Source organism: Chanodichthys erythropterus, chromosome 10, assembly GCF_024489055.1.
Source record: "Chanodichthys erythropterus isolate Z2021 chromosome 10, ASM2448905v1, whole genome shotgun sequence".
Taxonomy (NCBI): Eukaryota; Metazoa; Chordata; class Actinopteri; order Cypriniformes; family Xenocyprididae; genus Chanodichthys; species Chanodichthys erythropterus.
The window spans coordinates 18,176,746-18,246,056 of record NC_090230.1 but is presented as its reverse complement, the minus strand read 5'-3'; the positions used below and the strand labels follow the sequence as shown (position 1 = coordinate 18,246,056).

The 69,311-nt window shown below is 37.4% G+C and overlaps 2 protein-coding genes across 5 annotated transcripts; one reads left to right on the top strand and one right to left on the bottom strand.

The window, feature by feature from the left end:
* The first annotated feature begins 8,806 nt into the window (after window positions 1-8,806).
* Window positions 8,807-17,831, top strand: pdgfaa (platelet-derived growth factor alpha polypeptide a). 2 transcript variants are annotated; one of them, XM_067398752.1, is made up of 6 exons: window positions 8,807-9,335; window positions 10,024-10,120; window positions 12,197-12,304; window positions 12,382-12,569; window positions 14,691-14,811; window positions 17,309-17,831. In XM_067398752.1, the coding sequence occupies exons 1-6, from the start codon at window positions 9,273-9,275 to the stop codon at window positions 17,317-17,319; spliced, it is 588 nt and encodes a 195-aa protein (XP_067254853.1). In that variant the 5' UTR covers window positions 8,807-9,272; the 3' UTR covers window positions 17,320-17,831. The 2 variants fall into 2 exon arrangements, with proteins under 2 accessions (XP_067254853.1, XP_067254852.1); XM_067398751.1 differs by having other exon boundaries at window positions 17,306-17,831.
* Window positions 17,832-44,505: 26,674 nt separating this feature from the next.
* On the bottom strand, window positions 44,506-50,649 carry dnaja3b (DnaJ heat shock protein family (Hsp40) member A3b). Of its 3 annotated transcripts, none has more exons than XR_010896261.1 (12): window positions 50,443-50,649; window positions 49,351-49,484; window positions 49,188-49,271; window positions 47,983-48,183; window positions 47,752-47,904; window positions 47,525-47,672; window positions 47,373-47,437; window positions 45,772-45,900; window positions 45,570-45,685; window positions 45,393-45,490; window positions 45,123-45,270; window positions 44,506-44,896 (listed from the first exon to the last, which is right to left on the bottom strand). XR_010896261.1 is itself a non-coding variant. In XM_067398748.1 (12 exons), exons 1-11 carry the CDS (start codon window positions 50,642-50,644, stop codon window positions 45,168-45,170), a joined length of 1,437 nt encoding a protein of 478 aa, XP_067254849.1. In that variant the 5' UTR covers window positions 50,645-50,649; the 3' UTR covers window positions 44,506-44,896; window positions 45,123-45,167. The 3 variants fall into 3 exon arrangements, 2 of the variants coding, with proteins under 2 accessions (XP_067254849.1, XP_067254850.1); XM_067398748.1 differs by having other exon boundaries at window positions 45,123-45,274; XM_067398749.1 differs by lacking the exon at window positions 45,123-45,270.
* Between the last annotated feature and the right edge of the window lie 18,662 nt (window positions 50,650-69,311).

The following is a 69,311-nucleotide window of genomic DNA, read 5'->3' as shown; positions in this document are numbered from 1 at the left end:
GAATCAAAATGGAAAACAGGAAACCACTTATCTGTATTTCCATGCTTTGGCTTTATCTAAAACTCGGATATGAAAGATCATTCAGATCTGAGGTCTGATGTATAAAGTTGCATAAGCACAAACTGGGCGCTGAAATGTGCATATGAACAGGTTTGTAGGCTAACATTAAACACGTTAATATCATATGGGTGGGAATATGCATATGGAAATGATACTCAGATGAGGATATGCATAGTAAACTAGGCATTGTAAGTTCCATGGTTATTTTAGGGAGGAGACGGGGTGGGGATGCATTTGCGCACAATCTTCTGCTGATTAGGAATCAGGGTTTTTTGCTCAGGTTGTGGCGTATACATACGGTTTTCCAAATCTGAAAACACTTGTGCGTACATGCACTTTTAGGATGAAATCTTTAAAAAGACCTTCCTTCACGGGGATAATGGCAATTTTTTTTTGTTAAACTACATTAACTACATTTGCTAAACTACATTAAAGGGAATGTTTTTACATTTATCCAAACTAGCCGTTAGTTAATGGGGGGTTGCCAGTTGTTTTTTTAGAGTGTTCTAGATAGTTTCTAGAGGGTATCATTTATGGATTCAGCACAAATTATGGGAGATGAGATTTGCAGCAAATTCAAGCCCAAAGAATACTTTGTTTTTATGCAGACTAGGCTAGGGCAGTGTTGCCAGGTTTTCACAACAAAACCTGCCCAATTGCTAAAAAAAATCATGTTCCAGGGGGTAAAATCCACGTTTTTGGCAGGGTTCCCCTGGTGAAATTCGCATTCCATGGGCTAAATATCATGTTATTTGGAGTGGCTTCAAACCGCGGACATGAAAAACAACCCACGGCAACTGGACTTGGCAACACTGGGCTAGGGTATGTGTGTATAGAACATGTTACGTAATTAAATTTCGTCATTTATTTATTTATTATTTTTTTTTTTTTTATAACCGCACATACTTTGGCTATGTTTCAGGTAATTTTTTATGCCCTATGGCTAGCAAACAAAAACAATCTAGCATTCATTTTAATCATGGCTTGAAAAATGAAGTCGATGTGGTTTTTGATTTAACGGTTGTCAAAAACAGTCAGCTTAAGGTAGTTACATGTATTATGCAGTTAAATGTCAAAATAACTCCAATATCATACAATAGAGTTGTGTAGTGTGGGGGTATATTAAGCGCGATCTGCTGTGATGTCACAATCGTTTTGCATTGTGGTCTATGGACCGGCCTAAAGTGTACATAATAGGTGCGTTTGACTGCACAGTATATACATTTGTGAATTTCTGTCATGACCATTATTTTATACGATTATGAAATAATATGGCTTGCTGTGCGGTTATATGGTTGAGACAGATGTGTTTTGTTCGTGAGATTTACTATTACAATTGCTGGAGAATATGCCTCTCGAGACACCACAAACTCCGACTAAAACTAAAACTGCTGCACTATTTTGAAAAATTACTTTGGACGCGGACTCATTTGTCTGTGAAAGTCTAATGTATACAATCATATACAGTTTTACAACATAAACACTGCTCAGATTGCATAATTTCTTGAAGAATGATGATTGAGAGCAGATCATTCAGAAGAAATGTGATGCAAACAATGGATAATATATATATTTCATGGATTTAACGCTTTTGTGGACAAAAAGTGATGTTTGTTTTTCAATGGACACTCATGAACATTTTACCCAAGTGTGACAGATTGGATTCATCTCGCAATCGCCATTTCATTACAAAGGTTGTCGTTTGCACACCCGACAGAAATTACAATTACTGTTGGTGGAGCATTTATATCGTAAAAAGACAATCAAATGATATAACTTGTTATCTTTATTAATATTTTAGATAGTGTCTAAGATAGATAACTTCTTTAGCCTGCTAACATGATCACGATGGTATCAGCAACCAGGCACCTCAGTTCCAATCACGTCCCGCCCATTTTCTTTTGCCCATTTTCTGGTAGTGACGCGCTGCCAAAATGGCAACGGCTGCTTTTTCACTTCAAAAATGCTCTTCAGAAATCTACGTTTTGTTCATGGAAAAAAAAAACCATTTGGATGTTTTCTGACCGTTGAAAAGATGTCTCTCCGACACATCCCGTCATGGCTGAAAAATACTTCCAAAATGAAATTTGAATGGACATCGTGGCGTTTCTCATTAATTAATGAATTAATATAGATTGAACACATAGCTAAAAGTCAAAGTAACAATTCTACATGCAACCCTAGAGAATTGTAGACATGTACAAACGTAAACGTATCTGAATGCATTTTAGGAAATGTTTTGTGTTACATATTTTTACCGATTTATGCCGTCCTACCGCGGCTGTTTTTGGCCAGGGACACGTTGTTGCTGTTGGACCAATGTTTGCTGGGGATGGTTCTTTACCATATCTCCTGATGAATGAACAACTCAGAACCGAAGACTCGGCAGGAGAACTAATCATTTCCCTTTCCAGTACTACAGCTTTTAGGGGTGTGACGTGACAAAAAAACGAATGACTTGGATCGGGAGGTGAGGTGAATTAACAGCATAGCCTGTTTCTGTTTCTCATAATTTGGCCTTGGCTGCATAATAGATTTTCTTATTCTAAATGTGATCAATGTTTGCATAAGTTGGGGAATTTGGCTATTAACATGTAACATTTCAATTATATTCTGCTGAAATGAACAAAATGACTCATCCTTCATTTTGCTGAACGAAATCTGAGCAGAAAATTTCATCTAGCTCCTTCTGATGGTGGGAGGAGGAGTTGAAACAAGGAGGTGTTGTTCAAATCACTAACCCTAAGTATGCACCCTTAGCAAGCACCACTAATGATTTAGCATACTTCAGTCAACAACCGTGCATGTGCAAACACTGTAAGATCGAGACTTGGCCTTGAACAATGCAGATAAGGTTGTACTAGGCTGTTCCTAAGAGCATTCCAAACTGTGACACACATGTAAGCATGTTCCTGCACGAGTGTCAGATCTTAGATATCAAAACAACGCTTTATTCTCATGCTGATTACAGCAGGTCTCGTACTCAAACATGATAGTTGTGCAACATCATTGGTCTTGACCTCTTCAACTGCGCTCACACGCAAGTTCCCGTCCTTCACCGTGCAGATGTTGTTTGACGTATGACAGTAGTGTCTATGAGTAAACGCTGGCATATTTAAGCATATTCGTGCATTATCTAGGATAAGCCACCACCCAAATGCTCCTGCAATGATGCACAATAGGTTTTGGTTAGCAGCCAAACAAGGCTTACCCTGAGTATAGGCTTTGATGTCCTCTCTGACCTACTGGTGCAGACCAGGGTTGAGGAAGCTCCTTCTGAATCGCGAGCTTGCCAAGCCACAAGACGGTTCAAGCTAGTTCAAGTTTATGTTGCGCATAGACTCAAAATTAATTGGTAAATATTTTTTTCCTTACATTTTTAAAATTTCCTGGTTGTCCATGACTGTGAATCAGGCTACTTGAGAGCAGTTATTTTAATATTATTAAACTTTTACAGTATTTATTAATATCATGAATTAGCTTTTTTTTTTTTTTTTTGTATTTTTTGAGTGTACATTTTTGAAATTTTATTTGCTTTTTTCGTCATTTTTACTAGTTTTAGTCTTAAATATTTCTTTATAGCTTTATTTTTATTTCAGTTTTAGTAATTTTAGTACTTTAAATTTAACTTATTTTATTTCAGTTAGTTTTTTTAAGTGAAAGTTTTCCTATAATTTTTATATTTTATTACATTTCATCCATATTTCAATGAATGCAAACTTTTAAATAGTTTTATTTAACAATAACAATGTTGTTTGAGAGAAAGGACATTTAAAGAGATTTTTATTTCAAGTCAGTGCGAAGTTTTTTTTATAAAATTTTAACCAATTTTACTTCTATAAGGTGATTCTAATTAAAACAGGATATTCAAGGAGAAAAAAAAAAATGTTGGATGGGACTAAATTTGATCCATTCCGAACTTGTTAGATTATAAAAAGTAAGAGTTGCATACTTGAATATAATATTTTGCTGTTTGTTAGCATTATTAGCAAGTTGCTTTATTTTGCTGAAACATTGCAGATGCTTTGAAAACATGAGATCCCACCCTCCCTTCAGAGCGTCTCCAAAGCCACACCTTTCCAAACATCATCATTACAATAATAATGACCGTTAACAAATTACAGAGCTCTTGCTTGTACCACCTGACTGCTGCAGATTAATTTCAGCGTTGATAGTGTTGACATAGAAATGTGTGAATCTGAATCTGAGCACATGAACAATTCTGGGTAGAACGTCACGGGTTGCAGCCTTGTAATTACAGTTACAACATGGCGTGAACGCGGCTTAAGCATGTTGTTTTGGTTTAGGAGGAACTGTAAAAGGCGGCTGCTGTTTGTTTGTGGCTCTCGGTGACTGTCTGTCTACAACTCTTCATAGTTTGTAAATGCATATGTTGACAGGCAGGTAAGACATCGTATCGGACCGAATGCAATGATTAGATGAACATTTTTTGGAGACTTCCACGGAACATATATGTAATTTTTTTTTTATATTTAGACCACTTCTATTATTGATTGCTATCAGGATGCGAAGAGAGTTTCAACCAGTATAACACAAAGTGTTATATAAAAAAAAATTGCCTACCCTACCTTTAATATAATATGTCTTGCTTAGCTGCAAGGCTGTTAGCATAATACATTGTGACATAAAAAAAAACACAGATGGAGAGTTTTCTCATGCTACACCACTACATGTTGGAAAAAATTAGCTTGTTACTGGAAAATCGGCACTATTTTAAGAATAGCTGAGCTAATGTCACGCTACAAAAAAGTTAAGTTAGCAGCATCGCTACATACAGCTAGTTACTCCCTGTCACTGAAGGAGAAACAAGAGACTCTAGTTAATATTTCATAAACACATTTTTGGTACAACTTACAAGTGCTGTATAAAAGCACTCCTTCCAGGTACAACAAACTCGCTCAACCACACCTTTCTTTCTTTCTTCCATCTTAGGGTCTCCTTATTAAATGGCTTACAGGGATGAGATGAGACATGCACAAACACAAACACACACGGTCTATGTATGATAAGAAAATACGCAAAGCCAGTAATTGGAGGATGGTGAGAGAAGTCTAGTCTGTCTCTTTGTGTAAACTGTCTGGACTGCTCCTGGGAATTTCCCTTAATTTTTTTATCCTCGCTCAAGCATTGCAACACACTGTTATTCTTGTGAGGGCTTGAGGGCTTGTCTCTGGTGGCAGAGGTCTTGATCTGTTAATTCCTCCGGACACACTGAAGCTCTGCAGGAGCCAGAGACATTGGGGATGATGAACAGTGCACGAAATGAGAGAGACGGAGGAGGAGGCACAGAGAAGAGGGTCTTTTTCCTCCCCCATCAATAATACTTTTGTATCTACATTTACATTTTTTTGTCCACTCATGAGTGCTTCAGAGCAAATCAAAATAACTGATGCCATCACTCCATTGCCAAGTTCCATTAATGAAGAACACATTTTGGTCCCACTGTTCTGGCACTGATGCTGCATGGCATTTCAAGACATGTTATTTCTCACTTGCTCAACTTTCACTTACTTTCAAAAGACCCAAAAGTTTGGGACTCTAAGTTTTCGATTTTAACTTATGTCTCCACATTTTTCAAGGGGGAGGGGGAGTCAAGATAATGTGTCCACAAATTGTGTAGTGTTCATCCCCATGATTATTCATTTTAGGGAACTAATTAATACAACAGGGCCACAATTTTTCTAGGGGTATGTTTACAAGTTTTTCCTTTGCGTTTTTCACGTACAGGCGACAACATTGTCAAAACAATCCCAGGTCACACGGATCTACGAAAATGGCTAAAATGTGCTGCATTATTCATGCCAGGCCAGTAGTTGGCAATGTCACTTTGTAAAGAAAAACTATACGCCTATAGACTTAACAAGTAATACACATGCGCACAACATCACCATTTTCACAATTTTTTTTTTTTTTTTCATTTTCAAAAACGTGCATTTTGTAACCAGTTTTCAAAAGTTTGTGTTTCAGGCCCCCAAAATGCCTTTGATATGTAAATTATTTGCCAAAATGCATAAAAGTTTTCTGGGGTTTTTTCTGAAACAAGGGACGAATTAGTGAGTTGTGGAACGAATTCTTAATTAATGGCCACGATATTTTGCTTTTCCCCCCACATGTCATGTGCAGGGCTAACAAATTAAAACATGGCAATTATTAAGCTAAAACAAGGGATTAATTAATAAAATGTGGTCCATTTTTTTTTTTTTTTTTTTTCTTCAAATTTACATAAAATTGTCTACAAAATTTCGATTTAATGACTACAAAATATTTTGTTTTTAAAATGTCAAGTGGTATAACCATGAAGTAGAATACTAGGGCTGGGGCAAAACATCGATTCGCGATACAATGAATCTGGATCGATTCTGATATTTTCTCTCTCAAATTGATTCTGAGCTTAGTTTTAACAGCAGATGGCGCTCTAGGCTAGTTTTTAACTGCACACTCAAATCAGTGTTGCCAAGTCTGCACTTTTACACTGTTGCTGCGGGTTGTTTTTAATATCCATGGGTTGAAGCAACCCCAAATAACATGATGTTTAGCCCCTGGGATGCGAATTTTACCAGGAAACCCGGATTTTACCCCCTGGAACGCGATTAGGCTAGATTTGAGAAGCAATTGGACGGGTTTTGTTGTGAAACCTGGCAACCCTGACTCAAATGCTCACAAAGAAGAGTCAGTAATACCAACATTTTAATATCAACAAATCACACGATCAAGGGTCTAAAGTGGTTTTTTTTCTTCGTTTTTTTTTTTTTTTTTTTTTTGGTCACATGATGACAAACTGGCCTCTGCATGTTGGTTACACCACATTGATTTTATTAAGTTTGTCAGATAATAATATTATTGTTACATAAAGTATAATGTTTTAAAACAAAATGGCTTTGATTTAATTCTCCTTTTGCATTCCACAGAAGAAATAAAGTCAGGTTTGGATTCGGAATGACATCAGGGTAAGTAAATGGTAACTGAGTTTTCATTTCCGAACCCTTCCTTAAAAGTCCCTTAAGTCAAGAGCTTGACCAGCTAGCAAGTGTGCAGTGTTTGTGCACGATAGAAGTTCAACTTATTATTCTCATGCTTGGATGGATGGGAAGGAGAGCAAAGGTTTTTGGTTTTGGCAGGAATCCCAGCTTGGCATGGACCGCTGGTGCTCGAGGTATGTGTGGGTATCCGTGTGTCCAAGTGTGTCTGTCTTACAGAAAGGTACAAGTATGCATCTGCGTGCTCCGTAGAGGTTTCCCACACACATTACTGGTAGATGTGGTTGTGCCGTGACTCATTCTCTTTGGCAAGGCGGGATCTCAAGGGACTTCAACTCCCATAGTCCCTTTTTTTCTCCGCTTATTTTTACCACAACCATAACAAATGTCCCCTCATTTGCTTTTCCTTTTTCCTACATATCAAACTGTCGCTAGATATCCATCCATATCAAAACGTCCTTCTGAATCAGCTCTTTCGGTTCAGCTCATCTGACCTCGTTCCCCTTCCCCCTCCATCTTCATTGAGATGTCAGTCATGAACTACATAGACGCTGGATTTCCAGATTCTTCACCTGCTGAAGCTTTAGTGTGTGTGCGTGGGTCCTCACACATTCCTCTCCATCTTACGGCTAAAGCCAGGGTCAGGAATGCAACTCATGCTTGTCACACACACACACATACACACAAACCCTTGTATGTAAGGAAATGGAAACATGCACAACCATAATGCATTTTGTTATATAAGAAAACGCCAAATGTTTTATTCCGAGAACCAATCTGTGGTATGAGCGGAATGGATGGAAAGCTTCCAGAGAATTCCATTATTCACCTCACCAAACTGCCCCAAACCCAATTTGGAAGCTAGTGTGTGTGCCATGTCTATTTTATCTACTATTGTTTCAACTCTAGGACATGTGCTCTCCTCCTGTTGTCTGCTGTCTTCACCTTTTCCTTTTTTTTCCCTGAAGTCTATTCAATGTTGTCTTCTTTCTCAAAATTTCTTCTCAATAGTTGTCTGTCTGTGGTGCTTCCTGTCTCAGTGGGGCTAATTAAGGATTCACCCATCTAAAACTGAGGAGAACACTGGCTTCAGTAGACCCTGAAACTCGCTCACCCTATTTCTCCTGTTAGACATTATCTGACAGAACATAGCTAATGTAAACACTGTCTGAATCTGAACTAAATGTGTTAACTATTAACTTTCCAATAGCTCAGAGGAAATTACCTTGCTAACTCAACTCCAGAGTCTAAATATAAAGGAAAATAAAGACATTTTTCAGTCTCCTGAATCTGGTTTCTTTCAAATATAACACGCAACGCTTTAGTTTGGATATCACGTCCACACTTGTCAAATTGGAAATCTGGAGCGAAGTGGAAATCATTTCTGTCTTCATTAGCAAAGTGAAACATCCGATTTAAAGTCGTGTTTCATTTCTGAAAAAAATTGTGAATCTTTTAGCCTAAGTGAACGGTATTTTTTTAAGAATCGGTTAAGCGACACTCGTCTTCACTTACTGACGTAACGATGTAACCAAGGGTCACTTAATGAATCTTTTTTTTAAGTGGTTAAAAAGATTCGAGTCACTGAAATGAATCAAAATCCCCACCTCTGCAGATTTTCACTGACGCGGTGACTTGAAAGGCTGGTTAGCAGAAATTACCTCGTCCTGAGGGGGCGCGCGGCTCGCTGAGTTTAAGTTGAGGAGATGAGAGAAGCGCCAGTTCATTCACTGTCAGATCCCCTCCACGCCGCGAGACCTGTTAAAGTTTGAACCAAATCAGTTTTATATGAGGACACAAAGTGTGGACGCGGTGCATTAAATGGACTATTTTGGATAACTGTGGACTCTTTATTCCTTGTTTTTGAGTCTAGGATTACCTTTGGATTTAGATTTTATGAATTTTAAAATAAAATTCAGAAGCGATGCGGTCAAGGATGAAGGATCGCTTCATTCATGTTTTCTTTTTTTGTGAAATGATCTCGCGCACAGTTTTGTGGGTCTGACTATTGTAATTTAATGGATTAAAAACGACAGTAGCTTATAAAAAGGGATTCGTTTGATTTCAGAGTCATTTTTAGGGCTTTCTCAGACTCCTTAGAGAGATTTGTCTGTGGAAAGGCATGTTCCCTGGCTCCACGCCGGTTGGAGCATCTTTGCGGCTCCGGTCGGGAAGGTTTCGCCTGCGCTGGGACACATTTGGACCACAGGGGAGATGAGAACCGCGCTGATCCACTTTCTCTTCTGCTGCTTCTCTCTGCTTTCAGCAGCCGCTGAGGTAAGACCAACATCTGAACACATATTCATTGGGGAGAGGGGAAGAGGAACTCTGTTTCTCATTAGAGAGAGAGATTCCTTTATAAATGATGCATGATTGTAAATCCTGTCACTACACGTTCTTCATTAGATCTTTAATGGTCATACAAGTAACACATTCGTATTGCTCGTAAACTTTTTCTAAAATCTACTTTTTAAACACAAGTTAGTTATTCATGTTGGTTAGGCTGCTTACAATTTAAAAAAAAAGACACTTTGTAGCAGTAAGGTCTCATTAGTTAATGCATTAACTCACATGAACTAACAATGAGCAATGCATTTTTTACACAATTAACCTTTGTTAGTGTTAGTTGGTTCACTGTGTTAACTAATGTTAACAGATACAGCTTTTGATCTTAAACTGTATTAGTAAATGCTACATTACAATTAACATGAACAAAGATTAATAAATGCTGTAGAAGTATTAATTAGGTTAACAAATTACCGCTTATTGTGAAGTTATGAAAATATACAATTTTATACAAATGTTTTGATGTAATGACTTTAAACATTTAAAGTGGTGCAACCTTGAGATACAAAGTATTTAAATACTTTTAAATACATAATCTACTAAAAAACTTAATGGGTTTGGTCCACAACTGATGCATTTTTATTCATTTTAATTTTTGAATAACTATTTTCTTCCACAGGAAGCGCCGATTCCCCAAGAGCTGATCGAGAGACTATCTAACAGCGAGATCCGCAGCATCAGCGACCTCCAGAGGATCCTGGAGATTGACTTCGTAGGTAAAGTCTTGCTGTTTTTTTCTGATTATTTGACAAGAGGAGTGGGTAGGGTGAATACGTTCTAAATCCCAGACCTACTAGGCAATAGCAGTTAGCTGTGATTCATATCTGTGTCTTGAATCTATTCTAAAGGAAATAGATTTCTTCAGATTTATTCACTGTTTTGTTTAGTGGCCCTTTCTGCAGGTTACATCGTAATATAGTATAGTTGATGACAAGTTAATGAATGAGTCATTGAAACATTCACTCAACCTTCTTGCTAGCTGTTTGCTAAACAATTTGCTAAATAAGGAATACAACTACCACTGAAATGTGAGTTGCGCTAAATCTGAGAATTGTTGTAGTCCCTGATCGGTCATTTGTTCACTTAAAAAGATTTTAAAAGATGAGTGAAACCCAACTAATATCAGCACAATGTGTCACAAAGTGTTGAGGTGCAATGTTAGGAGAACAAGACTGTGGGAAATATCCATTCAGAGGAGACTCACTCAATCTTTTACTGCATTCAAAGTACATGGACCTCGGCATTTAATCAAGTTTAAACCAAACGCCTCAGCACCTGTTGCCTAGAGACCGCAGTCCCGCTCCAGCACTCGCGGCGCCGCATCAGCATTTGAACTTGGTAAATGATGTCATGTTTTGGATGCGCCAACATTCTGAACTTAATACGCCCCTTGAAAAGGTGGTTACAGTAACTCTTTAAATTGCATGAGAGATAATTCGATAACTCCGTTAAGCATGTTTTGTGTATAAATGTAAAAAATAAAATAAAAAATAATATTTTTTTTAAAATGTTAAGTTTAAAATTCTCTGACCTACAATGACAAAATGTTTGATATTCAAAATTACAACTGAGAGTGATGACATCATTGCAGCATTTGCATACTACATTGTTATTGGTCTTATTTCTTGCATTTATTTGCATTCTCAATCGTCATTTGTCTTTTTTTGCGTCTTTTTAATTACCTACAGCTGCCTTTTACGCAGTAAAGATGCTCTTCGACTAGTTATTCATACAATGATATCTATGAAAATATGGAATTTTGCACATCCCACAAATCATTTTTAGGGAAGCCCAGTATGATTTGCCTGGTTTTGGATCACCTGATTTAATGGCGAAGACCGAAACCTAAAGGGTTAAAATGTCCTCAGTGCCTCAAATATAAACTTCCAGCGCATCTAATGAGGAAATGCTGCAGCCGTAACGATATGAGTCTCAAATTTGATTTCGCCCATAAGCGCTGTAATTGAAATGCAAACAGCTGCGTCTGTGTGGCTGGTGCCTGAGGGAGGTCAAGAGACTCTCTCCATTATACTGTTGTCATGCTGCCTTTATGAGTTGAGTGCGGCTGAATGCCAGCACTGCTGTAATGTATTATTCATGTCGAATTCCTCAGTTTGTGTGGATCTCTGCGTGCGAGTGTGTGTCTGTGTGTTTGCGAAAGAAAAGAGGCTGAAGCTCAAGTAGTGTTTGCGTTTGTGAGGTCTGTTGCTCCGCTAACGACTGTGTGAAAAGGCGAGCGGGACGGTCGGCCACGGTGCTCAAGCCTGAATTAAAACCACCCTCCTCCTCCATTGGGCTGGTTTCCGGGGGCAACAACAGGGGCATCTGTGTCCCCCGTCGTCTCGCTGTATGGCTGAATGGCTCTGTGGATTCGGAGAACAGCATGATTAAATACTGCACACTTTGGTCAGACTAACTAACCAGACGTCCTTAAAGCATTTTAAATGACACAATCCTTTCCGAACATCTTATTGTTGAGTCTAGATTTCCTCCGTGTGTCCTCGGGCAGTGCATATATTTGCTTTGTGATCTGCGTATAAAGAAAGTTTTTCGAATGAAGTGTGCTGGCAGGTTGGCAGACACCTTTATTCTTTACTTGGTAATCAGACCGGGTTTTCTTCGTTTCTTCCATCAGGCTGGTGGAGGCGGGGGTTCACAAAGAGGTTCAAGGGCACTCTTTTTTTACAATAGCGAGGGAGGGATTGTGCATTGGATGGTAGCTTGTTCTACAAGCCAAAATATGTTGCTTAAACACGGTTGACTTTGTGCTTCATTGACTTCTTTTGATGCAGAGAATGAGGTGCTGGAGGACGTTAAACAAGGCAACCATAAGGAGCATCTGTATGACAGCAGAAACCTCAAGAGCTCACACGCACACTCTAGACGCAAGAGAAGCATTGGTAAAAACACACACATTAACTCACAGAACAGTAGCTTTGCAAAGTGTGTGTATGTTTATGGGCTACTGTGTGTTTAGAGGAGGCAGTGCCAGCCGTCTGTAAGACTCGTACAGTGATCTACGAGATCCCACGCAGTCAGGTAGATCCCACGGCTGCCAACTTCCTGATCTGGCCTCCGTGTGTCGAGGTGAGACGATGCTCAGGCTGCTGCAACACCAGCAACATGCGCTGCCACCCGTCCAAAAAACACCACCGGACTGTGAAGGTGAGAAAACATCTTTCCCTATATATACACCTTGAACATTTCATTCATTAATACACTTTATTCACTATAGTTTAAAAAAAAATGGTAATACAATGACAAGATCTCAGAGTAAACTGTGTTAGAAAAAATTAGATAAAACTTGAGCAAAACATGGTCAAGTTAAAGTGTCTGAAAAATTTTTGGTTCAAAATTATCAATTTTGCTGGTAGTCCACTGTATGAAGAATTTTTGGGTATGTCACAGTTTACTTTATTTTGCTATCCTCACTTATATTAATGAGCTATAGTGTCCTCCACCCACTAGTAAAAATCTATCCAAAATGTCTAATGTCTAATCTATCCAAAATGTCTATAATTTTTGGTTTGACTAAAATTTTATTTTTTATGTATACAAATATATATATAATTGATATAATGAATTATTCAATAATTATTTTATTTTTTTTCTTATTTTTTATAAATGATTTTCCCATAGTTTCAAAGACCAGGTTTAAGCTAGTCCTAGACTAAAATGCATGTTCATGGTGACCCGAGTTCAATTCCCTTCTCGAGGTCCCTTGCCGATCCTACCCCCCTCTCTCTGCCCAATGCCTTCCTGTCTGCTCTTTACTGTACTCTCCAAATAAAGTCACAAAAAGGCCTTTATGTTTTATACCATATCATGTTTTATATATCATTAATATAATATATTATTGTATAAAATGATTATTACAAAATAGAAATATATATATATATATATATATATATATATATATATATATATATATATATATATATATATATATATATATATATATATATATATATATATATATTATTCATTTATAATTAAAATACTTTTTAAAACATAAATAACACACACACACACACATATATATATATATATATATCATTTATTTTATATATAATATTTATAATTTATATTTTAATATTTAAATTATTACTCAGTTATAATTTTAAATAATTTGGAAAATTTAAAATATTTAATGAATGTATACATATAATTTGATATATTACATTTGATATATTCTTAATATAAGATATTATTTTATAAAATTAGTACTATAGTATTATTATTATAAAATAGAAATATTTATAATTTATATATATATATATATATATTTATAAATATTAAAATGATTATTTAGTTTATTATTTAAAATAATTTTTAAAATATAAAAATATTTTATTATTTTATAATACATTTATATAAATATATATATAATATTTGTTATTTTAATTTATTATTTTATATTCATAATTTATATTTTAAATATTTAAATTATTTTTTAATTATAATTATTTAATAATAATAATTTGACAATTTTAAATTTAAATTTTTATAAATACGTATTGACCATTAATGTAAAATATTATATACAAATATTATTATTATTATTATTGTTCATTAAAATGAACTCAGGTGTTTTTCTTCCAAGACCAAGTTTTCTGACTTACGCCATCCACATTCATTTTAAAGCGCTACACTTTCTCTGCATGTGAAAAATTGTCTCATTTGTGCCTTTTTATAGGAAATATAGGTGAAAGTCTCCTGCGCACTAGGCTGTGACCGTGTTTGCCACTTGCCAGGCTCATTTTCACCATGTAAAGCTTTTCGCATTTCCCAGATTTAAATGTAACAAGAGTGAGGCGTAGGACGTGCCAAAGGGAGGACAATGTCAATGAGAATTTCAGGGCCGCTGAACACACTGAAAGAGTTTCGGGCCAAACTTCCGTGGCTAGTTAACAAATAGCCTTAACCTTGAGTTAACCGCTGCAAATATCTGTCTGTTCCGCCACGGCTGCGGGGTGTGTTCTATTCCGTTTATCTCGCCAGCAATGTGTGTGAGTGTTCAGACCTGAATAAAGTATTGTATAAATGGGCCTGCAGGGCAGCTGAGTTGGCAGGGAGGGAAGAAGTCTGTCAGTATGATATGAGGTGTGTGTGTGTTTAGAAAGAGAGGTTTGAGGCGGCTCATCTGCATTACAGGAAACCGACCGAGTCACATTTAGCTCTCGCCTTATCTCACCTCTGGAAAAGCAGAGGAAAAATACACTGTTGATAGGGTTATGAGTGTGTGCGTGCAACTCAGGATGTTCTCACACTCTCTCTCTCTCTCAGGTGGCCAAGGTGGAGTACGTACGCAGGAGGCCAAAGCTCCGGGAGGTGCAGGTGCAGCTGGAGGATCATCTCGAGTGTGTGTGCACTTCCAAACATCACTCAGAGTCTCGCATACACACAGGTACGTAAACACTGCTGCCCTTAAAGGTGCAGTAAGTGATTTCTTAGAAACACACCCCTCCCTTCATTGCTCCGCCCCAAAAAAACACAACCACGCAATGCAAGAGTGGATGTGTTTTTATCATAGCTGAAGCGTAGCAAAATAATGCTTTTTGAAAAATAAAACGAAGATGAAAGAACAAAAAATTACATTCAGTACAAGAATATATGAAGAGTTTGGTTCCAAAACGCTATAAATCCATTTTGATTCATTTGAGTAAAAATGTGTTTTCTTTACCAAGAGCAGCAAGATGAAAAGCCCTATTTTCTGTTTCAAACTTTCACATAGCTACGGAAGAGGATTAGGGCAAAGCAATAATAAAAAAAAATAAAACCATCCCGAGATTAAAGTTGTTAAATTTCGAGAAAAAAGTCGAAATAAAATGTTGAGAATAAGCCAATTAAATTATGAGAATAAAGTCATTAAATTATGAGAAAAAAGACATTAAATTATGAGAACAAATTCGTAATTTAACGAATTTGTTCTCGTTATTTAACGACTTTTTTCTCGTAATTTAATGACTTTATTCTCAACATTTTATCTTGACTTTTTTCTTGAAATTTAACGAGTTTTTTCTCGTAATTTAACAAGTTTATTCTCAACATTTTATCTCGACTTTTTTCTTGAAATTTAACGAGTTTTTTCTCGTAATTTAACAATTTTATTCTCAACATTTTATTTAGACTTTTTTCTCGAAATTTAACAACTTTAATCTCGATATGGTTTTATTTTTTTATTATTGCTTGGCCCTAATCCTCTTCCGTACATAGCATCTTTTGAATTTTTTATGTTTTTATAACCAAATGTCAGAAGTTTGATGCTGTCGTGGAACAAGCAACAGTCTGCATTTTTCCTCCTTCCTCTCGAGTGCCTCATCTTCTTAATCCCCTCATGTAAATGATTACATTTCGATGACTTGTGTTTCTTCCCCACCCCAGAAACCACCACAGGTTCATCAATGCCGTCAAAATTAATTTTTCTGTTTTGTTGATCACAAAGTACAAAGCAGATAAGGAAAACTAGGATGCTGGGTTTATTCAGAGCGCCGCCATTACCGTTTACAGTGCGTGGAATAATGCGCTGTGATTGAGCGGATATTCTGCAGAGATTACAGAATAACACGACGGATATTGCATTTCGTGCAAAATTAATGAATTACTTTTTAATACCGACCAGATACAATACTGATTTTGGCAGAAACTCAATTTTTTTTTTAAATGCCGTTTATCGCGTTTTGGAACCAAACTCTTCATATACAAGCAAGACTTTGTTGTTAGTCGCCAGCAGCACACTAGCTCCAGACAAACAATGACACTCAAAACTGTCCTGTAACTATAGCTAACATTAAAACAACAGCACATTTTGATCTGTGAAACAGCAAAACCAATGTTACTCACGTCACGTATGGAGCAGAAACAACGCAACCGTTTTCAGCCCTTCGCGCTTCGCCCTCTCCAGCGCAGGAAAGCTTTTCTAATATTAATGTGGGCCCTAAAGCTCTTGCCTGATCTTAACCCTTCTTTTTCCAGTGATATTCCTCCTCTTTTGTAATGTCTCTCAGCCATCTCTCTTTCTACAGTTTTTCTTCAAATCTCCCTCTTGCTCACTCTCTCTCCTCCCCCATCATGAGTGGACACGCACCTTTAAACACACTCTGGGTCTTTTTAATCATTTGCTTTCCCACACCTTTACTTGTTTTATTTTTCCCTCTCCACCCTTTTTTCCTTCCTCGTCATTTCTCTTCATTCCTCCGCTCAAAGGCCAGCCCGGAGAGCTAAAAAAAGAAGAGGAAATGGAAAATAAGATAAACTGTCTGAAAGCGGCAGTAAAGATTTACCGACTCTATATTTAGACTAATGGTCAGTAAGATAAAGCCAAGTGGACTTATGGGTCATGTTCAGGAGTAGAAGCAGTCTAGAGAGTCTATTTTTGATTTTTATATATATATATATATACATTTTGAATTAAGTATTTTATATGACATTTAATATTATTTATAAATATTTTATAATAAAATGTAGATTTTTTTAAGATTTTTTTTTTGAAAAAACTATATTTTATATAATATTTAATATTATTTATAAAGTATAATTTAAATTAAATTTTAACAATATTTAGTACAAATAAACAGTCAGTAGTAAGAAATTACAATTCAACAGGTGTGCTGTCATATGCTTTTTTTTAAATCTATTATTTTTATTATATTATTAAATAGTATATTATATTATACTATTATTATATTATTAAATATTATTTTAATAATATTTGATAATATTAAAATTTAATTGAATTGCATTTTAATATAAAACTTTAATAATATTAAGACAAATAGTAAGAAAAATTAAGAACCATTGCACACTTCACCCATAGACTTCCATTGTAAGCAGCTTTTTTGTTAGTTCAACAGGTGCCCTGTCAAAGGTCTTTTCAAATCAACAAGGTCTTTTCTCCACAGCAGATATAAGGTGAGCATGGCACTGGATAAAAGAAAGCAGAGGAGGGCCATCGCATCCAATCAGATAACTCGGACTGCACGACAGCCATTGAGTGATATCATCTGAAGAGACGAGGCGGATGTGAACTGTTCAACAATGAGCGAATCAGGGCAGCCTTTTTGGATTACTGTGGACTTTTGATGCACCTTTAGAAGGGACCCGGAGAGAGACTTTGGATTAAAACCCAGGGGAGCTAAGCACACCAAACTAGAGACTGCAATGCCAGAGACTCGCAGAGCCTGAAAACGAACTTCAGTCAGTCGAAAGTACTGATTCCACAATCTTTTAAAGGAGCATCTATCACAACTTTATTTGTGTATCAAATTTTATTTCTTCAGCAAATATATGTATCATCTTATTTTTGTAACTGGCAGTTTTCTATCAACACTCATCTTCTCTTATATATGCCGTAGAATGAACGAGTACAACAAAATGCAATCTACAGTAACTGATACTAATAAAGTGAATACATTTTATTGTGTTTGTCTGACAGACAAAGATGAATATGTCTCAAAGATGAGTATGATTACATGCATTCATTACACCGTTTCCAAACCAGGAACATTGTGATAAATCTTATCTCTTCTGTGACTATCTGGAATGTTTCTCCAAACCAAATGCAACCACATCAAAACGATGAGTGACAAGTCTACTTTAAATATGTGCTACAGACAATCTTATTGAGATGAAAGCGACCACAATCTCATATTTACTATTTTGGGAAACTCTGGTTTTCCATAATTAACTAAGCCAATTGATATTGATCACACATGGTTGTAATTATGAATGTTAAATGTTTAATATCATTTCTACGTATTTTTGTACTACTGATGACACATGGTGATTTATTTAAACACTTTAGAGATATAGTGACAGCTTTGAACATTTAGTTGATTATTAAGGCATCAGGTTTGTGGAACAAAACAACTATTTCCCATAATATTCTGTGGCTTCAGGAGAGTGATAAAATGCATAAAATACACATTAGTGCTAAAAAAAAATCATTTTATTCTGACCAAATTACTTGAACCAAAGTAGCGCATTTACATTTACATTTTTTTTTTTTTTACATTTACATTTAATCATTTAGCAGACGCTTTTATCCAAAGTGACTTACAAATAAGGAGAACAATAGAAGCAATCAAACCAACAATAGAGCAACAATATAAAAGAGCTGTGACTAGTTCCAGTTAGTCTAGCACCGTACATGTAGCAACGTGTTTTTTTATTAGATATATAGAATGGTAAGTGTAAGGACCCTATAACACACCTGGCGCAATGCAAGTGTTTTTTGTAAGTTTCAGCCTGACACAGTTATCATTTTCACATCCAACGGCATGTTGTTTAAATAGCAAATGCATTTGCACCCATCTGTTCACCCCGGGGTGTGCTGGTCTGAAAATGAGGTGTGTTCAGGCGCATTGTTGGCGTGTTGCTATTTTGAGGCAACTGAAATAGACTAGACCAGGTTTCAGTTGGTCAATGGCGCAAAGTCAATGACGCAGTCTATTTCAGTTGCCTCAAAATAGCAACACGCCAACAATGCGCCTGAACACACCTAGTAGTATTTTTTTGTTATTTGAAGAGCGCGTTAGTAATATGTGCCTGGTGCACAACGTGCATACACTCTGCTTATTACACACACAGGGCAGCACACAAACATGCCAAATATTAAAAATAAATAACATGGATATGGATATGGATATGGATAACAATGTAAAAGATTATTATTGTGTGCGTAAAGATAAAAATGCTTTGGTGGGATCCGGCTTGTCCCGCAGTTGGTCTGCTCGCGCACAAGCAGATCCGTTTCCTCACTAGAGAAGCATTCAGTTTTTCCACTTGCAAATTCCACCATGTAAATAGCAAATCCGCCATGGCGCGAACGCAACTGGTTTTTAAAGGGAATGGAAGGTGAGACCAAAACACACCCATTACTTATTAAGAGAATAGGGACAACCCTTTTAGACCATGCTCCGGGTGTGCCGACCATTTTACCCGTTGTTTAACTACTTGCGCCGTGCGCTTTAGACCATGCGTTTAGATCATTAGGGTCCTCTGTATAAATGGGTCAAATGTTGATGAAAAAGATTTGTCTTCAACCAATTCTTGAAAATGGCTAAAGACTCGGGTGGACTCGGCAGGTCATTCCACCAGCAGGGAACAGTCAAGGTAAAGGTCCGTGTGCTTGGGATGGCACCACAAGGCACCGTTCACTTGCAGAACGCAAGCTTTTGGGGGGCACATAAGTCTGAAGTAGTGAGTGTAGGAATAGGGGTGCAGATCCAGTGGTCGTTCTGTAGGCAACCATCAGTGCCTTGAATTTGATGTGAGCGGCATTTGGCAACCAGTGCAAGTTTATGAAGAGAGGTTATGAATAGTTATTTATAGAACAAGAGCTTGGACAAGGAGTTGTGCAGCATGCTACGATAAGAAGGGCCTGATTCTCCTAATGTTTTATAAGACAAATCTGCAGGACTGAGAAGTTCTAGCAATGTGTTCTGTGAAGTTTAACTGATCATCAATCACAACTCCAATGTTCCTGGATGTTATGGAGTTATGGTTGATGAACCTTGCTGAATGGAGAAGTTGTAATGAAGTGTTGGGTTGGCTGAGACCAAAAGCAATTCTGTCTTCACAAAGTTGAGTTAAAGGTGGTGGTCCTTCATCCAGCAAGAAACGTTTGTCAGGCAGGCTGAGATGCGAGAAGCTACCATCATCTGGCTGGAATGAGAGGTAGAGTCATCAGCATAGCAGTGATAGGAAAAACCATGTTTCTGAATGACAGATTCTGGTGATGACATGTAGATGGAGAAGAGAAGTGGTCCAAGCACTGAGCCCTGAGGCACCCCAGTATCTAGATGTTGCAACTTAGACATCTTATCAAACATGGACGAGGAGATACTTGATTGTAGATGGTTTACAATATGATATTATATCACAAATCCCTCAAGTTTCACAGAGAAAACCATTAAAAACTGCCATGGGATGAAGCATCACAAAGGTTATGTATATACCCCGTTAGAAATTTTACATTCCCAGAACATTCTCAGAACGTCCCCACTGGTGTTAAAGATGTTGCCTAGTAACGTTCCCAGTAGAACGCTCACCTCCATAATGGTGACTTCAAACTTTATTATTTTCTATAAAACGCCCACGTAGAAGGCGATGTTCTCATGACCTTGTGCAACTTTGCCTAAAAGTTCTCTAAAAGAGACAAAAATTCTGAAATTTTACAGAACATTTGGGACATAAAACGTCCTCTTTTTGTAATGAAAGTGCTGCATATAAATTCCTTTCATGACTTTAGGGGGGCTTTCCAATATGGTTAATTTTATGGTCACATAAGAATGTTACAATGAGGATATTTGGGACATTAACTGAACATTCCCACATGGTCCTCTGTTGGTCATTTAATAATGTTCCTCATATGAGTTTAGGGGGACGTTCTATTTTGGTTATTTTATGGTCGCACGAGAACGTTACAAAGAGGACATTTGGGAAGTTAACAGAACGTCCTATAGTAATAGTCCCCTAAATATTCCCAGAACGTCTTGAATGTTCTCTGAAGGTCCACTAAATAACGTTCCCCAACCCTTAAAAGAACTCTTCTATTACTATTCTGAGAACGTTTCTAGACAACGTCCTTAATACCAGTGGACGTTCTGAGAATGTTCTGGGAACGTAAAATGTCTAGCGGGGTAACCTGTCACCTAGTAACATTCCCAGAACCTTCAGAGACGGTCACGATGTGGAGTTCTTTTAAGGGTTGGGGGACGTTATTTGGTGGACCTTCAGCGAACATTCAGGACGTTCTGGGAATGTTTCGGGGACTATTACTATAGGAATTTCTGATAACTTCCCAAATGTCCTCTTTGTAATGTTCTCGCATGACCATAAAATAACCAAAATAGAACATCCCCCTTAACTCATATCGGGAACGTTATTAAATGACCAACAGTGGACCGTGTGGGAACGTTCTGTTAAGTGTCCCAATTGTCCTCTTTGTAACGTTCTTTTTTTGACCATAAAATAACCAAAAGAGAATGTCCTCCTTAAGTGCAGCACTTTCATTACCAATAGAGGACGTTTTAGGAACATCCCGAATGTTCTGTAAAGGTTCGGAATTTCCGCCACCTTTTAGAGAACTTTTAGGGAACGTTGCACAAGGTCCTGAGAACATCACCTTCTACGTGGGTATGTGTTCATAGTTTTACCTCTTCAGCTATATGGCATTGCAAGAGAGACACACCTTATTTTTCATGTCATTTTGGACAGACAAATTACTTGTTGCTGTCATCTCGTCACGCCACGCCTGCTCAGCCCTGCTGGTACAGTATGTATGAACTTTCCTGGAGGACTTCTTAAGGCATCTAATAAGTTCTGATTGGTTTATTTCATGCAGCTCTCGTTCTCTAATATGACGATAATTGAGATGATGGAAGCTGCTGTGTCAGGTTTTGGCATATCCAAAGCAAACATAAGCCACACAAACACACACATTCATATCCAAACCACAGTGACCGCTTCAGACCAAACTGTGTCCTGACTGGTCGCCCAGTCCCTGTCTGGCTGCTCCAGAAACTTTGATGGGGCTCCTGGAATTGGCTTGTGCTGAAACTCGGTATTGTTTCAATAATGAGAGCTAATTATAATTGCCAGTTACTGTCACAGACACTAGCGTTCACACACAAAACTGTTGTAGACAGTGATTAGCTGAGAGACAAGGTCAGAATAACGTCATATGATGGTTTGAAGTTTTGTTTCATAACAAGTCTTACACACAAATGCTGTTACATGTTGCTTTGAGGACTTAAACATGCTTTCTCTACGTTAAACCACTAGTTTGGGTGTGTTTAAAGGCCCAATAGAACCAATGTGAGTCATTAGTGTGACTTTGTTGTGGCATCTAAGTGTTCTGTGATGAGCATGTGTGGGTGTGTTTAGTAATACTTAAACCAACACTTCTGCTTTGCTTAAAAACCTAGCGAGCTGTCTATTTAGCATGTGTGCTCCCGACATGAACGTTTTCAAAAAGTAGGCAGCAAACACCAGAAACATACTTGATTATAATGTTTAAATGTCAATTAAAGTACATAAATTTACTATTTTAACCATATTGCATCTGCATTTTTGCTCATTATATTAGCAACATGCCAATGTTAAATTTGGCATGATACCAAAATTGCGATAATCTTTTCTTCCCTATTGTGATGTATATCCAAGTGAATTGGCTTCTCGAACAAGAACAAATTGTAGGGCAGGACTTGATATTGTTCATTGGGAATTGATTGGATTGTTGTAGTTTGATACTGCTGCGATCGCATGTGAGTGACAGGTCGAGGGCACATGAATTAAAATATATATAATGAATTGGACAGATAAATCATTTATAATAAACAATCGAATGTTACATAAAAAATAAGTGTCCATTTTGATTTCTTGTAAGGTGGTGCTTTGCATTTCTATGCTGAATAGAGTACCGCATCATTAGTCTAGTCTCCTATGCGCAAGTTGTTCTGCCTGTGTATCTTTTAAAAAGAGAGGCAGTTCACTGGGTTTTTAAAAAAAAGGTCTGAGCTCATTTAGCCTCCAAATGAAAGTGAGAAAGAGAAGAAGAAGAAGAGAGATCTGTTTCACGCAATTTAAGTTGAAGTACAGAAGCTTAATTCAGCTGTTAAAACTCTGTCATGTGTGGAAATCAGGTTTATTGCGGTTAATAGTGTAAATTACAGAATGGCCTTTTCCAGAATGTCTGATGGATTCGGGTTTCTGACCTCAGATGGAAGCAAACAAAGGAAAGGATACAGGGAATTTGTTTCTCATACTCACATTTCAACCCATTTTCTTTCTTTCATTCTCATTTTCCCTCTCTCTTCTGAAAGCCTTCTTGTGAGTACAATAAACAACCACTTCATTTGTTTTATCCTTACATCAGCAACTGACATCCTTTGATATCGAAGAGAAAGTGTTTCTCCTCCAGGGTAGAACTGAATATAACACAACGTGATTGTTCTTACAGAAAATGCCTTTTGTTTCACAAAGTGTTGATCTGATATGAAAGATCCAACGCTGTGAATCCAGGCCTCCAGGCAGGTATGTCCATTTCCTGTTTTAAGCTATCCCACCTGGCAGCTTTCTGACTGAAGGACTACAAGTAATCTCACATCTTTTGTCACAACATACCTGAGATTGATTCAACAGTGTGATCTATGGTTACTGCAGTCATGCTAAAGCAGGAAGCCATTCATGCTTTACAGTGATTTTACCCCAATTTATGTGGTATCGATAGCTAAAGGCCATTTTAACTGTGGGAAACTTTATGCCACAATGTCAAGTTGTTCTGGGTGTTTTTTGGGAGCATTGCTATATGGTTGTAATTAAATTCTAGCCTCTAAATATTGCTTCAGTACCTCCACCGCTGCAAGTCTTGGAGATTTTCAGCACTGAAAAAAATAACAGCACTGGTGGCAGATTCTTATGTATTCATACAATCGCATTTGTACTTTTATGTACACAATATGTATGCTTTTGGACGAGCCAGATCGTATGAATTCATACAAAATCGGATGCAGTCAATAACGGAAGAGTAAACTGACAGTGCTACGTCTGGTTCTTCAGTGTCTCAGGTCTGCATGTGATGGATTAGTCCAGCTGTGACATTCTACTTTGAGGAACAGGGTAGGTTAATACTCTCGGGGGGAGGGTTGGAGGATTTGATCTGAGATGAGAGAGAATGTGTGTGAGTGAATGTGTGTGTGGTGATAGGGGAGCTACTGAGGCTCAATCAGAGCAACAATGAGGAGAAGTAGAGACATGCAGGTCCTGAACAAAAGGATGGATGGAGCTAGGGGGAAAAGAGAGGGAGGTAGATGAGTTGGGTGGAGGGATCTGAACTAAACTGGCTGATCACTATCAGCTAAATGGTCGCTCTTCAACAGCATTCATCCATCCGTCAATCCGTCCCTCACACATACACGCACACACACAATGTGTCTCAACCCTGAGCTCCCCATGGAACTCCCACTTTGTCTCTGTTAGATGCTGAGACAAAAGAAAGAGAGCCAAAAAGAAGGAAAGCGATAAAAGGAACTGATAAGAGCATGTGTTGTGGATGCTAAGTGCTTTTTGATGAACTCTCTACTTGTGCTCGTCAGTCACTCAAACGGCAGGGAGTCTGTGTTTGTGAGCGTCAGTGTGAAAGAGAGAAATTTAATAACCAAATTCTTTTGAACTGGTCTTAAAACATGTCCATCTGGTTGTCTATATACCTGTCTAGCTATAATATACATAAAAGTGTATCAAATATATCTATGGCTCAAAATCAGCAAAAGTCGTAAAAATATATTTTATTAGAAAATTAAACATTTGATCAAACTTTGATAAATGCCTTAATCTTTTAAACAACTAAGAAGACCAAACCAAAGATCAAACTAAATTTTATAAAAATCGTATGTCAAGTTTATAATATATATTACATAAGTATATGCGAGTCAAATTGGATGACTACAGGGACTCATCTTAAAGGGGTCATGAATTGAGAAATTTTGTGCCTTTAAATTTTCCTTGAGCTTTTGACATATAACAGGTCATGATACTACAAGAGTATACTGCAAGTTTCAGAACTGAAAGTTTCCTTTTAAGTCCAAAAACAGCTTTTATTGAAACCAAGCCCAGATTATGACTGGTTGTGGAATGTGCCTATTTATTACGTCATAGATAGGTGAAAGGCCGCCTCTGCAGAAGAAGATCAATGCTTACAGAGAGCCTGAAATTAAAGAAACGATGCTGTGCCTTTTATATTGGATCCGACAGAAACGGTGCAACACACACAAAAACAAAAAGTTTTTACTGTGTCACTACCGTTTTGTTAAAGATCGTTTGATATGTACAGATTGTGTACATGTCTAACCAAAATCACCAGTGAGCTGTGATTTCTGATATGTTATGATTCATGTACAGTCAGATGTTCTTTGTCTCAAAATTGTCTATTGTCAGTAAATCAAACCAGTGACTAAACGGTCAACTTCACATTAATTCTCTTAGTAGGATGAAAATAATTTAAACTGTGATTAAATTATATATAGAAAGCAATCAAAGAACGCTCCCTTCACAATCCGTGGAGCTGTCAATCAAATCACGATTAGTAAACCTTGAGAACTGTAATTGTAAAAATGTGCTAAAAGTTTCCGAAAGTTCCACATGTATTACTGAGCTATTTTCATATGCAAAGATGTTAGCCAATCACAGCAGTGGGTGTTTACACTGAAGTCTCACAGCAGACACGCCCCAGAGCATTCAAATCAGAGGGCTAAAATCAGAAATGCCTTTTATTTTTCTAAATTATGACAATTTTTGATGTAAAAATCATACTAACATTATAAGCGCACCCCAGGAAACATTATAAAATAATAAAATAATTTATTCAGTTCAATTTTAACAGTTGAAAACAAGATTGGTCAAGAATAGAAAATTATTGAAAATATTCAAACATTCAAAATGTTCTTGCATAAAAATGTCAGTCAAAATATAATGTACAACTTCCTGTTTCCATCAGGAACTAACAGTTCACCAACATGTTTCACTCAGTTCCCTTATCATCCCGATTCAATTTCAGCAAGTAAAGAATGAAATTATACATGTGTCCATTATGTATAAGGTGCGTTATCGTCTCTGACAGACAGCATGTTGAAGCCACTCAGGCCGCCATTTTCTCCCATTTTCTCGGAAAGCGATGATATAGTCAAAACATCCGATAGTGTGGATTTTCCAGGAATGAACCTCTGCTTCTCGTAAATACTACCGTGTATTGTGCATGTTATTTTTTGACAGACACTGATCTATCTATCTATCTATCTATCTATCTATCTATCTATCTATCTATCTATCTATCTATCTATCTATCTATCTATCTATCTATCTATCTATCTATCTATCTATCTATCTATCTATCTATCTATCTATCTATCTATCTGTCTGTCTGTCTGTCTGTCTGTCTGTCTGTCTGTCTGACTAGTTTAGTTTTCAGAACTTCTCAAAATCAAATTTCTTCATCAATATACAAAACTGAAGCAGAACTTCAGCACAAATTTGGTTTTACTTAAAACTATCAACAATTAATCTTAAGTTTTAAAAAGTGGGTGGAAATCTCTGATAGTGTATAAAGAGTAAAAACAGAGTTTAGGTGGGGGAGGGATTCCGGAAGGACTGCTGGAAAGGAGTGAAGTGAACAACTATTTATATTCCCTTATCGTTGTTATGGGTGGAATTATACGAGCATGAACCTCCCAAACAATAATTAGGAAACTCTTGCCAGAAGATACCACTGCGAAATCACTGTTCATTGATTCAATCTCAGTACCTTTTGCAACCGTTTGTCCCCTAACCTAGTTATTCTATGCACTTCTCACAAACACCAGCCATTTGCAGGATTACAGTCTGGTTCCGTTCATCCTTTGGCAGATATGACGACTCTGTGCTCACGTTCTGGTTTAATCCATCGGCAGTTTTTCATTATATACAAATCCATTAAAAGCCTGGTGAAGCCAACAGGGCTCTCAAACGATGTGGTGAGAGAGAAGGAGATATTCTACTCTTATTTAACACACCAACACATGTCTCACATTCAAACAAGGGATTGTATTTCCCAAAATTACAGGATATAGTGCAGCAATGTCTTGTGTATATAGACACAGGGATTACCATGGAAAACTACACAGAGGGATTTGGTGCTAAAACCGTTTCTTTTATTGTCTAAGCACACATGAGTATGAGAGAACGAGAGAGATAAAGCCAGATAGGGGACGGAGATATCCTGACCTTTGATTTCTAATCCAGATTAACAGATATGGCTATTTATAACTTACACCAGTTACATCAGTAAGGCTAAAACATAATATAAAATATTTATAAAATAAAATTTCAGGGCTGTCTGAAGTATTTATGATTGGTGTTTATATATACTTTTGTATAATGCACCAAATTGTATAATTGACTGTAGTCCTTAGGCTATCTATTTATCTTTAGAAGAAGAAAAAAAAAACGGATAATGGGTAAGTGGTGGATTGGGTCGAAGGTGCAGGGAGTTTAGGGGATGGGGTAGAGTATTTTGGAGAAAGGGCAGCAGGGGTACTCAGGGCCACTGGAGCAAAAGTAAGTCTTTTTATTGGAGGAGTGAATTATAGGGATGGAACAGGTTTAGCCTTACCAAGAGGACAAAGGGAAGCTTATGAGCTGACAAGTTGAATCACTAAATCACCAATATGTCCTCCCTCACACACGCACACCCTTTAATTTGGTTGGTAACACTTCAGCAACTTAAATTTGCTCCGTTTTCAAATCAAAAAGCTATAGCATCTCTTTAAGATAAGCATCTGGGCATCCGTTTAAGTTTGTGGAGCGAATTTAGAGCTGTTTGAAGACACACGTCTTCTTTTATCCTCTTCTCGCTCCTTGCTGTGACCTGCACTTCGGCTAAATCTCCTGCTTTCTCTTCACGCTCGACTCTCTGGCTGGTTTAAGTGCTGGCTCAAGATGAAGGGGAGGGGAGGTGAAGTAGAGGAATAAAGGCAAGAGTGAAGAATGAAAAGAAGCAGTTGCTGCATGCCATTCAGAGGATGTCTGGCTCTTCAGAATAACAACACCTCAAAGCAAAAAGAGAGAGAGGAAAGACACGGAGGAGGAACGAAAGAACAAGGGAGACACTTTACAGAACAAGGAGGAGATGTTTAGAAAACAAGGAGGAGGAATTTAGCAGACAGGGAGAATGAAAAACAGGGGAGGTGTAAAAACAACACGACAGAAAAGGGGAAACCCAAGGCGTTTGGTGATTTAAAGACCAATGGACCATAACAAGACAAAGAGAAAAGAAAAGAGAGAAAGGATTGGAGACAGAGAAGGGGAAACCCAGTCCCTAACCCTCTAGATCATGTGATCACTTTCATTCTCTGTTTGTATGTTTAAAAAAAAAAAATAGTATATTTTAAAAAATGCTGGGATGTTCCCATTCAAATTTGGGTTTAAATATGGACAAACCCAACCGTTGGGTTTTAAAATTTAAACCAGTGGTTGGGTTTGGGTTGAAACAACCCCAGCATTTTTTAAAGTGTAGCTGTTTCAAAGTTAATGGATTATTTCACCATCAATTTTTTAAATATGTTCCTCTGACATAGTCATGAATGTGAAGAGTGTCACAAAAGCTAAAGCTAATAATATCCATTATAATAACATTGTTAAACCTATATTAGCCAAATTATAAAACAGCTATCACATGTATGCTTTTGTGGAGAAGGCAATCCCACAATGCAATGGGCCAAAATGGCGGACAAGGAGATAGAAATTCTAGAAAGGTCAGCTTTCGAATATGTGAATCAGAGAGGACCATTTAGGGTTCATATAAACAGAACATTCAGAATCTGAAATTGGACTAGGTTAGTGCATGTAAACATAGTGATGCAGAGGACTAGGTTTTGGAACAGAACCATAGTATGCAATCACAATAAAGCAAATAACTGTCAGGAGTGTACTTATACAGTGTGAGTATACAAATCAGTTGGGCAGGCTAATTTCATAAGGCAGTTCATCGGTTCTTATAATATTAACTCTTTTCCAATGTTTTTTTTTTTTTTTTTAATGCCAGTCACTGCCAGCATTTTTTATCTTTTTCACAAATGATGACATCTCATTTGATAACGTAAGGCAATTTTGATGCTGTTTAATGTTTGATGATCATGTTATTTTACATGTGCATAAGCAATAATTTTATCGCTTGTGTCTGCGTCTTCTTCTCCTGTGTTTTGATCTGGGGATTCTGTACTCTTTCAGAAGATGCGTAATAGCACCCCCTACTGTATTACAGTGAAAACATGGATTGATGGAAATTTCCATCAATGGCGGGGAAGAGTTAAAGGCACAGTATGTAGAATTTTCGGCGCTAGAGGTCGCCTATTCAAAACAAAAGCGTAGCTTGATGACGCAAAGTTTGAGTGCTCAATCTTGGGAGATGTCGTCTTCCCCTCATAGCCAGTGGAAAATAATCAGGACAAGACTTGTTCATGTTCATGGAGGATATTATTAATGTTATTTTAGTATAAAGCAGAGCGGGGCCGAGTCCTGTGGGAGTTGAACAAGGCCGCTGGAGCGATCGCTAATGAGAGACGAGCGGGACGCACAGTGGACCTTTTATTATGCTGCAGTCGCCACTTCAGCTTCTTCTGGTCAAGCGTAGCACAAAACGCAGTGCTGTTTTATCATATTAGATACATATGAGTGTGCTTCTGCCAAGCGAATGCTGTGAGACACTTGACACTGCAGTAAGCTAGATCGATTTTAGAATATCATATTAATAAATGCTGGATGGCTTGTGTTGATAAATGGCATGCAATTAAATACAAACGTATTGTATGATGTATAAAATGCTGTATTATACTGTTACTAAAAATAAAGCTACATCTGATTATGCTATGTTAGCTACTTGACGAAATAGTGTTTTTTGTGAGGCATGGTAAAAGCAAGAAAACTAGACTAAACGTGTTGAGCTATATAACAATAATTCGATTTCTGTCTATAAATGTAACCAAACAGTTCCCTTGTCTAATAAAAGTAATATATTAAAGCGTCTTTGGTGTTTCCATGGTTTCTACAAAATAAAATCGGAAATCGAGGGTAACGCGGGTATGACGTCACTGATAGGCGACGCCCAGACAGTCAGACACGTCCATGTCCTGATTAAAAATTGCTTATTTTTACGGATTTAAACAGTCTTGGAAACATTTAGGATAATGTACGTAATTGTACGTAATGTTCTAGTGGTTTTTGGATATTTTGATCCAAAAATCCTACATATTGTACCTTTAAGAAAACTATCAACTTGATACTTCAATGTTGGGCTTTTTAAAATGCTCACGCGGTCTCTCATACCCAGACCATGAAGGTTAACTTTAAAACAGACTTACACTGCAACATCATAATTCTTGACCTTTTCACCATCTTCACTGCCAGTGTACAGTGTAGTTTCAGTCTGTCTGCACCTTAAATGTCTCGTAATAAACAATGGACTTTGAGTGGGGATTGAGGCTTTAAACTGTTTCCCTCCAGCAGATGATTGAGGAGCCCATGGGTTTACATTCACCCTTGTCTTACATACATCACACACAGAGAATAGAGCTCAAGACTCCTGGGCTAGACTGATAAAGAGAGAGCCGAGGAGAGGAGGGAGGACAACGAAGGAGAGGATGAGTTAAAGGAACATAAAGGAAGATTTAGCTGCCGTTTATTCAGCACCCTCCACGTAGGGGCTCTCTCTCTGTGACATCTGACCTTTGACCTCTGACCGGGGCTTTGTTAAGCAGTCAGGTGCCAACTTGCCCCAAGGCAAGATGGGATTCCATCACCCCCTCCTCCAGTCTCCTTCCCTTTTACATACACACACATACTCTTGGAAGAAAAACAAATAAGATTTAGCATTATTGCACAGTTGATGAAAGAGCAGATCCTCTCTAGAGCCCATCCACTGTGTGACTCAGCAGCTCAGACAGCTAATTCAGCCTTCAGGGATTCCCACAGGAAAACCAACTCACTTTTGTGCAGCTTTGAAGAGGCTTGAGCACGTGTCTGCACTGACTTAGAAGATACTCTCTTTTTTTTTTTTTTTTGGCTTTTTAAGTGCATTAAAGGGTTAGTTCACCTCAAAATTAAAATCTCTACTATCTTTTATGTACATTTTAAACCACCAGAGTTTTGGGTGAATAGAATTTCAATAGAGTCTTATGGATTTGGAACAGCATGGGAGTGAGTAATTGGTGACAGATTTTTCATTTTTGGGTGGGTAAATTCTTATTATTGGCATATCTAAAATACTTGATCTTGGCATGAATAGTGATCCACATTAGGAAATATTGTAGTTCTTTGAAATATTATTTTCCAGTCACTAGATTTGCCAAAAGTTGCAATATATTGTATATTTGCAAGATCTTGGCCACACTTGTTTCAGTTCTATGTCTGATTTTCAGATTTACCCCTAAATGTCATGTACATAAAGTGTTGTTCAGATGTCCCTTCCTGTTTAGCTGGGCAGATATGCTGATAGTCTTAAAGGATTAGTCCACTTTCAAATTAAATGTTCCTGATAATTTACTCACCCCCATTTCATCCAAGATGTTCATGTCTTTCTTTCGTCAGTCAAAAAGAAATTAAGGTTTTTGATGAAAACATTCCAGGATTATTCTCCTTAAAGTGGACTTCAATGGCCTCCAGATGGTTGAAGGTCAAAATTACAGTTTCAGTGCAGCTTCAAAGGGCTTTAAACGATACCAGATGAGGAATAAGGGTCTTATCTAGCGAAACGATTGGTTATTTTTGAAAAAAAAATACAACTGTATATGCTTTATAAACACAAATGTTAGCCTTGCACGTGCTTCCGCTTTCCATATTCTTCAAAAATCCTGGAATGTTATCATCAAAAACCTTAATTTGTTTTCGACTGATGAAAGAAAGACATGGACATCTGGGATGACATGGGGGTGAGTAAATTAACAGGAAAATTTTATTTGAAAGTGGACTAATCTTTTAAGTCTGGCTGTAAGAGACTAAGAAAAAAAGTGTTTTCTAAATATTTATTCTACGGGGCTGTTGAATGCTCAAATCTGATTGGTTGACCAGTGTTCTAAGGTGTGCAATTATTTTCAGGGAAACGCACGGATAAATTGGTTCTAGCAGGTCTTGACCGCATTGCAGTTCCATATCACTTTGCCAAATGTTTTTAGTTATTTTCAAAAGATTCAAAAGAAACCTAAGAGATCCACAACGACATGCACCAACCAAGCAAATAAATATAGTAAACAACAGGAGGAATACAACAAATTATTGTCATGGTTTTTGTCACAAAATACGTTTTATTGTGTCCTGAAAGCGCATACTCTCTCGCGCTCTTTCTCTTTGAAACTTACTCACGTACTGTACAGTACAGACACACACTCGCACACAAACGTTTTGTCAGCGCTGCTCTGACAATTTAATCAGTAAAATTGTTTAGCAACCTAAAAGATACATGAGTTACCAGCGAGGTAACAACTGTGTGGTTCTTGAGGTAGATAAACTTATCGTTTCGCTATCAGTAGAGACATTGCTGTCGTTAGAGACGCACAGACTCAGGTAGGCTAATTCACATATGCTGCTTATTCTCTCTCTCTTTCAACTGCGTTAATAACTGTATCAACTGTATTAGGCCCCGTTTACACTAGTGCATTTTTGTTTTAAAACAGCGTAGTCCTCGTCTACACTTGTGTTTCCACAGCATTTCAGAAACAATCTCCGTCTACACTACATGGCAGAAAACATGTCACATGACTGTTAATGCATACTAAACATGCGTGTTCAAGTGTAAACAGTTGCGCATATAAGTAGCTTCAGTATTAAATAAAATGCAGAGTTTAACTGCGCAATGGCTGCTAAAAATGACAACAAAGTTCATTCTCCATGTTATCGTTTACACGGTCGTCAAGGATACGCATTTTAAAACGAAAACACACTAGTGTAAACGGGGCTCAAGTCTCCGTTACTAGTTCTGAAATGACGTTTTGGAATTAGCAACGGAGGCTTGGGATGAGATGCATAAGAAATTAGTCCCACACACAAGAGTGTTTTAAGGAAAAAAACCTGACAAATGTCTTGAAATAGAACATCGGAACAGGGTTTTGAGGTGTAACCGTAGTACAAGCGAAATAATTGACTCTGGACCGTTGAATTATTAGAAAATAAACACACTCTGCTTTGCATCGTGGCCGCATTACCACCTCAGGTGAGCATTATTTTCTAAGAATTCAACGGCTCATCGTCAATTATTCCTTACATATTAGGCATTTCCACAGACCTGCAAAGTCTTATTGTCTTTGGGTGACTTACATTGCAATAAGTCAAGAATTGTGCATTGATCTTTATGTGCAAATGCCAGTTTTATACAATTTGATCTCTGTTTTCATGTGAGCGAAGCTACAATATTCAGGCTTTTGTTCTATGCTACCCCTCACCTCGGGGTTCCTCAAGCTTAATGTGCAAGATCAAACAGCACGGAAACAGAGAAAAATAGTTTTCAACTTGCAAAACAGCCAAGATTAGGGCAAGAACATCAGAGGAGCAGAGCAATAAAGAGAGGGAAAGCCTGCGGGTCAGAGAAAGAGAGAGAAGAAGAGAGAGACCTGAACTCGTAGGGTAGATTGTCGGCCGAACAGGAGGCAATACAAGCATATCTCACCCTTATCCCCACATAAAACACATTATACACTATATTATATATACAGTATATGTATATAAAACATAATGTGATTTATAGCTGTGCTTTCTTTAGTTCAAAGCTGCTCGGGGAAAGCCCTGCTTGTCCGTACGTGCTGGGGCAGGATCCGAACAGGGATTTTGAGTTTGACAAGCCCACCTCTGTCACTTTTTTCTTCTCATTTTTTCCCCCCTTTCATCAAAGACCAAATGCCTCACTGGCAAGCGGGTAACTGTTTTAATGTGATCATGATGTCCTCAGATTTGAGATGCATTTCACATCAAAGAGGTAAAGAGGGCGAGGGAGAGGTAAGGAAAATGATATGGAGAAAAGGAGAGAATAAAGGAAAGGGAGCGAGGAAATCAAGAGACAGGTGAATTTATTCAGTTCGTTGGGTTTTGCAAGGTTTTTATCAAACTCATTTGAGCTCCATTCGGTAGGCGCTGCTTATATGCATAAAGTTGAAACCTGCTCAACTGTTGCATCACAAACAGTCACTGTTGCTTATGTCGCCTCAAATCGCCAATGAAAATGAGGCAGTGACGGAGTTACAGTAGCGTTCACGCTCATGCATGCTGTCGTGCCAGCTGTAATCTCTTGCCAGATGTGTGCATGTGAGCCAAAGCTTCCCTGTCAACATCCCTGCTCTTCATCCTCTCATCTTCCTCTTCATGCAGCTGTCTTCCTCCCCTCCCTCCTTCCACCACCTTGCCTGACTTCATTCACATTCTGGCTCTTTTTCGCTTTGATGTAATGCATCTGTTCTTGTACAAGACTAAAGTGAAGGAAAAAATAAGAAAAAATATTTTGTGCATGCCCTGATACGGGATGGCGCTGCACTCAATACCCTCTGTGACATCTGCTGCGATTTGATTGGTGCAGCCTTCAGGAGTCTTTGAGATATTAGGAGACAAATTTCTAATTCATTGCCTTTGGGCACAGATGAGCTTCATGAGGATGAACAAGCTTAAGATATGCCTTAGGTGTCTAAATCCTTTTTTTGGCAGGGCACATAGCCAAAATGTCTTAAGGCTGCAAGGATTGTGCAACAGTGGAATGTTTTGAGACGGTGACGGTGGGATTGGACTTGGCCTTTGAGCTCAGGGACTGATTCCTTTCCTGGGGCTACAAGTGAAGTGGGAGACCTGGTGGTCCTGGATAAAGGTTATCACGTTAAAACACATTTGTATCAGCACAGTGAGACACACTGAAACCATAGCTAGAGGCTTTAGTGTACGGAAGTCACTGACCTCAACATCAGAGACACTAAAAACACTGGGGAGGACTTAAAAAGGTGCTGGGGTCTCAAATCTCACAGGCCCCTGGCTTAACCTGGGACTATGGAGAGTGCAGTAGGAATATACGGTTAGATAAATGTGAAGATGCCTTCAGGACATCCTGTGATCTAAACAGGGTGGGCCATACATGCTTTGTTGGTGCTGGTGTTGAAAATAGTTAGTTCCCAAACTAATGTATCATTAGGTAACAGCACTTAGCCTGACCGGCTTGCTTTCAGTGGCTCAGATCAACCTAAGAGTTCAAAGACCAGATGGAGGGAGAATGTTAGCACACACACTAATGTAGTGTTTCCCACCGCATTCTGTTTTTTAAAGCGGAATTATAAGAGGATCATAATTGGACTTAACTACATACTAAAAACAGTTATTCGACATTTAAAACGGTAATTTTTCAAAATATTTTTAAAATGTTTTTTTTGTTTTATTTTAAAAAGTTATTTTATTATAATGATGCTAAATTAATATTTCTATTAAATTATTATTAATAATCATATTTTAGTTTTTCATGATCATTTGTATTATCTAGATATTTTATTTAATTGTTTTAATTTTTTTAATTTTAAAATGTAAAACTATTTTAATATTTTTATTTAAAGGATTAGTTCACTTTGAAATTAAAATTTCCTGATAATTTACTCACCCCCATGTCATCCAATATGTTCATGTCTTTCTTTTTTCAGTCGAAAAGAAATAACAGGTTTTTGATGAAAACCTTCCAGGATTTTTCTCCATATAGTGGACTTCAATGGCCTCCAAATGGTTGAAGGTCAAAATTACAGTTTCATTGCAACTTCAAAGCGTTCTACATGATCCTAGATGAGAAATAAGGGACTTATCTAGAGAAATCATCACTCATTTTCTACTTTTTTATTTATTTTATTTTTTTATTTTATACATTTTTAAATGCTCACCTTGAACTAGCTCTCTTCTTCTTCTTCTTCTTCTCTTCTATTTGAATTCCGGCAGTGTAGACACTGCTACGTGTATTACTGCCCTCCTCAGATCAAAGTTTGAACTAAATTGTCATATACAATATGCTAGTGCAAGTATATAACAATTAGTTTCAACTTTGACCTGTGGAGGGCAGTAATACACTTAGCAGTGTCTACACTGCTGGAATTCTAATAGAGAACAAAGAAGAAGAGAGCTAGTTCAAGATGAGCATTTATGGTTAAAATGTATAAGATTTTAATTTTTTTTTTTTTTTTTAAAGAAAATGAGGGATGGTTTCTCTAGATAAGACTCTTATTTCTCGTGTGGGATCATGTAGAACGCTTTGAAGCTGCAGTGAAACTGTAATTTTGACCTTCAACCGTTTGGAAGTCATTGAAGTCCACTGTATGGAGAAAAATCCTGAAATGTTTTCATCAAAAACCTTAATTTCTTTTCGACTGAAGAGAGAAGGACATGGACATCTTGGATGACATGGGGGTGAGTAAATTATCAGGAAATTTTAATTTGAAAGTGAACTAATCCTTTAAAATAACAATATTTGTATTTATTATATCATTAATTTGATAAAAAATATATACAATTATTTAATGTGATTAATTATTACCATTCCCAGTGGTCCAGTTATATTAGTAATATTATAGTAAAATATTTTAATATCATATTATAATAATATATTTTAGTAATATTTTATGCTTTTCATTAGCATTTGGATTACCTGGATATAAAATGGATGGGCTACGATCAAGATGGAAGCTGAATGAATTGCATTAAAGGGACTTTGTTTAAACTGATAACTTCTTTCCATTAAAAGTAGTAGTTCACTCTGTGAAGTGAAAGTCAAATATGGTAACCCATTCTCTGAATTTGTCCTCTGCATTTAACCCATCTAAGTTGGTGCACACGCATTAGGAGTAGCGAGTAGTGAACACACGCACACTGCAAACCAGCCATTTTGTTGTGGCACACAGGGAGCGATTGGGGTTAGGTGCTTTTCTGCTGGTATTGAGAATCAATCCCACAACCTTCAGGTTAACTCTATAACCATTAGGCCACAGCTGCACAGTGTGTTTGTTGTTTGTTTGCATCAAGCAATGCAACATTGTTCTATCCAGTCGTTTTATCTGATCACAGTCAATTCAGACTGCAAACCCAGAATCCCAGATAAAACATATTTTCTTGGTGGCGCTGCAGACTTAATGCAGCACCAATGCTTGAACTCCTACAGACTCCTGCTGCACTCATTCAAACGGCTCCTCTCACACACATACCCTCTCATTCACATAAAATCCCATGCTGCTTTCATAAACACACCCAACCGTACTCCTTGATCTCCAACTTCTGATATGTTTCAGTCATCAGTGCATGATTGTACCCAGGAGATCACAGACATCTATTTTCTGTCTCCTACAGTTGAAGAATGATGTCATGGGTTCAGGTATTCTTTGAGAACAGAAGGGCGGCTGTGGAAACGGAGCCAGCTCAGGTTTTCTGTGCAAGGCCTCTGTCAAGCGGGAGTCCCCCTGCTTTTTCTCTGTGTGTGGGTGGTCTGGTCTGGGTCTCCTCAGGATATCGTCTGGTTTCAGACCCTCCCGCTCCTCCGACATTAAGTGGCGAGGAGGGAACATGATTAAGTCCAGTTTGGGTTTTATCGTGTAATGCTAAAACAGTCCTCGCTGGAAAAATGCTTGGTGAAACCGCAAAAAGCTGTGTTAAAAAAACATACACATCCTATTTTCCTATTGTAAAGCTTTGAACAATCAGCAGTGGGAGAGAAGACTGCTTCTCAGCAGGGATTTGCAAGAATTCTCATGACTCAGAAAGAGAAAGGAAGCGAAAAAGAGAGAGTAAAAACAAGAGGAACTGAACAAAAGGCCACGATGGAACGGCGCACAGAATGAGAGATGATGAAAAGGTCAAGGTGAAGCATTTCGCATGGCCAAGATCACATGCTGTCATCTGCCATATTTCAAAGAGAACCATCTTCCACTGTCCATTTCGTCCAGCTGCTCTGGGGTCAGTTATAGTCGGAGATTAAAACATCCACAACCATTACTCCAAACGCACACAACGCAAGCCGTACAGGTGCATGCAGACACATGCTTCGACGTCCAGAGGGTACGACAGATTCAAGCAGTGTTGGGTGTGTTGCTTTGCTCACTCTCTTCAGCAGATGAGTAAATGAGAAGGTCTGTATTATATCATTCTTCTGCTAGGATGACCCTAGGGCAGGGCTGGTACTGGTGTCTCTTCCATCTCCCACTCTGTGTTTAAGCTGATGTTTATGGCGGCCCACTGACCCAGCGGCTCCACGTACAGACCCTTGCATACTTACCTAGTCTCCACCCGGTAATCCAGCACACCTGTGCTATGCAGGTCGTATAAGGCCTGCAGGCCGCTAAAGCACTGACCAAATGTTCCTGGTTACAATTCTATAGTATTCTGAATAAATAAATTAAAAATAAACACTACAAAGAAGTCATTAATTTTAAATGATACAAGTGAATTTAGGCATCAGAACATTATAGAACACGAAAATGGATATTTATTTTGATATTCACTAAAGATTTAAAAGTGTTGGTAGTTTTTAAAGATTCACTTTCAGTGAGCATTTGATGACTGCAAAAGAATTTAAAAATAGGGGAATGATCATAAAAAATTGGGCTAAATGACCAATATTTATTACCTGATACCTATGGAGTCACATACATCACATGCTTGGGGGGAAAAAACATGATATCGTGGCCATGAATTAAGAATTTTATGTAAATCATGGTCGTGCTGTACTAATTTGATCCCACATTTTAGTTAAGTCGTGGTCACGATTGAACTTAATTAAAACGAGGGAACAAATTAGTACAATGTGACCATGAATTAGTGCAACATAGCCATTTTTTAACTAAAATGAGTGAACGAATGAATACAATTTCAGAACTGATTTTTAATTTGTGGCCACAATATCTACTGCAGGGCTGCATCAGTATCGATACCATCACGACACATTTCGTCTTCATTTTGAACAGTTTAGTCTAGCGTTTTATCATTTAGGGTTTTTTCAAATAAAAAAACACACCTTTTTTCTGTTTTGCAATTTGATTGATGCTACACTCTATATAAAGGTTAAAATAAAGGTTCCAAAATGTTTTTCGCAGCTATGCCATAGAAGAGCCATTTTGGGTTCCCCAAAGAACCTTTTAGTGAATAGATTTTAGTCAGGCAATTGAACGTCATATTGAATTTAACAGGGATGCAAATGAGTCTGTGAGGGATAGACTTACAGTCTTTACAATGGCAAGCACTGTATAAAGGTCCAAGATCATGTAATTTTCACAACTCACAATTTTTTTTTATCTGTTTTGTGAAGTTTTTGTAAATTAAATGGGCTAACCTTACTCACCTTCAAGCCATCCTAGGTGTATATAGCTTTCTTGTTTCAGACGAATATGACTGGAGTTATATTTAATAAAGGCCTTCTGAAGCTAAGCGATGCGTTTGTGTAAGAAAAATATCCATATTTAAAACTTTAAAAACTTAAATAACTGACTTCCGGCAGACGGCCATACACACGTCGACTTGAGCCAAAAGAGTCAAGGTTGATTTATACTTCTGTGCCGGAGTCCCCTTCACCGTAGGCTATGTGTCAGTTTTTATTCATACTTCTGAGTCGTTGTCTGTGTCGACAAGCATGCAGATCGCTAGTAAGCAGTGTCCATGGTCATGTTGAGTATCAAGACAAAAGCCAAAGAAGAAGCAGCTTGTCATGTACGTTGTCAGAGAAGCTTCAGCAATGATGGCGGCAAACAGGCAACGACTTTTGTTGCAGCTTGACGGCGCGTTTTTCATTCCTATGGAAGTTGAAAAAACTCGCTCTTCTCTGCTCGCTCCATGCCAGTTTTTTTTTTTACCTGAGGGAGGGGTTCTAGCAGACCAATCACAGCGCTTGCGGTCCGCATGGAATTGATGCGTTGTTATATTTTTGGAGAGGTGCATGTCAGGCAACGCTGTAGGCTTTGCGTGCTACACAGTAGCTACAGCGTACATTCAACGCAAAAATATAAATCAGTCTTAACCCCTTACGCGATGTAGGAGTATCACAAGCTTTAACACCTATTGCTGTTCAAACAAATAGAGCTTTGCAACAAACACAAGCTCCTCTTCTCTTAGATCGAAATCCGACATTTCTCTTTAAAAATTCTTGTTTTAGACTTATTTTTTTCTATCGTTTTAGACTTCTAATTTGTGACTGTTGTTTTGCTCTGTCCTCTGTGCTTCCGCATTTGTCAGTGTATCATGTGTCAGGTCAGAGTTCACTCTTTTGCCATAAGTAGACGTGCGTTCGGCCATCTTACGGAGCCATGTGGCTATCTTGATGATGGATAGTTGCACTTTTTTGGGCTTCAAAATCTCATTCTCTGTTTACTGCCATTATAACACTTAGGAGAGCTATGTACATTACATTATGTAATATAACTCTGATTGTATTCCGTCATTGTATTAGAAACAATATCACTGCCCACTCACAATTGCATGTGTGTTTTGAAAACATTATCCATATAAAACTGTCCTTTACAGACAAAGCATTATGAAATCATTTACTTTTTTGTTTGTGATGGAGCTACTGTCAGATTCAACACAGTTGACTGTTTCATCTTTCAACAAAAGTTTCTTTGCAAACTCTCCATAATACTGTGCCTCATATACAAAACAAAATGCTCCGAACAAACATACAATCCTCCAACGTGATCCAGGACGCCATTAAAATAAACCACCCACTTGTCAGCCGTTAAGAGAATGAATGCCAGTGGGCAGGGCCTATGGTGTGAAGATGTAAATCTATTCGATAATGCCTTGCTCTGAAGGCAGTCATATGCAAATGTATTTGCCCGTGTGACATCACAGATCCCTCAAAATTAGCTGTTTTGGAGATTGATTAAATAAATGCTTCGAGTATAAAGAGGATTTTTTTAAGCTATGAAACTTGTTTAAATGGTACAAAGACCTCTTATATGTCAAAAGATCAAGGCGAATTTGATTTAAGATAACTACTTTTTTCTTTGGTGGAGAGCATTTTAATCATCTGAAACTTTTTCCCACTGTAAAAAACCTTTTGTGCAATTAAAATATTCCATATTAAAGTTTATTCATGGAACCATTGATGCCAATAAGGAGCTATAATTTTAAAGAGTGTATCAAATGAAATTAAATTAAGTATGTGAAAGTGTCCAAGTACTTTTCTGGGCCACTGTACTTCTTTAATCTGCTTTTACAAGCTTTCATTCGCTTCTCATGGAGTATGATGGTTTGGGGTCTGGAATTCTTTTTTATTACCATACACCCCCATATTCTGTCAGTGGGAATGGTGGCAATTCAGTAATTTGTTGCCTTGATCAGAGCTTTGCAGTTCCTGTGGAAAGCCTGCCATTAAGCAGGGGAGAGATATATATCAGTGTAGAGAAGTGTGTGTACAGAAAGCAGTGCTACACAGGGCGCTGGCCCAGGAAGAACCACTCTATTGCCCTCCACCCACTTCACATTACACACACACATACACACACACACACACACACACACACACACACACACACACACACACACACACACACACACACACACACACACACACACACACACATACTTAAAGTAATCAGAGCTCACTACTGTACTTTATGTTTCTCAGTCAGCCACACAAAGGAGCCCTTCTCCCCTTTGCTGCCCTACCAGAAGAGAGCCGCCAACCACAGTCTGAATGTCCACTTCAATACCTGTTTCCATCTCAATGGAATTAAAGCAGATCAAACTATCAAATACCTAACCAGAAAATGCATGAAGTGAAAACGTTTGAACATTATGTGCTAACATTTTACTGGAAGCCTGTATAATGCATTTGATGAAAAACTTGCTTCTTGACTGTGACTTCAAAAATTATTTTCTGTAAGTACGTTCAACAGCTGTAAAGATGCTGCCAAATGAGCTACAACGTCAGCCGTGTTGCTGTTCTCTGAGTCAGTGATACAGTGCTCATTTTTCATCCTATCTATGAATTTATTTAGAAAAAAAAATACAGCTTTTGTATGATAAGCAGGTTTTAATTAATAAATTAAAGTTAATTTCAATATTTTTGGAAGCATTTAAGAATTAGTTCACTTTAGAATTAAAATTCCCTTATAATTTACCCCCATGTCATCCAAGTTTGTCTTTCTTTATTCAGTCGAAAAGAAATGAAGGTTTTCGAGGAAAACATTCCAGGATTTTTCGCCATAAAGTGGACTTCAACAGTTACCAATGCGTTAAAGGTCCAAATTGCAGTTTCATTGCAGCTTCAAAGAGCTCTACATGATCCCAGCCAAGGAATAAGGGTCTTATAGCGAAATGATAGGTCATTTTCTAAAAAAAAAGTACTGTGTACCGCGGTAGGGTGAAAAACTCCATCTCATTTTCTCCTTCAACTTCAAAATTGTCCGACATCATTGCATTACCTTTTTTTGTAAAGGCCGTTTGGCTTAGTCTTTGCACGTTCACTAAACACCTGCTCGGTACTTCCATCTATGTCACGTGTGACCTTTCCAATGTGATTACGTAATGCATGGTGCATCGCAGAGCTAGGGCAAGATGAGCGTTTGTAGTTAAAAAGTATATCATTTTTTCAAATTCTTTTTTTTTTAAAGAGAATGACTGAACGTTTCACTAGACAAAACCATTATTCCTCGTCTGGGAATCGTGTAGAGCCCTTTGAAGCTGTAATGAAAGTGCAATTTGGACCTTCAACTCGCTGGTAACTGTTTAAGTCTATATTTCTTTCTGACTGAAGAAAGAAAGACATAAACATCTTGGATGACATCTTTCATTTTAATTCTTTAATTTAAATCTTTTAATTTCTTAATATTATTTATTAGACAAAAAAACAGTGAAGCAGTTTTGTTAAAATATTCATGTTATTAATATATTTTAATAAATGAAAAACTTTTCTTTATATAATTTAACCATTTTGTCATTGCAGAGTCCGTTCATGTTAAGTACCAAAAAAAAAAAAATATATATATATATATATATATATAAATAATTGTGTACATTCACTATTTATACGGGTTGTTAAAATTTTATTTAAAACAAAATTTTGTCATGAAAATTAAAATCTCTACACTCCATAAAGTGTATTATAAGGGATCATGAATGCAATATAATGCCTTAAACAGTATATGCAGGCTTACTGCGTTACCAATTATATCGTGCATATGTTTGCTCATAGTTCTCTCTCTATATATGGACTTGTAGTTCACCCTTTTTTGACCTGTCTATAATCCTACAGCTCCTGCCTGAGGCGCATATATACAAGCAGCAGTGTGTAAGTGTCTTTAGACCATTTTGACTGGGCTAGAATGTCTGTATATAATGACCTACATACTACAACCTACAGGTTTATACATTACCCATTCATTCAGTATGGCTGCCTATTGACTTAAGAGTTTAAGGGTTTCGCTTTAAGGCAGGTCAGTTGGTGTGCCGTACATTATTTACTTTTGTAGTTCACATTTCTTGGGCTTTGTAAAGACACAGTGACGAGTGATAGACTTTGAGTATCCAAGGAGCAGCGAAGAACAAACACAACCACGGACTGACATTCCTCCGTACGCAGTCGCTTTCTGGGCTTCCTCTGGGCAAAGCTACTGTGTATTGGAGTGTCAGTTGAGTATGTGGAGCCAGTGTCTGTACTTAGGAGTCTCTGTACATTGACGTTGCTGTGATGGTCCTGCTGTTTTGGAGACCAGATTGACATGCATTTATACAACTCCAGATTCCACTTCTCATCCTCAAAGTCCAGGGACTGTCTCCCAGTCAAAACAACAAATCAAGGGTTGACGCCACTATGGTTCATAGACTTGTGAGGTCACTTTATGTAGCTTAACATCTAGTTTTCCAGTTCGTCCAGACAGTGGACATTCTACAAGGGACACGTGGAAAAACTTAAAAACATGGTGGAAATCAACATCCATTAAAGCACAGGAGGTTCTGACTCTAATAGGGACAGACTGATTAATCCAGAACTAGTAAGAGACCTAACCAGGACTCCAAGGATTTAAGTTTAATGTCAGATATGACGTTTCAGTGCTTAAATAATTCTGACATTTATTCAGACTTTCTCGTTCACTCGCCTCTCAGAAATGCAGTCTTTAATTATCAAAGAAAGGCCTCCACCTAGTGGAGAGGACAGACGATGACAATGAGAGCGCTTGTTTTGTGGTTAAAACAAGTTTAAAGGCGTTTTATGCATTTTAAATGCATCACCAAGTGTTTTTGAACAAAATTAAGTTTTTTTTTGCTATAATAGTGCGACATATACCGTCAGTACTTACGTTTTTTACGAAGCATCTTCTGATATAGATCCCGTCAGAAAGCGCTCGAGCACCTCACTAGACCCGGAACTTTTGTTTCCGCGCGTCTTTTTGGCGCCAATTAATTTTCGATTTGAAAAAATAAAATAAAAATAAATAAATACATTTATTTATTTTAGTAGATTGCTTTTTCAGCAAAATTTATTTCAAGATATTTCAAGAAAAATAATTTAAGCAGACTTGTTATTCTGTTTACAGAATAAAAACATCAATTGTGAAGCAAATGTATTCAAAGTATATAATGTTGTCACAGGTATGTGTGAAGAGCCTAGAAATGCTCTTTTGCCTCCACTATTTTAACAATAAAACACAGCCTTTCATATTATTGTTTACTGTATAACTTAATTTTATTACAGTTCTGTTTGTTAGTGTATAGCAAAACATATTTCTTGACTTCATTTATTCAGACATTCCACTTAAAAAAACAGCATACACCAAACGGCACACATTTAGCACAGAGAGCCCAGATGTCATCATCAGGCTGAGAATTGGTGGAGTTAAGCTTTGAATCCTTAATTTTAAAGGATCAGAAATTGCCTCTTCTGTATTTAAGCTGTGTGAGCAGATGTGACACGACGTGTGATTGGAGATGCCCTCGTGAAAGTGCTTCATTCTTGTACTCCTTTCATACTTCTTGTCTTTAGCCTTCAAATAGAATAGAAAAATACAAGTTTACATGGATGAAAAGAAAAAAACTAATTTGTACTGGAAATACTCATTAACTTGACTGATGTATCAAAAGCAGCTTGTGATGGTTTAAATGGTTGTTCATCTATTCTCAAAACTAGCAATTGGACATTGGGTATGTTTTAGCAGCCCAATTTTGGAATCTATAGTGGCTTTAAGTACTGAATATACTGTTCATACACACCAAGTCTACACTAAAACGTTAAAAGACTGCGTCCTTCCATGATCTTCAGGTGAATATCTTCTTCAGTTTAGAGAAAAATCCCCCTTCCTCTTTCTCTGGCTCTTCCTCTCTGCTCTTCCCTGATTCTGATGTCTGTCCAGCTTGAGAACTACCTGAATAAACACACAAACATTTAGCAAAACAGCTAAAGGAAATTAAGTTTGAGCAAAGAGTGCACAGATTACTTTGCATTCATGTTGTCAGTGTGTATGAAGGTGTTTGTTGATCTACCGGTGGCTGGTCTGGTTACTCCAGTAACAGTTCCCTCCACATCCATCTCATCCTCTGCATAACTTAAGAGCAGCGTTCTCTGCTTGTGTGTCAGTTTCCTGTAGATGATCCATGAGATTGATTAGGCAAACACAAACTGGAAGTGCATATAGGCATGTGTCTGTGAAAGTCTCTTACTTAGGAATTTTGATTTTGATATATACATAATGGTCTCCGTAGCCAAAGCTATTAATGCGTGGGATGCCTTTTCCTGCCAGTTTGATCTTATGGTCTGTTTGAATGCCTGGAGGAATCTGCAAGAAACACATTTCTTCTTTTAGTCATAAAATACGGTGATGAATTCCACTGAGGCTCAATAAAAGTGTTTTTATTTTCTAACCGCAATGTCGATGGTGCTGTACAGGCCCTGTGCTCTGGCTGTTCCCCCTAGAATCGCCTGTCCTACTGAAATCATCACATCCGAGTGGATATCAGCCCCGTCACGACGAAACACTGGACTCTTCTGGACCTGCAACACAGGAAGTGACATACACACACATGAAAATTGCTTGGAATAAATGAAGCGAGAAAATAATAAGTGCAGAGCAAAATTAGAATTTAACAACAACAATTAGCAATTTAATAAATAGGATAAATTACAAGAATAACATTAATTTAAAAAGAGTTACAAAAGAGATAGTAAATATAAAATAACAGTAGAATATATATATATATATATTTATATAATTAAGTATAAAATGACAATAAGTGTACAACTATAAAATATAAATATAAAATACAATAAGTGTACAATTAAATAAAAGATAAAAGCAGCATGAAATTAACAATTAGCAAATTTAATAAACAGGAATTGATTAATTTGTTAAAAAATAAAATAACAGTATTGAGTGTAAAGTAAACAAACAGTATAAAATGAAAGAAACAAAAACCAAGTTAAAATAATTAAAAATAAAAATTATTAAAAATAGTAGAGATTTAAAGAATTAGCCACTTTAATAAATAGCAAATTTAATTAATATGAATAAATTATGAAGAAAATGTTAACAGGAGTTTCTAAAAGGTAAAGAAATGTATATAATAGTAGCTAAAGAAAAATGTAATAAGACTAAATATGCCAATAATTGTAAAAATTATCAGGTCCCAAAAAGTATATGAATACTTAAGATAAACTTAAAAAAGTATAAGAATGCCATTGTATTACATAAAATATCAAACATAGCTGTAATAAAAAAAAAAAAAAAAAAAAAAAAAAAATACAATTTCAAAAAATAAGTTTGTTAGGTTTTAAATTCATAAAATTATACATATACAGCTTAAAATAGTATTTGGACACTTACACACTTTTCTTAGTGGGACTTCCATAGTTCATTTGATTTTTTTTTTATTAATTTTTTTTATGTAATGTAATGTTAAAGCTGCAATCCCTAAGTTTTGCCTCTTTATCGCCATCTCTGTTTGAAACCTGCAATTGCAGTAATTTGTGTAATAAGAATTTTCACCGGAAAATGTCATTTGAACAAGTAAGTAACATGTCTGCCACTTTTTTTCTGACCAACTGAGAAAAAAAGCATTACAATATATCGTGCTGCCAATGATGTTTAAATCTAACGATTGCTTAGCTCATATCACATCAAACCGTGCAAATTATTATTACTGTTTTACTTTGTTCTCAAGTTGTTAATGTTAACTACATCAGCATTGCGTGACTATGTGTGTTTGGTGTGTATTAACGCTACCTGTAGATTTCAATTTCTGTAGCCACTCCGCTGTCCGAAGTCTTTTGCTTTTTATTGCAAGCTTACCATTGTGAATCAGACTAAGGTAAGGAGATAGTTTTGAACACTGGCTTATATACTTGCTCTAAAATTGATTTTGGATCATTTTTTTAACCAAAAAAGTTACGGACTGCAGCTTTAAGCGTCCAAATATTTTTGGAACTTTTTTAGACATGGGGGCATCGGGAGAAAAAACCCAACTCACCCTGAATGTGATATAAATGTATTTCTTCCCGACCGGCACCTTAACTGTCTGCCCGTCTTCTATACCTAAAACACATCCACAATAGACAGTCAGTACCTCATACAGTTCATTCTGTGCACCTACTGTATATACAGTCAGTCACGGACACACACCTGCAGGCACAGGAACCATGACGGTCTGTTTCTGTTTGGTTTGTCCAGTTGCCCGGCACATAACGCAAGGGGTGATGATGATAGAGCCCCGCCCACCACACCGTCTACACGTTGAGCGCATCATAAATGGGCCGGTGTTAATAGATTCCTACATAAAAGAGTAAATTATTAAAAAAAATTAAGAAAAATAAATGTGGTTATTAATACTGTTTCTTTGGTGTGCTCACCATGCCTGTGCCATTGCAATAGTGACACTGTGACACTTTAGTTCCCGGCTCATGACCTTTTCCGTCACAGCGTGGACAGGCGTCGTCTATGTTGACCGTTATCTCCTTATTTACGCCCTTGGCAGCCTGCATGAACGTCAGCTCCATAACAAACTACGGAGAAACAGGGTTCAGATGGTGGGAATTTAAAGAGGAACACAAATGAGGGACAGTCGTCACTGCGTGTCTCACTTCAGGTGCCTGTTCAAACATGGAGTTGAGGTCTCCAAAGCCACGCCCCCCCGTAAACTCTCCAAAGATCTTCCTGAACAGCTCTTCTGGGTCCACAGTAGCCCCGCCTCTCCAGTACTGCTGCTGCCCCGCCCCACTCGCGCTCGGACCGGCAGAACCGTATGTGTCGTACTGCTTCCTCTTCAGCTCATCACTGAGCGTCTATACACACAAAAAGGCAAAAACACACCTTATTAAAAATCCTGATGAATTTGAGTCCTTAATCTTAAATTCATTGAAAGTCTTTGGGATGTGCTGGAGTAGACGTAACAGAGTGCTCACCTCTTGCATTGTCAATACAAGATCTTGACCAAAAGTCGATACACGTCTTGATGGAAATAAATGTTGTGATTTTATTTCCATCAAGAGGTGAATCAATTTTTGGCCAGGGTCTTTATCTGTTGATCAAAGGTGACAGTAAAGACATATGTAATGTAGTGTTACAAAAGATTTTGAAATAAATTATATATAACATTCTATTCATCAAACAATCCTGAAAAAATGTATCAGTTTCCACAATATTACACAACACAACTGTTTTCGCTATTAATAATAATGTTTCTTGAGCAGCAAATCAACATATTAGAATTAGATTTCTGAAGGATCATGTGACACTGAAGAGTAATGATGCTGAAAATTCAGCTTTGCAATCAAAGAAATAAATTATATTTTAACATACTATAAATTCAAATGTGTTTTTAAATTGTAATATTATTCAATTTACAATATATTTGTTTTTGGTGTATTTTTGATCAAAATAATGCAGGATTTATGAGCATTAAGAGATTTCTTTAAATTTTTAAATCATACCTAAAACTTCAAAACAGAAATGTAAACTATTAAATTATTAAATTTAATATTACAACTCGCATAAAGCCTCTATAAAATCCTTTACAATTTAATATTTAAATAATGTTTTTACATTATATTAATGAGATTTGGGTGGAGGGAATGTGCTAAATGATTGTCCTGAAAATACTGTCACATTAGAAAAAAATCAATGGTACTAAAAAAGGCTTAATTTTTCTTTATGCAAAAAATAATTTAGTATTTTACCTATCAATTTTGGTGTAAAATATAGTACAAACAGGCTTACTTTTCACCCAATATCAGATTAATGTAACGCAAGACTTTTAGAGGAAAAATGAACATTAGATTTTCCTCACCTCATAGGCTTCTGCCAGTTTGGCAAACTTCTCTTTAGCTTCTGGGTCATCTGGGTTGGTGTCTGGATGGTATTTCTTGGCCAACTGTGAAAAAATACTCATGTTAAACTCCCATGTGAACCATCCTTCAAAAGTGAAACGAATGTCATATGGGTTGACAAACCTGGTAGTAGGCTTTCTTAATCTCTTTCTGAGAAGCAGTCCGAGGAACCCCCAAAACTTCATAGAAATCCTGCTGATGGCACCCAGAAGTAGTGTGGAAGAAATGAGAGCTGAAAACACTACGGCTCTTCAACGCTAAAAAACACAAACACACACTCAACACCAATATAAGACTATTATTAAAACATTTCCACCCCTTAATTGAAAAAGTGTCACTATTGTTATCTCTTTTATTGGTTGCAAAATAGTGAGCAATGAAATGTCAGTCAGTGGGGATTTCTCGGCGGTTCTTTCTGCAGTTTATATAATCACGCCAGTAGGTGGCGACAAGTGTATTATGAGTGAATCATTGAATTATTCACTGCCTACTTGTATGTGGTTCTGAATTTAGTGACTGAATCATTAAGGAACAAAACTTCTCCTTATGATTGAATCATTCACTCAACCAAAAACACTAAGGCTGTATCCAAGATCGCATGCTTCCCTACTATATAGTAGGTGAAAAACAGTATGTGACAATAGAGCTAGTATGTCCGAATTGTATTCATACTACACACACTCATACTATATAAAGCGTACTTTTTTAGCGGTTGTGAAGTAATTACTTATTCAAAATAATCACCTGCTCAAGACAGTATGCAATTTCGCATGCAGTCTAATGCTTTCTAAGCTACTGTAAGCTGCTCGGACATGTGCAAACTTATGTTTATCCAGCCATGAGTTTGTTTGGAAATAACTTATTTGATGGCGCAAAAACAGACAAAGTAAGTGAATATTCTATTTCTACCTAAAATGTAATTCAAAGTTAACTTCTTTTTTAGTGAACTGTTGCATAAAATATAAAACATTCAATCTTAAATCCAAGTTACCACACTTTTACGTAAGTGACAATATTGTTACCATCACAGATTTTTGTAAGGACACTTATATTGGCAATTTTGTCTGTCAGTTGCATCATCTCTTTTAATTTTACAATACCGCCGACGTAAAAGGACAAACATGTCCAGATATGTTAGAATTGATATATTTATGCAAAATAACAAGCTTGTTCCACAAGTTCATAGTGACTGCTTTGATAACATAACCAGCTCACCTGGTACCCCCTTCAATGTCACACATCCTCTGTGCCTCCAGCAGCTTAAAATTCCCCCCGTCACATAACTACGCGTCCAGCATATCCTCAAAGCCCCAATATCTCCTTGTCTAGAGGACTTTAAAAGTGCAAAGTTGCTGCGAAGTCCAGGTAATCCGCCTGACAGCCAACGTGTAGTACAGCGAGCACTGGAGGCTGCCATGTTTACATCGCTCAATGGGCCGGTTGTGTACTGCGCATGCGCTTGGGGTTTGGATTTCATTTACAATTGTTTTGCGGGTTTTCACCACTAGATGGCGTAGTATGAACACAGTTTGGGGAGCTGACAACTGTTTGATGTTTTGCTGTATGCAATAGCTTTTTTTCACTGCTAAGTTGTTAGCAGTGATGTATACAATAGGTATATAAGCCATTTCTGTAAGTTAATTCAAACACTAGCCTATATTAACCCTATAAAGCCTGTATTATATTTGATATGCAGTTTTCCAAGGCCTCTATATGATCAACATGATCAAAACCTTGATGAAAAACCCAAGACACATGTCTTTTTACTAATATTCACTGATTTTTGTAAGGTTTATTAGTTAAACATTAGATAATGTATTAACTAAAATGAACTAACCATGGGCAATACATTTGTTGCTCATTGAGAAATATAAGGTGCCATCTGATATTTATTTGCAAGTAGTCTGCTATATATATGCATGTATAGCATGTAATATATATCCTGGGAATCTAAACTACAATTTTTTTTTTCTTAGCAAAGCTGGAGTCAAAACCAGAACCAAGAATAGACCCCCTGAGGCCCAGACCCCAAGACCATCAAGACCTCTTTGCAGTAATGACTTCATTTGTATTTCCACATTTCTTTCCCACTGTACAGAAAGACTGCTGCCATAGCCAGGGGACATAGTAAGGAGTTAAACTAGCATTTTAACAGACCTGAGGTTTCTTTAAAATGATGTTTTGAACAGCGTATACTGTACTCATAAAACCCCACAGTTTCCACAAAACATAAGTGTGGTCTAACCCTGGCTCTGTTTAATACGGAGCAGTGTGGTGCTGCCGGCCCGTGGCGACTGGGGTTTGGACGGCACTAAGACCCCCTGGTGATGATGTCATAATGACTGTGGCTGATGTCATGTTGAGCTTGGTTACTGGTTGGATGCAAAGGCTTGTGTGTGTGGTGAGTTTAACCACTGCGCCTCTTATGCGACCTCCGCAGGCAGAAATACGCCCGTTTCTCTGTGAGAAACAGCTGTTTTATTTGAAATAGGGAATGGAGTGTCTTCATTTGCTTATGTCATCTCTGGGAATCCTGAACAGGATGTATTTTATGTTTAAGTTTATAAACTCCACTGAGATAATTATTGTCTATGTTAAATTAATGTATTTTTGAGTGGGCAGAGGTTCAGACCCAGGCATGGTTCATCCTTCTCTTTCAACGTAAATTTTAACAATCCCCAATCACCCTCAGTAAAAACAAGCATGGCTAACATGTGTGTTGAATTAAGAAAGTCCCACTGCTCTACAGCTCTCAACTGCTTTCAATTGTTCCCTTGTGCTCTTTCACACACGTAGACACTCGTTCTTTTGCTGACGGTTGCACACATGCTCGAGATAGACATGGCAATGAATTGCTAAACAGCTAATGTAATAGCATACCCTTGTAAAAAAGAAGTTTGCTTAATTGCATTTAATATACACTTGTAGTGTACTTCAAAACTTAAAAGTATATATTTTTTTAAAGTACTGTACTGGCAGATAGCATAATATTAATGTAATAAAACAGCAGCTGCCTTTTACAGTTCCTCCTGAACAAAACAATGTACTTATGCTGCTTTCACGCTATGTTTTAACCGTAATTACTAGATGGCAACCCGTGACGTTCTACTCTGAGTTGTTTACGTCCTCAGACTCGGATTTATACATTTCTCTGTCAATACTATCAACGCTGAAATGAATCTGCAGCAGTCAGGTGGTACAAGTAAGAGCTCTGTAAGTTGTGCATGTTCATTATTATTGTAACGTTATGTGCTTTGAGACATGAGGTAATTTAACAGTGTCTCTCATGGTGCTTTGCAGACTCTTCTGTGTGTGTTCATCTGTTTTGAAGGAGGTGTGGCTTTGGAGTCTCTCTGAAGGGAGGTTTGGATCTTATGCTTTCAAAGCTAGCTTGCTATTGCTAGCCTCTCTAAAATTGCCTGCCTTTAAAGTTAATATATTTTTAGTCTATTAAATTGTAACTTCATCATTAGAATGTGTAATTACAAATGCATTTAAATAAATTACATACAACTTTAAAAAAAAAAAAAACAAAAAAAAAACATTAAAGGTCCCTTTCTTCGTGATCCCATGTTTCAAACTTCAGTTAGTGTGTAATGTAGTTGTTAGAGTATAAATAAAATCTGTAAAATTTTAAAGCTCAAAGTTCAATGCCAAGCGAGATATTTTATTTAACAGAAGTCGCCTACATCGAACGGCCAGTTTGGACTACATCCCTCTACTTCCTTCTTTAATGACGTCACTAAAACCGTTTTTTGACTAACCTCCGCCCACAGGAATACACAAGAGTTGCGTTTGTAGAGTGTGTTTGTCGCCATGTTGTCGAAACGCTGTTATTTTCAACCCGCAGTCCAATCACCGGGTCTGATTCCGGCTCAAATTGATAGGGTAAAATTAAAGACATGTTTACAATAACACTGAGTGCATGCATCTCCACCATAGACTGTGATCTCCACGTTATGGTAAGAGGCGTGACTTTTCCGGTGACGGTGCGCTCAGAGCTGTCAAATCACAACACAGGAACCGCTGGCACAATCACTCGTTACGTATTTCTGAAGGAGGGACTTCATAGAACAAGGAAGTCATCAGCCCGTTTTTATGACAGTGGAAACAGCGGTATACAGATAAGTAAATTATGTGAAAAATACTGGGTTTTTTTACACGCGAAACATGAACATATGTTATATTGCACACTATAAACACAATCAAAGCTTCAAAAAAAACACGAAAAACGGGACCTTTAAGGTATATTTTCGTATAATGCATGTCACTACATTCGGCAGTACACTTCAAAGACAACAGAAGTATGCAATTACATATAACAATGTACTAAGTGGATCACAAAGCATGCTAAAGTTGGGCTAATTGCTTTTAAAGGCACAATATGTAATATTTCGCCACTAGAGGTTGCCAAGGAGTAGCTTGATGACGCCTTGATTTCGAGTAATCATGGGAGATGTTGTCTTCTCTTCACAGCCGGTGGAAAAGAATCCAACGTGACAAAAAAGTGTTTTTTTGGGGGGGGGTTTTCTGAGGCATTGTAAAAATATGGTACTCATGGAAAATCAAGAAAATGAGATTCAAACAATAATACTAACAGTGTTGAGCTATATAACAATGATTAGTTTTCTGTCTATGTATGCAAACAATTGTTCCCATTATTTTTAATAAAACATATAATATATTAAAGCATCTTTGGTGTTTCTATGGTTTCTACAAAATAAAATAAAAAGGGTAATGAAGGAATGATGCCATTGATAGGCGACGCACGGACATGATCCATGTCCTGGTTAAAATTGATTATTTCTCTGGATTTAATCATTCTTGGAAACATTTGGGATAATGTAAGTACACAAGTCAACAAAATAGCCTATTTAAGTGGTTTTTGGATATTTTAATTATATATAATTGAGTGTTTAGAAAATTAATAGCAAGTAATCTCCACAACAAGCTGCATAATTTAAGATATCAATCTTGTCTGTAGCACAAACAGTGTGGGATGTGCTGTGCGCCAAAGTTGGTGACATAGTTATTAGTTTGTTCAGTTCTCTAACCTGTGTATAACGACTATTAATAGTGATGACTGCTCAGTGTTGTACAAATATGCAATGTGCCCAACCTTGACTAAAAATGTCCTTCAGCTGAAATATATGATTTATTTGTGGAGCAGGACAGATTGACAGTTGGCTCTGATCAGAAGCTGGTGTGGTAAAGCTGTCACAAAGGAACTTTATTGCGGTAATTGTGTTTTTTTCCAGCTAGCTTGCTGGGTGAGAGCGGGTATGTGAGAACTGAGTGGAGGCTATGACCTTTCATTAAAATGAGCCCCAAAAACTCATTAAAGACCAGGGCAAGACGTTCTTTCACATGATTATATGCTTGTTCCTTAGACATTTCACTTTATTAAATGTGTTTAAAGCAGGATCAGTGTTTGCTGTGTGTGAATGAATGCATTTCGGATATTCAATTGGATCCACAGTGTATGTATGGTATGGGGGAGGTTGTTATGCTTGACCCATGGTAGTTAGGAAGCATCTGGTGTTGCCATAGTGCCATTATTCTGGCTAAAACCGCCCACTTTGACAGGAAGAGACCTTTGAACTGACATTTAAGCGACCAACCACAGTTTGTTTGGTTTGGATGTGCTGTGTTTCTCTGAACTAGTTGATACCAAAAAATTTGATTGAAAAAAAAAAACTAATTCAAAATGTGACCAAAGAGTCAGATCGTTTCGATGATCATTCAGATCATTCGATGATTTTTAGCCAACTCTTGACATTTTTGAGTGAAATATACATTAAACGGTGAGTGAATGGTGCCATACATGGCCTGAGAAGAAAAGAATCAGAAAGACAGAAAGGGAAAAAGAAGGAAGCAGTGCGGTCATGGAGAAATGAAGGGAGATGCGATCCCAGAGAAGTCACAAATGATAGACAACACAGCAGGCTAACCGTAATCACAGAGTACGACACCAGCCTCTCAACGTCCATAAAATGGGATTTTCACAGGCCAAATAACTACAATCTTGTGGCATTTGTGTGTGTGTGTGTGAATCTGTTTCCCATTACTCCCATTTCCCCTCAATCCCAGTTGCAATATTCTATAGGCTCTGATCACTGCCACATGCGGGTCAAGGGGCAGAGCGAGGAGGGATCAAAGTTCGGAGGTCAGAGGGATGTTGCTCGTTTTCAAGAATTAACTGTAATTCAGTGTTAGATTATAGAGCAATTACGTAGATTATGTCCTTTCCAACCAAGGCCACACATCACCCCTGCATTAAACAGAGGGATAGAGTTACTGAGCATGTATGTATGTGCTGCAGGAACACATAAATTCATGCACCAGCCTGATCTGTCACTCTTTTGGAGTTTATAAAACTTGATTTGTGTTAGCGTGTTCAGTATGGCAGGGTTAAAGTCTTTACAATGAGTAGAATAACATGAAGAAAGTATTATGAGACTGAGCCGAGAGCAAGTGTTTCCTAATCCTGGAGCACCCCCAAGACTTCTTGTCTCTTTTTTTGGCACAGCCAATTTCGCTCATGAACATGTGTTGAATCAGGTGTGCTAGGGAAGGTAGGCATCCAAAATGTGCAGGGTTAGGGTTTCTCCAGGGCCAAGATTGGTGAACCTGTCTCTAAATAAAAAAATGAAGGTGTCACACTATGGTTCAGTCTTCAATAGGGTTTCCTTGCCTCAGCTATCCACCTTACCATCTTAATGACCTTGACATTGCCAAGTAGGACATATTACTAGATCAACATCCTTGGAACAACATTCCTAAAACCAAGGGTGTTCATTCCTGCTCTTGGAGATTCACCATCCTGCTGAGTGTATGTTTGTAAATGAACCCCAAAGCCTTGATCATCTGGAAAGAGCAAGACTGAGAACCTCAAGTACGAAACAATCAAATTTTAGATATATGAAAAGACGTAGGGTTATTGTGAAGGCAAATTAGCAAAATTTTCTAGGTGAAAAAGGTTTGTTGTCTTTTGTCAGTTGTATGAAGTTTGACAGCTCACACAGAAATCACTTTAAAACCAAGCAGCTTTCTGTTGGTCAATACAGTATATCCATGTGACTATTTTGAAATCTGTGTGAGGAAATCTTTTAATATTACAGATTGGGTTTATTCCTATTTAAAGGTGCCCTAGAACTTTTTTTTAAAGATGTAATATAAGTCTAAGGTGTCCCCTGAATGTGTCTGTGAAGTTTCAGCTCAAAATACCCCATAGATTTTTTTATTCATTTTTTTTTAACTGCCTATTTTGGGACATCATTATAAATGAGCCGATTCAGGGTGTGTGGCCCTTTAAATCTCGTGCTCCACGCCCCAAGAGCTAGTGCTTGCCTTAAACAACATAAAAAAATTCAAACAGCTAATATCAAAATGGATCTTTACAAAGTGTTCGTCATGCAACGTCTAATCGCGTAAGTACAGTGTTTATTTGAATGTTTACATTTGTTTATGAATGAGTTTGATAGTGCTCCGTGGCTAAAGCTAACATTACACACTGTTGGAGAGATTTATAAAGAATGAAGTTGTGTTTATGAATTATACAGACTGCAAGTGTTTAAAAATGAAAATAGCTTGTCTCCGTGAATACAGTAAGAAACGATGGTAACTTTAACCACATTTAACAGTACATTAGCAACATGCTAACGAAACATTTAGAAAGACAATTTACAAATATCACTAAAAATATCATGTTATCATGGATCATGTCAGTTATTATTGCTCCATCTGCCATTTTTCGCTATTGTCCTTGCTTGCTTACCTAGTCTGATGATTCAGCTGTGCACATCCAGACGTGTAATCCCTTTCATAATGTTGGGAACATGGGCTGGCATATGCAAATATTGGGGGCGTACATATTAATGATCCCGACTGTTACATAACAGTCTGTGTTATGTTGAGATTCGCCTGTTCTTCGGAGGTCTTTTAAACAAATGAGATTTATATAAGAAGGAGGAAACAATGGAGTTTGAGACTCACTGTATGTCTTTTCCATGTACTGAACTCTTGTTATTTAACTATGCCAAGGTAAATTCAATTTTTGAATCAAGGGCACTTTTAAAGCTGCAGTCCGTAAGTTTTGCCTCTTTGTTGCCATCTCTGTTTGAAATTGCAGTTATTTGCAGAATTATCATCTTTACTCACTAAAAAATGTTGGGTTAAAAATAACCCAACAAGTAACCCAACTATGGGTTAACATAGCACCTTCCCAACTGTGGGTTATTTTTAACCCAATGGTTGGGTTAAATGCCAGTTGGGTGAAAAAATAACCCAACAGTTGGGTTAAAAATAACCCACAGTTGGGAAGGTGCTATGTTAACCCATAGTTGGGTTACTTGTTGGGTTATTTACTAACTATGACTATTAACCTTTATTCATGACATTATTTTAATATATACAATACACTTTGTTTTCTAGATTGTTTATTTGTATAAAATAATATGTTTTAACAAATATATTTTAAATTACAAATGAAATATTGTGGAGCCATTTAATGTAAATATAAGTGTACATATTAAATTCAAAACACACAAGTGTAAATCAATTCAAAACCTATGCAAATTTGTACAAACAGTACACATTCAAAACCTGCACAAACATGTACAGAGTAAACTCAAAACATAAAATATGTATACAGAACACAAAAATTCAAAATGAACACTATTTAAACCTACACAAAAGTGTACAGTAAATATTAAATTCAAAACCTATAAATTTGCAAACAGTACACAATTAAAACCTATATTTAAAACCTTCACAACCATGTAAACTCAAAACATACATAAAATATGCACATATACAGAACACACAAATACAAAATGAACGCTAAATGAAAAACTACGAGTACACATAAATTCATAACATTAAATCCTTCAATAAATAAACATATCACGCGTACAGCAGGCGCTTGAGGTCCGCAGTGAGGTCAGCCACAGGTAGGAATAATGGAATAGGACTCCGGTTCTATTATGTGGGTCAACACTGTACATTGTATGCATTGATGTGTTGTAAACATACCTTAAGTAATAAAACCACAAATATGTTGGACCTGATGATGATCAAAGTTCTTAAGGAGGCAGCAGAGTTGAAGGAACCCCTCTTAACAGTCAACGTTTGAAGTGGATCCCAAAAAAAAATATATACATAAAAAACTTGGGAGTTCTCTTTGTCCTCAAGGCATCAAGTCATGTGGATCCTGGCTTGTCTCACTGCTCAGGTAATGCATTATATTAGTGCCAACCTTCAAAGAATAAATAAAGTTCAGTTGGCATGCACTGTGACAACATAAGCAATGTAAAATTATGTAAAAGTTAACTGAAGCAGTGCTGTACTGAATTAAAATATAGTCACTGCATTGAGCGCACGCATGCAATATGTGACGTAGTCTAGTAACAGTTAGGTTAGACTAGTGCGCGTGCATATTTAGAGTGTATGCTTTCACTGTGCGTGGTTTAGTCTATTAAAATGCCTTTACAATGACCCAGAATTCAAGGTAAGGGGCAAAAATGCTCCAGTATATCCTTTATATTTATATCACTTAATATAGTTAACCAATATTACACAGCGCCATTTGTCTCCAAATATCAACAATTACAAATATGATATTGATTTTATTCGGCGTACAGTTTAATGCACAATAACTTAATATCAATGGACTTTCATTTTAGACACTAAATCGCCTGTTTCACCAATGAAAATAGTTCCAAACAAAGTCCACAGAATTGTTTTGCATCTCTGAGCAACACTTCCTGAATTGATCAGCCGTTTGAATGAATCTGTTCAATCCGGTTGAATCTCAATGACTCACTCATTAGCAGGGACTTGCTGTCACCTACTGGCGGGTTTAATTTCAGGTTTAAAGTGTCTTTTCATTTTTTTTAAATAATTTCAAATAACCCTTCTGGGCCTTAAAGAGATACTCCACCGTTTTTTCATATTAAACTATGTTATTCCCTTAACTAAGACTTGTTGATACATACCTCTCTCGTCTCAGTGCGTGCACTAAATCGCTCTGTGTTGCGGCGAAACTTTGTTAGCACTTAGCTTAGCCCAGTTCATTCAATAGGGGCCAAGCAGAGAAGCTACCAAACACCTCCACGTTTTCCCTATTTAAATACAGTTACTCGACTAGTGTAACTCGACCTAGGACGGTGACACAAAACAAAACGTTGCGCTTTTCTAAGCGTGTAAAATGGATAACTATATTGTATGGCGGAATACCATAGCAATTGCTCGGGAGCACTTTGACTTGGCGCACGTTGGTTCTATTGACGGAAATGAGAGGGAGGAGGAGAGGGAGTGGGGACGACTTTTCACTTTTCACGCCATACAATATAGTTATCCATTTTACACGCTTAGAAAAGCGCAACGTTTTGTTTTGTGTCACCGTCCTAGGTCGAGTTATACTACTCGAGTAACTGTATTTAAATAGGGAAAACGTGGAGGTGTTTGGTAGCTTCTCTGCTTGGCCCCTATTGAATGAACTGGGCTAAGCTAAGTGCTAACAAAGTTTCGCGAGACAGAGCGATTTAGTGCACGCACTGAGACGAGAGAGGTATGTATCAACTCGTCTTAGTTAAGGGAATAACACAGTTTAATATGAAAAAACAGTGGAGTATCCCTTTAATAATTTTAGTTGCATGGACACCTAATGGAGGGACAGAAATTTCTCTGATTTCTTTAAAAAGATTTTGATTTGCGTTCCAAAGATGAGTGAAGGTCTTATGGTTGTGGAACAACATGAAGGTGAGAACATTTTTGGATAAACTAACACATTAACAAGCAGAATCAATATGTACAGAGCAGTGTAATTTATCATAGCTAATTTTGCAGTGTTGCTTTTACTTACAGGGTGATTGTCAGTTAAGCTGTGCTTCATTTCAGCACCATTTTCCCAGCTGTGAGACATGGCGATGATGGCAGGACAGCGGGAAGGGTTTTGAAGGCAGTTTCTCCATGACCATCTTTGAAAGACAAGTTTAAAAAAATTGTATTTATACCACGTGTGTGGACAAATTTCACAAGCATGACATGGTCAATACAGTTTTTCCCAAAATAAAACAACCCTTCACTATTCTGAACATCATTAAACTCAGCATTCCATTTCTTCAATAGCTTTTGTTCCAAAGCATCAAATCCATGCAGTTTGCTGAGGTGTTGTACGTCTAATGAACACATTAGCTTGGCTGTGAGGACTTCTTGCGTTCTTTTGATACTAAATCGTTGTCAGTCATTAAACAACTTGGATTCTGTTTAAATTAAAACAATGTATTAAAATGAAGGAAGACAACTGAGAAAAAAACAAAACAAGAGTAATAAACTGTACCCCAGTGTTTCCCAAACATCCTGGTTCTGTAGTAGCTCTAGCACTGCAAATTTTGTCTCTCTAATCCTGATTTAACTTACCAGCTTGTTAGCAGAGAGACTTCAAGGTCGGAAAAGGGTGTCAGATAAGGAAGACATCAAAAATGTGTATTGCTGGGGATAATCTAGGACCAGTTGAGAACCACTGTCATCCATCAGCATAAAACTTTCATCCACTTCTTGCTCTGTGTTACAATAAAACAGAAAAATGAAATATTGTCAGTATTTTAAAAAAAGTTGTCACTTATTTAAATAGCTTACCTTCAAATGTTTCCATTAAACAGCAGGTTGTTGTAGTCTTTGCTTCACAAATTATTCCATTTGTCTAAAACACAAGTATAAACACATTTAGTACAAAACAAATGCAAGAACTAACATAACGTTAGCTTCATAAGAAATAATAGTACAAAGATGCTTCAGATACCCCTGTAATACATTTACATGAACTACTATATAGAACATGCATTATTAATATACCACATTTACCAGACTTGCATTTAGTGTTACTACAGTAAATCTAATAAACAGTAGGTTATTTATCGATAACTACTCATGAACTAATCGTTCATTGGTTGCACAACATTTTTCCAGCTTTTGCATAGAAGCTTTCATCTTACAATATCTTAGATTTTAGCGAATTCAAACAGCCCTGTTGTGGTGCCGTATGATCGAGGATCGAGGACCGAGCTCGCGCTGCGTAGGCCGATATGATAAACGGTCCGTGCGGCGCGGCCCGGCTCAAACGACACTTTCGTTCCGCATTTTTAAAAGACCTCCTACAAAAAAGTACTTTTTTAAAGTCTGAAGCTCAAATTTAGTTGTCATATTATGAAAGATTATCACGAAGACCGTAAAACATGCGTAATATTGGATAGTGATTGCTGAGACCTAATCTTCCTTAGTAAAAATATAAAATTCAGTTGTAGAATATACGTAAGTTATTGTTTTACTACACAATACCTAATGTTATAAAAGTTTTATATAAGAAAACGACATGGCTTACCTTCATAATCAGGCTGCAGCAGCTTCTTTCCGTTGACTGTCCCTGGACCGTTAAAATTTGAACCGTCACGGGATCCGCATTTAACCCAACAGATGGGTTATTAATAAAAATAACCCAACGATTTTAAAAATGACCCAACATTTTTGGTAAATAACCCAACCTAGTGACCCAATATGTGTAACCCAACGGTTGGGTTAATAAAATAACCCAACGTTTTTTACTGTGTACGTGGGTTGTGCATTGGCATGACTGCGTGGATGAATCTAATGTTTTGAGGAGTAACATTATGTGTGGGCTGTCAGTCTCCGCACTGATGTGGATACTGTACTTCTGAATCACAGATTCTACGTCTTGGAAGTATGACCAAAATAAGAATTTTCACCAGAAAATGTCATCTGAACAAGCAAGTAACATGTCTGCCACTTTTGTTCTGACCAACTGAGAAGAAAAAGCATTACAATAAATTGTGCTATCAATGGAGATTTAAATCTAATGATCGCTTAGCTCGGATCACGTCAAACTGTGCAACTTATTATCATTGTTATACTTTGTTTTCAAATTGTTAATGTTAACATCAGCATTGCGTGACTATGTGTGTTTAGTGTGAAGTAGCATCCAAAGTCTTTTGTTTTTGACTACGGGAGAATTTTGTTACTTATGATTGTCATTTATACCTTTCTGGATTACAATCTGCCATCAAAATGACAAATTTAATTATTGCAACTCCTGTGAAAAAAGGCTATAAATGATCCGTCACCTGCAGCGTCCGGGAATCCTTTTTTATATATACAGACGTGACATAATGACGCAAAGGCAATCTCGTATTTCCCACGGAAACCTACCAGTACCACTCAAATTAAAAAAATAATTATTACAAGCTTACTGTTGTGAATCGGGCTGAGGTGAGGAAAAATAGTTTTGAACACTGGCTGGTTATGTACTTGCTCAAAAATTGATTTTGGATCACTTTTAACCAAACAAAATTACAGACTGCAGCTTTACATGATTGGACTTTGGCCCTAAATTCAAAGTACAATAGTAAATGTACTTTATTTTTATGATTGGGTTAGAGATAGTGTTACAGGAATGTTGTTTCTGGACCAACAATAGTTATTAATCCAGGAACTAGGCAAGATCGTTGTGGCCTTCCCATTCTTTGGTACACTATATAAACGTTTTCTTTATTGGTAAAGTTCCTGCTGAGAAGGTTTCAATTACTTTGAATTTTGACTATAGGAATGCTTGTATTGACTGGTTAATGCTAATCTGATGCCGGTTTAGCTTGTAGATTGGCATAAGCTGTACACCATTTAATAAAGCTGGTTGACCACTGAATATTTGGTAGTTGAGTAACTTGATGGGGACACTAGTAAACCAGCATCCAAAATACAATGTATGCTAGTGAACAGCCATGCTAGTGTTTAGAGCAAGATTAATTGAAAATTATATTATTGGTGTTTTATTTAGGCATCGAGTATTGATGTAACTCATCCATCATCTAATAGGTCTCAAGTTTTGTTTTGATGTACTGCAACTGAAGTGTAAGTCCTGTGAGAAGGAAAAAGGAGGAAAAATAGATCCTCCGGGGTGGGGTGTTTTGGACCTAGTTCATTATCAATACACAGCCCAGATTTTTTTGGAAACAAACCTACAGCAGATGGACAGACTTTATAAACTGTCTGTATTGGGGACAGATTCAGACCTGCATCAAGTGAGTGTTTTGGTCAAGTCCCAAATGGTGCCTTGATTATAGCTGTTTCAATCAGAGGAACATTGTTTTAGCCACATGCACAGTGATTACAGAGGTTGACCGAAAATTGGAGAAGGAAACTATTGCTTCTTGTAAAGACTCAACTTGTTTTGCAAAGGAAAAAAAGGCTGGTGGAAGACACCAGCAGGAGGCAAAAAATTCTAGCAACCTATGGTCGAACTGTAACAGCAGCTTTCGTAAAGTTTCTCATTACCCATTTTGACTCATTACTCTTTCGTTTGTGTAAAGATACTGTCATCTACAGTTCCGGAATGGCAAGATTATAAACTTATAATCGAGGAGTATAAATAAAACACAATAAACTGGTCACGGTATTTCAGTCCTATCCTTTGTGACTCCATTTAGGGAGAGTTATCCGCCGTGTGTTCTTGTTATAGGTCAGGCAAGGGCCTTTTTTACTACAATGGGCATTTGACAAACAGTTCCTTTCATTCTCTTTAAACATATAATTAGACGAAAATGCCACAAGACAGAATCAAAGTCAGGCCCATAATTAGTGTAAAAGTAGTTTTGCCTCGTCTTGACTGGTTAGTTTCTGGTGCGAGGTGACAGATCCCTAAATCACTGAAAGCTCGTGTGAACCCTGTCTCTTTCTCATCTCTCATGGCTGCCCTCTCGTCTAGAGCCTCTGAAACATAAACAGTATATGTGGTAACGGTGTGTGGGGTTTGTCAGATTTATGGGCATCAAACTTTGAGTAGAGGAGGGAAGACTCACAGCGGGTGAGTTCGGTACACCCTGCTAACTCTGGAACATCTTAAGGAAATTTAGGAGGAACTTCAGAAACAAAGTTGGTACTTTAATTAAACACAACTGAGAATCCCATCAAGTAACTTTTGAGCAATAAAATTGAGTGCAAGATTTTGTAGTAGATTTTTTGTTTCTGGGGAAGCAACAAAAGGCAAGAAAAGGCGTTTCAGTGATGTTCTTCTCAGCCGGGCTGGCCTTGACCTCCGACCCCATAATGCAGGGGAACCCGTGCAGTGTTGCGTTCCCAATGCAGCTTCTTGGTGACTGGGTAATCTCAGAGGTTATGCTCCCTGTGGGAACAAGGCTCCCGGGTTCCTCTTTAGGCCAGAGATGACTTGTAAAACATGGCCACAGAAGAGAGATAGGCCATTTTGACCTGACATTAAACTGTAGATTCTCAGACCAAGACTAATAACTTATAACTTAGTGCTTCCTAACTACTCTCTAGTTCAAATCTATCTGGTTCTGTGCCTGATTTCAGGAACATTGTGTAGAAAATTCATCTATACATAGATCTGAGATCTAATTTACAGATCTATTAGGTTTTTTTAGGCATCATCCTAACTGAAACAGCCCATCATAAGTGAAAAATGTTAAAGATATGAAAGATTTTAAAACTTGATAAAGTCAGCGTCTCTATATCTGTGCAGCATACAGATCCTCAGGTGAGCCTGGCTTGATTTCTATCGAGTATAATCAAAGACCCTTTCAAGGAAAGTCTGTTGATTTGGCGGCCATATTTGCAACACCTCCGGGCAGCTATATCGGGCATCCAAGACCAAGTCCTATCTAATCCTAAAAACTCAAAAACTGCTTGCTGAACTTACAATTAAATAACATATTTCAAATCAGCAACAAAATCTGACATGAACTGACCATAAAGGTTGTTTCTTATGCCCAAATAGCATTAAAAAAATTCTATCGGCAGCTGCAGCAGTTACACAATAACTTTACCAATAAGCGATTTGCTCTGTTATTTAGAAGGCGGGAATTATTCCACCATATTGCGTGATTGCGAGATTGAAGCCTTAAACACTATGCAGGCAGTTCGCTGGAACGTTGTTAATATTTCAGTCTATAAATGCACATAAATGCATCTCTTTGTGTGTGTGTGTGTGTGTGTGTATCTTCTGCATCTAAGTAAACAACCAGCTGAGAGGCCTAACAGACCTTTAATGCAGCTGTCAAAATTCACAACTCCCATAATACAAACATCACATCCAAACCTCTCACACTTGCTGACCATTATTCCCCTGAGCTGTTCTTTTGAAATCCATCTCAGAAAAAGCGGAAATCCAACAGTCTGGTGGTAATTGCTACGATTGATGATGATTCGTTTTTTACGACAACATAATTTAAACAGCATTCCTTTTTAGAGTTACTGTTAATTATCGGTGCTCTTCAGCCAAGCTGTATAAAACTCTCCTGTTCAGTTCAGTCAAATAACCCTCATAAATCTTGTTTTTTTTTTTTTTTTTTTTTTGGAAGCCTTGGAAAGTACATTTTGGACCTTTGTCCCAATAAAACATATCGTATCTGCACTTTTACTTATGGCCCACTTCTCCACCTTGGCTCTGATCAGCTATACTGGGGTAAATGGCCTCATCTACACAGATGGAAATACTGAGCTCAGAGCACTGCAATTTAGCTATGAGAAAAAAATGAGACTAGACTGTGTGTGTGTGTGTGTGTGTGTGTGTGTGTGTGTGTGTGTGTGTGTGTGTGTGTGTGTGTGTGTTTGTCTATTTATGTGTGTCCTTATGAAAAATAAGCGATCAAGTTGCAGTGCACTGTGTGTGTGTGTGTGTGTGTGCGCGCGAGAACAATCCTATGCAGATCTTGGTGAACCTTCCTAGATTTTAGTGTAACATTGGCATGCGAGGCAGAGCAAGATGCAAATAGGTATTTCAGTCTTAATCACTAAGGTGATAAAGATGAGGGTAAAGGGAATTTTATTTATATTAAGAGATGAGAATTGTGGTATTTCATTTGTGTTCTGCTTTCATTCTATGGTTGCTGTTTTTAGCTGATTTTTCAATCTTTTAATGCAGGAATTCACAAACATTTTGTCAGCTGAACCCCTTTTACTTGTAGTAGCCCTTGGGATTTTAAGTTAAAGGCATAATAAGCAATTTTTGCTGCTAGAGGTCGCTTATTCAAAGCAAAGGCGTAGCTTGATGACGGCTTGATTTCACAGAATCATATCTTCACGTCTACAGCCAGTGGGAAAGAATCCGTCAGGCGACTCTGGCAGAAATCATGTTCATGGATGAGCTAATGTATAAAAGATTTATTAACATTACTGTAGTATGAAGCAGGGTGTGGCTAAAAGCCGTTGGAGTGAAACGAGGCCGCTGGAGCGATTGCTAATGAAAGACAAGCGCGTCACTCAGCTCGAGAGCAGTGGAGCTTTTATTATGCCAAAGATGCCGCTTCCGCTTCTTCTGATCATGCATATGTGGGGTAAAGCAGGACTGTTTTATCATATTTGATACATTTGTGTGTTGAAAGTTGTTATAATGCTACTCTGTGCGTTCACTCGCCAGCTACTATGAGACACTTGTTACACACTGCAGTAAGCTAGACTGATGGAACAAGATTAGTAAACTGCTCTGCTTTATGAGGCTGAAAACTATATCACTCGATTATCTTTGTTTCTGGTTTTGTGTTTTGGTAAACACTGTTACAAAGAGCACAAACTCACACAAAAAGCCAAGAGTGAAACTGCCCACCAGATGAAACACCGATCACCAAAATGGTGACCAAACATTTCCAATAAAACATCAACATCTAAACCTCTGTTAATTCTCAAAAAGAACTTCTGCTGAGATCTTGAGAGATTTAATGTCTTCTTTTATTTTCAGTTGATTTCAGGCTGTGTGGCGTTTAGGCATTTGTAGTTGTGTTTCATTTTCTGAGAGTGGAAGCATGATGTTGAACCAACATCACATTGTAACATTGATTCAATGCCATTACCATTGATTTTTTGTTAAAATTTCAACAATTTTTCAACATTAATTGAGGGTGCAAAAGTGATATTGATTCAATGCGGTTACCGTTGACACATTAACATTGATTTTACATTATTTTGATCATTGTTTGCTATCTGGGTAATGTGCGTAATTTGCATAGAAAGTAGGTGGTTAGTGAATAAGATAAGTTTCCGCACAGCAATACAACTGTTTCATGAATTCACAGATTCTTTCTGTTATTTCACTTTGTGTTTCACATCTTTACCTCATATTGTTAATGAGCTGGAACTTTACATTACATTTACAGCTGGTCAGTTTCACGACAGCGAAAGGTGTGAGATCATAGAAGAAGAAAATGTTGAAGAAAAGGAGGACAAAGGGAGCGAGTAAATGCCTGGAATCACAGGGGTTCATTGTTCAGTTCTGTTGAAACAGCTGTGCTGTTAGATTTGAAGAGTTTAGTTTGTACGGTGACCTACGATTGTTAGTCATCTTATTGGAATAATGACTGAGGAAAGGTTTATACATACAGACTGCATACACACATTCACACACACGCGCATATACACACTCAAAGCAGAATCCAGCAATACGCAGTTCGACTGGAACGCTGAGGTGAACGTGTTCTGTTGTTTTGGGAGACATTCCAGGTACTTCTTCTGGCTTATTTTGGACCTTGAAATGCACTGTGCTAGGATGGACTGCCAACATGTCGATTGGTATAGAAAAAACAGAGAGAGACAAGCACATAAAGACGTGTAGATGCTTTGGAGGAAAGGTAAAAGAGTGCAACCTCTTTGAGCTGATGAACGTTTTAATGTGAGACATAAATGGCGCCATGTAGTATCTGGCATTTAGATCCAGCACAGATTAATCTACATTTAATCAAATCTCTCACCATAATTCAGAAACATAGTATAAAGTGGTACATGACACTTTCCATAAAATAAAACATCTTTAAGGTGTTCTTGATTATGATTTAACTTTAGTTAGAGTGTAATGTTGCTGTTTGAGCATAAAAAACATCTGCAAAGTTACGATGCTCAAAGTTCAATGCAAATGGAGATATTTTCTTTTACAGAAATCACTTTTAAGGACTACAATGAGCTTCTTCCCAGGATAGTGACATCACAAACCCCAAAATGTACATAATTACATGCCCCTAGAACACGTAACAAAGGGAGTGAGGCCATGTTGGGCTGCTTTAGAGAAGAGGAACAGTTATTGTGGTGTTGCCATGTCGTCATTTTATGCCAGACTGCTTCACAAACGAGGGTCAATTCAACGCTGGATTTGCACAAAAGATTAACATGACGGGACATGCTAGTTGATGAGTTGAATCAACTCCACAGCAACTATAAAAATTTATCCACTAACTGTTGAGAAATGTCCAGTTGCATTCGAAATATTCTAACTTCTTCCTGAGTCTCTTCTTCTGGAGGTTTAAACAATGACAATCGTCATTTTGGCTGCGTGAGATTCTCCAGCTTTGTTGTTGTTGAGCAACCGAAGCACAAGCTGTTAAAGCTCCACCATCTTTTGGAAAGCAAGCCGGGAGCAACACACAAAAATGGCGTAACTGCACCCTTTGAGGAAAACATATCACTCAGTCTGTGACATTAAATATTGGGCAAGACACTTTCCTGAAAAACGCCTTTTTCCACCCCTCAATTTTATGCTTGAGTTTCTGTCTATCAGAGCCAGAAACATACAGTAATGTGCATAATTCAGTATATTGTCCTTGTCATCATACATGTGTGTGTGTGTTAAAAGCATATATATATATATACACACATGTATATATATGTTATGTGTGTATATATATATATATATATATATATATATATATATATATATATATATATATATATATATATATATATAATTTTATTTTTATTTTTTTTTCAGTGTGAATCTGTGCAAACCAAGGTTAGCTTTTCCCAGGGTTCTTCTGAGGACTCTTCTGTCTATTTAAATGCAGCATCACAGACCTGTCAGCAAATTTACAGAAGACTTTGTTTGTGAACACACAGTTGTTCTTCCTCTTCCCAAAGCTGTAAAAAGACAGTATGGGACTGGCCTTAGATATTCACATATGTCATCACTGCTTTTATAGAGCTTTTGTTCAAACATTCCTTTATTTGCTGTCACTTTATACCTTTGTACATTCTGAGTTTTATTGGCTTGTGAAAAACTGATAAATGTTTTG

What these genes read in the sequence shown, in the direction of transcription:
- dnaja3b (XM_067398748.1), bottom strand. Translation starts at nt 50,644, where the DNA reads ATGGCAGCCTCCAGTGCTCGCTGTACTACACGTTGGCTGTCAGGCGGA. An exon ending in GACATTGAAGGGGGTACCAG is followed by an intron (nt 49,485 to 50,442) that starts GTGAGCTGGTTA and finishes TGTGTTTTTTAG; the next exon opens with CGTTGAAGAGCCGTAGTGTT. An exon ending in TGTTTGAACAGGCACCTGAA is followed by an intron (nt 47,905 to 47,982) that starts GTGAGACACGCA and finishes GTTTCTCCGTAG; the next exon opens with TTTGTTATGGAGCTGACGTT.
- pdgfaa (XM_067398751.1), top strand. Translation starts at nt 9,273, where the DNA reads ATGAGAACCGCGCTGATCCACTTTCTCTTCTGCTGCTTCTCTCTGCTT. An exon ending in CCTGGAGATTGACTTCGTAG is followed by an intron (nt 10,121 to 12,196) that starts GTAAAGTCTTGC and finishes CTTTTGATGCAG; the next exon opens with AGAATGAGGTGCTGGAGGAC. An exon ending in AACACCACCGGACTGTGAAG is followed by an intron (nt 12,570 to 14,690) that starts GTGAGAAAACAT and finishes TCTCTCTCTCAG; the next exon opens with GTGGCCAAGGTGGAGTACGT.